The 72089-nt window shown below is 35.5% G+C and overlaps 2 protein-coding genes and 1 pseudogene across 3 annotated transcripts; all 3 read left to right on the top strand.

The window, feature by feature from the left end:
• The first annotated feature begins 21813 nt into the window (after positions 1 to 21813).
• On the top strand, positions 21814 to 44252 carry LOC148652975 (uncharacterized protein C14orf132-like). The gene is made up of 2 exons (XM_088647371.1): positions 21814 to 22296; positions 41677 to 44252. Exons 1-2 carry the CDS (start codon positions 22270 to 22272, stop codon positions 41902 to 41904), a joined length of 255 nt encoding a protein of 84 aa, XP_088503497.1. The 5' UTR covers positions 21814 to 22269; the 3' UTR covers positions 41905 to 44252.
• A 16679-nt stretch (positions 44253 to 60931) lies between these two features.
• LOC148652973 (B2 bradykinin receptor pseudogene) lies at positions 60932 to 68132 on the top strand (annotated as a pseudogene). Its single transcript, XR_015941562.1, has 2 exons — positions 60932 to 61050; positions 65758 to 68132. The product of XR_015941562.1 is annotated as a B2 bradykinin receptor pseudogene (transcript).
• Positions 60954 to 64774, top strand: LOC148652974 (B2 bradykinin receptor-like). Its single transcript, XM_088647370.1, has 2 exons — positions 60954 to 61050; positions 63311 to 64774. The coding sequence occupies exon 2, from the start codon at positions 63318 to 63320 to the stop codon at positions 64383 to 64385; it is 1068 nt and encodes a 355-aa protein (XP_088503496.1). The 5' UTR covers positions 60954 to 61050; positions 63311 to 63317; the 3' UTR covers positions 64386 to 64774.
• Positions 68133 to 72089: the final 3957 nt, after the last annotated feature.

Genomic DNA, 72089 nt, shown 5'->3' with positions numbered 1-72089 from the left:
TTTTAACATACAGTTTCTGTTTACCCTAAAGGAGCCTTATAATCTTCACTTGATCATACCAGCTTGTTTTCATTTGCATTTTATATGAAGATATCTGGATTCTGTAAGACTATAACCTACTGTGCCAAAAAAACAGTGGAAATGTCAGGATGCTGCCTGAGGCCTAGAGGGAAAAGATGTAAAAGCTTGAGACAAATCTGGCATCAGACTCCAATCTCTTGTGTAGAAATGACAGGATATCTTAACTTGAACGTCTGCCTGACTCATGTTGCTTCCTCCTGTCACAATAATTATAAGATTCTGCCAATTAAAAATAATGTCAGCTTAGCTGTGCCCTAGAAAGCATTAGCACTGATACCATGCATTCAGAATTCCGATAACGAGCTTCTGTTCCACAACATTTAGTCCCTCCAGCCTGTTTCCAATCCCATGTCCTTTAGTCTTAATTACAACTCATTGCTGTTAAAGGTTTAATTATCTTTAATATGCTTTTTTAAAATAAAAAAAAAATCAATCAAGCCAAGAGCACAAGTTGTCTCAAAAATAACCTGTAGTCTGTCCTCTAATTTGTCAATAGGACACTTATCAACGGTTTCCAAGGTTTATCTTCTTTTAGTTCACCTTAGGGTACTCATGAAATTAACTTAAATTAAGAATATAAATTCATAATCAACAGATTAAAGTATATTTCAAACTTCACAAAAAAGCACATCATTTCAATATTGGTAAATTGATATTCTGCTACAAATATATGCCTTCCTAAGAATATAAATGCACAGTACATATAGACAACATGAGTGAATATGAGACTTTATGCAAAGATTTGATATCTGACTATTTTAAAAGAGTGGAATTTGTTCAAATAAACCCTAAACATTGTAACAACACTTAAATTGAATCAAAGAGAGAATGTGTTCTCAATTTAATTCTGTGTTCAACACTTTGAGAAAGTGTCCTGATTTAAATTAACTCTCCTTCAGGTGTGTTACATGAAAAGTAAATTGAGCTCAACAGAAGAGGAAAAAACTGGTTGTAGGAAAGTCTATTTTATTGTCATACTCACCTGTTGCTGATCTTCATAAGTGCTGTTAAGTCAGAAATTAGGGTAGGGAAGTTGAAAACAGTCCTTGTCAAATATTTTATTTCTTGTTAATTTACCAAAACAAAATCAATCTGTAGTTTTGGAAATTGTCAATATTCAGTGAAAATAAAATGTCACTGTGAAATTCAAAACTGGGTATTTTTTCATAGAAAAAAAAAACAATTTAGAAAGGATATTTAAAATTCTCTTCAATTACATTACTTTTTGGTTTTAAAACCATAAAAAGTGTGAAACCTGAGAACATTTATTTTAATTAGATGCCTGTGTGTTTAGGAGTACTTACATTTAACATGAATTAAATTAACATAAATTGGCTTAACTGAAGCACTTCACAGGAAACCTTTTTTTATTTTTCAACAAAGCTGCTTCTTGACTGACTAGAATTTTTTAATTAACTCTTTTCTTTTTTTTTATTATATTGATTTATATTCAATTTTTCCAATATATTATTCTTATCCCACAAACCATTTCCATTGCTTGTACAGACAAATAAATATATATTTGTCACGCATGGGCTGGCGGCAGCTCGCAGTCCACAGTTTTCCCAGGACATGGCATCATTCTCATGAGTGATCGCTTTTGAACATGTTCAGGTCATTTGTCAGTAAGCCCCACAGCCTATTAATTATCCTATTTGTCCACTTAATTGTCCAGTTTGATTTTCCCTACTTAATACCATTTATGCCACTTGATTAGTGCTCTGACATTTGAGCTTCCTCAGGAAGTGCTGCACTCCACTCCGCTCCGCTCTGTTCTGAGAGACATGTTGAGTGAAGACCTAGAGAACTGGAGACCCAGAACCTGGCATGTGGATTCTGCCTGAAGTCCTGAAAACTAGCATTGGTCTGGTGGCATCATCCCACTACCACCTGCCTGCAGACTTCACAATTCAATCCCTCTCTCCACCATAACCCAACTACAAGTCCATTCCTCTTCAGGTGTCCCCAGCAGGTCCAAAATACCTTCAGCCTCGGCTTTCTGTGACAGCAGCTGAGGATCACCGAGTCCCTGCAGTTCGATTCCTGCTTGGCTGTAACTGCAGCTGTCTGCTTCACCTACTTAAGTTGTAACAATATTTTAGTTAGTTGGTCCATGTATATTCTGTGTATATAAAAAAGAAGTTAACATGTTTACAAGGTCATATTTTATACTTAAAAGGGAACAAATTTTTATATTTTTATATTTTACGGTTAAAACAATCAGCATTGATTAGTACCACAAACCAATTTAGATTACAAAATAAATTACATTTCCTTGAGCAGGAATATGAGCAATGCCAAATTCTGCAATTTAGACTGAAGCAACAAAACGTACAGTGATACGTTACATTTTAAGCAAGTAGGCTTGTGAATACATCTCTTTTAATCTCATAGAAATATTGCTCTCGACTTTGAGATGGTTTTGCTGACAAATAGTACTTCATTGTTAATAATAATAATCGCTTACACTTATATAGAGCTTTTCTGGACAATCCACTCAAAGTGCTTTACAGGTAATGGGGACTCCCCTCCACCACCACCAATGTGCAGCCCCACCTGGATGATACAACGGCAGTTATAGTGCACCAGACCGCTCACCACCCATCAGCTCTCAGTGGGGAGGAGAACAGAGTAATGAAGCCAATTCATAGATGGGTATTATTAGGAGGGCATGATTGGTAAGGGCCAATGAGAAATTTGGTCAGGACACCAGGGTTACACCCCTACTCTTTTTGAGAAACGTCCTGTGATTTTTAATGACCGCAGAGAGTCAGGACCTCGGTTTTATGTCTCATCTAAAGGAAGGCTCCTTTTTACAGTATAGTGTCCCTGTCACTATACGGGGGCATTAAGACCCACATAGACCGCAGGGTGAGTGCCCCCCGCTGGCCCCACTAACACCTCTTCCAGCATCAACCTTAGTCTGTCAGGACCGCCAACCTGCCCAGACCAGCCCACAAGAGAGCTAACCAGTGCCAGCAGCGGGGCGATAATTACAAGCAGCAGTATTTAAGCCATTCTAACCTGCTTCTTGCTGCTCGGTATTGAGTCTTCTGATTGAGAGCTCTACCTCGCATTTACTGTGAACCTCATTTATTGGATACGGAACTCCCTTTCGCCTCTCGATCTCAGACCTCGCCTTCTGTTTTGGATTGTTTGCTTCTCTCAGTACTTCCTGGATTTTGATCTACCTTTCGCCTTTCGACTACGATCTCGCCTGACATTCCTGTTTGTTCGCCTGTCTCAACATCTACTTGCTCCTGCGTCTGCACAGGATCTGCATAGCTTCTCATTGGGGATTCCTTACATAGTCTTTCCCAGGAGGTCTTGCATCCAGGTACTGACCAGACTCACACCTGCTTAGCTTCAGTGTGTTGCCAGTTGTGAGTTGCAGGGTGATACGGCTGCTGGCATAGTTAGTGGTTAGGTTAGTGGTGTAAACGCTTTTTAAATCTTACCTCAGTAGATTTCAGATTTTTCTGAATAATTATTCATATATTAGAAAGTGTGAAATCTGAAAGCATTTTGAAAACAAAGCCACAGTAAGGTAAATGCTAAAATGCCTTTCAGGGTTATATGAATTTCACAAAGCCCACTTAAATTTGTATTTTATTTCTGATTTTTCTGCTTATAAGGTCACAGAAAAGATCAAGGACATGGCAATTGAGATTGGGTGTTCTCTCTGCTTCATGGCACACAATCTTGTTGTAGTGTTTTATCACCCTGACATCAGCTTCAGGGATGTTTATGAGAGCCTGTTTTTAATATTTAGATGCTGATGTCTGTTGTATTGGAATAAACTGAATATAATAAAATAAACTGTCTTGAAGTCATAGTTTTAACCAACACTATATATTTCAATATATATAACACAACAAAAGGAAAATTTTTCATTTTTACATTATACTGTATATTTTTAGAACTTCATGTTTCAAATAAAATCTCATGGAAGTCATGCTATTAAGTTATTCAAGCTTGAAACATTTTCCAATTAGTATCAGTGTTTTCTGGAAGTTAAGGGGCTAAGGGGCATCTGGTCTCTCAAATCTTTATGCCCAGAAGGTACATTTGTGATGCTGAAAATTATTCCACTTTGGTATTTATTTATTTCAATGAGACAATAAGATGAATACTGTACTTTTGTCATGGGTTGTCGAACTGTGTTCAAAATCTAACTCTCTCCCCATCGGTTCAAATTTTCGAGACCTGACGTGCTCAAGATCATGTGCTCCTGTGATATTGAACAACGGCCTTTCTGTTATTCAGGTTAAAGCTCAGCTTTGCACACATCAGCTGTGTAATTGTCATAACCGGCTTTCCTTATTAAGATGTATAATCTAATCAATTGACAGCACAAAGCACGTTATTTGAATCTTCTTCCTACTGAACATATAGTATAGTAAAATGAAAAGCACCTGCTTGACTCCCCAGAGTCTGGTAGTAGTATTCTGATATTAGTGTGCTGTTATGTAAGATAAAAGTATTCCCATCCCTTTTATAGAATGGAGAATAAGGAATGCAAAGGTCTGGGAGAATCATCGTCCAAAGTACATCTATCCTTATAAAAAAAGCTATTTAATTTAACGTATTAGATTTAAGAAAAGTATGATTAAAAATATCAGCTCACTTGATTTAAATACATAACCCAGAAAGCACCAAATTGGTGTATAGTGCATTAAAAATGATTTAGTCATATTCGGACATTAATATGTAAAAGGTTATTTGTTTGTATGTTCTCATACTGTACATTGCAACACGTTTTTTTTTTCACTTGATAACAAATAGAAGTTATGACATTCCAACATAATCTGTCAGATTACATTAATCATAGATTTATTTTACAAAACCAAATATTATAGTCACAAGAAGGATCTGGAATATCATTCCCACAGAAAAAGAAATGATTCACTCTTAAAACATTTATGAAGAACACAATTTGAAATTCATACAGAATATAGTGGATCTCTATGTATAGTTTCATTAATATTTCTGAATGACTGGAAGGAAAATCACAATTGGAGAAAGGTTTACCTTAATTATTCAAATATATCCATCTCCTTCCCCAAAGGAAAATCTTGCATCGTCTTAAAAAGAAATTTGAGATACAGCTCTTTACATTCAGTGTCTATCCCACAGCACAATGAGAGAGACATTTAAGTCTGTACTAGACAGTGTTGCTACAGTTTTGCTTCAAACATTTACCAACAAGGATACAATGTTGATGATTGCTTCATTTCACACATCATGTTTTGCTGCTCAACAAAATAATCTGTTTTTATTTTTATTCTGATTACAGTTATCTCTAACCCATCATTTTTTCCATTTAGTAAACATAAAGACAGTATTTTTGTGACTTGACTTCTTGTGATAACATAACAGTTTAATTGCTTAATAAGACTCAGAACAATTACTGATTTATTGTCCAAAGTGATAAACATTGTTTTTGTTTAGTCAAGTGTAATTATGATATGCAATTAATTTACTATTTTTATGCAAGCCTTCACAATTTTTAAGGAATTACACAACACGTTTAAAACAGAAACACTTCTTCTGACTATAGATTAAAATTATCATTAAATTCAAACTGCCTTTAGAAAAGAAGATTCATATTAACATTAGATGAAATACAACATCATAATAAACACCCTCACATTACACGTTTGCTGCAGAAACAGTGTCATTGTCTTACAAAGGTTTACCACTGCTGCATGAAAACAAACTCAGAATTCTAGTTCCACTCTGGCAGGAAAGTTCTCTGGGAAAGTGCTTGTTCTTGTTCTTGCTAATGCACAATCAGGAGCTATGACATTTGTCATAATGTTGCCAATTTAGGGCTACCTGATGGATGTTCTCAGGTGTATATATTATGATTAAATTCTTTAGTTACTATAAACTATAGTTACTGAAGGGTTCAACAATCTCTCAGCTGATCCATCTCAGTTTGTCGATCCTTGTTATACTTGGTTGACTGGGACAACTGTTGAATCTGGTATTAGTGAATTCATGTACTGTACATTGAACTCTTTCCATCGGTAGAATTGACTAGCATGTTCTTTCGCTTGCAAGAAGCTATGACATTGCTGCAGTGTGATCAAAACCAGAAAATGGGTGAGACTTATTTTTGATCATGTGCAAAGTCACAAAAGTGCACTTTGTATCAGGAATACAGTATGCTGTCACTTCCTCTCAGGAGCTAACAAACAAAAGAAGGAACGGAATGAGACTATAATCAAATAGGTTAATTGAGCTGTATAATCTGCATTTCAAAAGTATTATGTTAAGATTTGTCACTTATTTCACTGGTGAAAGTGCTGTATTTTGGATAAACACTGTACTTAAGTACAGTACTTAAGAAATTAAATCCTTTTTAACCAGTATCTTTCTGATGAAATAAAAAGAACTCTGTAGGAAAGAAATCAAAAAACTTTGCTAATCTCTCTGAGACCATTCATATTTACAGCATTGACTAGATTAATTAATTTAATCAAATTTGCTCATAAAGCAAATTATATACTGGAATTTTCTAGAGACATCCATACAGAGCAATTAGCAAAGGTTGTTTAAAAGTCACTTTTAAAGACTTCCATTGAGATGTATAGATGGTTTTTAATTTCCTGATTATGATATTTTAACTAAGGGATGCAAATCCAGAAGGACACATCAGGCAACATGTATTCATTCACCAAGGGAAGAGTGTGCTAAATTGGAAAAAATGACCTTGACAGAATTAATTTTTGCCATGCCTTCAGAAAAAAAGCCTAGAATGTTTACACAATTACAGGAAAGCTCTTTTAATATGAATGACAACTTGACAATGATTAATTTTGTTAATATTTACTTGGAGCTGTGTGGTACATTATAGTGTGATTAAAGAGTTTCTCCTCTTCCACTGGTCTTGTTTGCATTTAATTCCCTGAATGTGAATTTGACAGTTGCTATAAATCAGGCATCTTCTCAAGAATATTAAGAACAATAATCAGATTTAGATTTTGATATAGTTAGCTAAATTGTCAAGATCATAGATGATCCTCCATTCTTGGAGGCTTAACAAACACTTGAAGCTGAAAAATTATTTAACAAGAGAACACCATGGTTGATTTGTTATGGCTGTCACTATTACAGTATGGTAAAAAAAAATCTAAATAAAATTTTACTTTAGTGTATTTATTCCAGAAATTACTTGTTGTTGACAATATCTCTAAATTTAATTATAAACAACTAATGAAATATTTAACACTCTCAATACAATGTTACTAATTCAGAAAAAAAAACTAGTGGTTCCCATGGACTTTTTATACAGCCCACTGTGGTATTATGTACAGTATATGTAACACATACTGTTCTCAGAACACATCCTATATATGGGCATATATTAAATAACATGGTTATGACATTTAGGAACTTGAAATATAATGACTTTTAAATGTTTAATCATTTTTAAAACCTAAAGTTTGGGGTTTTATGCCAAATCCCACCTTCATTACAGTATAATTAGTTAGAGACTTACTGAATATAAACGATACACCAAAACAGTAATTAATGTGCCATTTTGTTATTATTTTTTATCAACAGATCACTAATAGTAACAGTCAAAATACAATGAAAGTTGTGTACATTTTCTTTATTGCCTGATAATTTTTCGTTCTGTATTAATTCCCTCTAAATTGAATTGAATTAATGTTTAAGCAATTGGAAAGGACAGATCTCAGTATGGGGGGCAGTGCGGTGGCTCTGTGTCTAAGGATCGGTGCCTGTGGCTGGAAGGTTGCCAGTTTGTATCCCTCAGCCGGCAGAGGAATCCTACTCCGTTGAGCCCCTGAGCAAGGCTCAGCAACTGCTCCAGGGGTGCCTTATAAATGGCTGACCTTGCGCTCTGACCCCAAGCTTCTCTCCCTGTCTCTGTGTCTCATGGAGAGCAAGTTGGGGTATGTGAAAAGACAAATTCCTAATACAAGAAATTGTATATGGCCAATAAGGTGATCTTAATGAACGATGCCAGTGGTAGTGCCAGACCTTGCACAGCTTTCACAGTTTTTCTTTAAAGCTTGTAGTCATTACACTTTGAACTAGTAATTAATATTTGTTCTATACACCACCTACTCCAAACATTCAAAGCAATGGCCTCAATGTGCAATGACTCTTGATTTCAAAATAAATACATACATCTAAATACATACACATCTAGGGAAGGTACATCAGTCTGGCTGCAAATTTCAAGCAAAGATTCAACAATGATAACAAGGGTATGAAACAGCAAAGATCTTTCAAAACAACTAAGGAATAGTTATATAAAGAAAAAGACCAAAAGAAGAGTTTAAAAACATTTCTAAGATATTTAATATCATTTTGGGTATGGCCAGGTCATTTATTAACAAGTGTAACATATCCAGATTCTGAAAGACCATGCTGTCCATGATCTATAAAATTTCCATGAAATTTTCCATTCTTATTTAGAATCTTAGAGAATGTGATTGGAAACCAACTACTTGATTTCTTTATGTCAAATACTATTTATGAAGGTGTTCAGCCTTGTTTTCACTATGCTCATTCAGTAGCACTGAAATGCTTCTGTTTTAGACACACATAATGTTACAGTTCTTTCAGCTACCTTATCTGGTCTCCAACTGTATCCTTTCCTGGTTCAATTTGATTCCACTAAGCATGTTCATATTTATCACAAGATGTGTGCAGGGTCCTATGCTTCCACTAGGCTACATCATGGGGAAACATAATATAAACTTTCAACTGTGTCAACAGCATGACATTGTATTTGTCATGAAACCCCATTAAACCAGAGCTATAAAAAGTCCATAATCCCACTTTAGAGATTTAAAAAAACATGACAAGCAATTAGCTTATGTTAAATTCAGGTAAAATTGAGGATTCACAATGAGGAAAAACTAATCTTTAACTGTCTAAATTAAACACAAAAGGCTGTAGTCTAAGCCCCAATAACTCAAAATATTTAGATGACCAGTTTGGTGAAGAACGTGTTTGATTCACATGTAAACAATATGTCTCGAGTAGCTTTTCTGTATCTTAGAAACATCTCAAAGAAAAGATTTCTTTCAACACAGAAACATCTCAAATAAATATATCTCTCAAATACCATAATTGTCTATTTCTGACATATTTGCATTAAATAGTTTCCTAAATTGACCAAAACCAGTATGTCTTCGAATTCTACACAAATGGACAATTTACAGTAAGAGTGACTAATTGTATAAGACCTGCTGGATTATGGCAACCCAAGACCAGTAATGCCCACCTCTGCCCAATGGATTTGATCTCAGAAAACATAAATCCTAAATAAATCCTAAATTTGAAGGATGGCTAAAAAGTGTTTTCTGTAGGAGAAGAGTCAGCCTTGATCTACATTTAAAATACAGAAGGAGCCTATAGCTTATATCCTTCAGGGCATTTTAATTACTTATCTTAGTGTAGCTTTGTTCTTAGATGACAGAGTTTCTTAATTAAAGTATTGAGCACCAAATATAATTTATTATTTGGCTGCTGCCTTTGGACACTGAGAAAACTGACAATTTAATTTGCTCTAGGCATCAGGGCTTGGCTGTTGTCTGTACATTGTACTAGTAATGATATCACTATTCTGAAATGAATATAAAAGTAGAAATGGCTTTTTTATAACCACACACATCTCCCTGCAATTAATACAGATTTTTACATTTAAAGTGAAAACATAGTTGAAACAAATCTAAATAACATTTGAAAATCTGTAAAACTGCAAGTTATCTATTAGGTACACATCGTTATTTTGTGTTGTACATTAATATGGAGCACACTGCCATCTATGGGTTTAAATGGTTGTTTTTACTTGTTGTACAGTTTAACAATACAATACCTTTTCTGAACTGTGCTTTTTAAAGAAAGCAAAGCAAAGTTTTGTTTGCAAATGCATACAGTATGTTGCTTATTTTACTGTAAATGATGGTAGGAGTCAGAGTTGAGTCATTTTAGTGAGATAGCTGTGATTTCAATTGGTTTATAAAACTATTTTAACTATGCAGATATAAAAAAGATGTTTACAAAACCAGAAACCATAACCTGACACCTTACACACAGAAGAGTGCTGTTCTCATTAAAACAAATAGCTATTAGTAGTAGATGGATCTGTGCTGTGTTCAGAAGTAATTACTCTGGGTGTAGCTTTCAGAGTACCTATCATGGCGTCTTTGAAAGGTGGGAGTACCTAGCAGAAGTCCTGAGCTGAGAGGGAGCATTGCTGACAACAATTCTATAGTGTAACCCAAGGATCACATCATCACCTAGATATCTTCTTCTGGATTATTCATCCAAGACACTTATTCAAAATGCACAAGTAATATGGAGGAGTTCACATAAAATAGAGAAATGATCAAACCATCCAGTCCCTTAAGGTTGTAATGCTGTTGGTAACAAGATTTTCAAATCTAGAGAAATTACACATTGATGACAGAGTAACTGGGAGTGGAAGGAGTAAGACTGATTTAATACTTGAAGAAAGAAATTACAATTTCCATCCAGTGAAAAGTATGCTAACATCTTCAGTAATATAGTATTTGCACATGAGAAATGAAAAACTCTAAATTGGATTCACAAATTAATCTACTGGTGACACCTAGTGAAGCAGAGAAGTACAACAGATGCTTCTAGACCCATATAATTGAAGCACAACTGAATTACTGGGTAGGGAACATCAGGGTGAAATATAAGAATATAGTCAGTGTTTAACACGGATATACAGGTCAAAAGTATACTAAAACACCCATTTGGAAACAGAGGGTATTTTCCTGGTAATTATAAATGAGACAGTAGAGGCTCACTGCAAGCTTTCTGTGATTCATCCATGCCTTTTCTCTGTAAATGACACCTTCTTGTTACAGTGTTCATTCAAGACACTGCGTAGTGCCTCAGCATGGTCTACTGGCCATAAGATTAATCACTGTAACATTTGACTTGTGGTTCCAAATTTGACAATTAATATTTAAACGTATTTACAGTGTGAGCATTGTTGGTCATGTAAACAATCCACACTTTTCTGTTTTTCAAATATATAAACTAATGTAATGAGATGTATTCCTCTGGCCTGCATTATCACAATGCTCACACCGGGACAGCACAAAGAAATGTGACCAGGATGTTTTCCCTGCACTCCCATATGAGACATGCCATTTCTGGACAAAGTGAATAGCAGATGAGTCAGTGAAAGTAGGTCAGAATGTGCCATTAACACAGAGGCTTGTAGACAGCCATTTTACATATCTACAGGACATGAAAGCTAGATTGCCATAGGTATACGGACCAGATTGTAAATCATTCATAATGTGCAAGAGCCTGCATTGTACATTGTATCCACCACTGTTTGAGAAGGAAGATATACTCACAGCAATCATAGTATACTTAAAATTGTCTGTTGTATTAAGTATTTTTAATGTTATAGCTTACAACAAGTTACAGTAATATTTCTAAAAGTTTTCCTTTGATAGAATCCATATTTGGGAGTGGCAAAATAATGCTGTTTAGTACCATTTACTCAGATCCAATTAGGAAACCATTAGTAAGGTACATATAGAGAGGAAAACCTTTCTTTTAACTCTGGCAGAACAGGCCAATTTTTGTTTCTGTAGACGTGAGTACAAGAGCATGACTGTGTATTCCACCTCCTTGTCTTTCCAGTTTGCACTGATCATTTTAAATAGTTTGCATTGACCATTTTAAATAGGTAATGTGCCTTTAAGAAGTATCAGGTTTGATGCTACATTTTGATCTAATTCATTAAGAGCTGTATAGAGTATAAGGTGATATGTAGAAAGCTTAGAAAAATCTAGCATTGATGGGCCATGGGGTGAATGCAGAGTAATGTGGATTTATTTATTGCATCCTTGAACCAATGAATATGAATGATATAGGAAAAGTATGATGGCGTGCTATCTCTGAGCTTAATCAATCACCTGTTTAATTGATCTGCTGTGTTTGTACCCAATAATATGCATACCATTTAATCACTCTATGACACCTACTAACTGTAACAAATTCATACAGTTTATGATAAACAAGCCTTTGAGACTCATTTACTGAAAGAGAAATGTAGTTCAATAAGAAAATAAATATGTAATTGCTTTTCCTAATCTAGACTAGAAAACTGCTACTGTACATTTAGTGTCACAATTATTATACAATAGTCAGATTATTTACAGAGATATAATTAGAGGTTCTAGGGAAGTGAAGAGGACATTTCTCTCCGCCTACTTATCTATTTTTAATCTGACAAGATCCCAGGAGCTTTGGGCATGAAGGAATCCCACAGAAAATACCCTCTGTTTCGTCTGTAAGAAGAACTTGCCAGGCGTATTTGAGACAGAATACATAAACATCAAGCAGCTACTCTTTGCAATATTTTTTCCTACAAATTCAAATTAATTATTGTGTATGTTTTGTGTATGTGTCTATTGTAGAAGTATAATAATATCCCATGACAAACATTAGTGTAGACAATGTCTCTTATCAACTCTTATTAAAAATTCAACAGCCCCCCTGGGAAAAATAAAGAGATGAATTGAACTATCATGTGTGCATGTATAATAATGATTATTTTTATTTACTTACAGCACGAACTTAACACCAGGTTCACCTCATCTGTATATTGCGCCCACTGCTCCTCTGTTCTTAAGAAAAATGAAATTCTTTGAATTTTCTAGAATACATGACAGGCTGCAAACTCCTATTATATCTTTCATTATAATGAAAAACAATTAACAAAACCTGTGTTATCACATCTCAGTTTTAGGATATTCTTTTACATCCATTCTGAAATATTAAAGAAAAAGTAGGTTTTGGATAACATTTTTTATTCACAATCAATATGACAACAGGTTTTCCTGAACACAGCAAGAAACTTTCTGACCAAGGGGTAACATTTAAATGCTGAGCAGTAGAGGTTCTGAGAACAAGCCTCTGGAAATACTGTACCACACACTACAGTAGTTACTGTATATATCAGATTTGAAACCTTATATTCTAAAAGACTATAAGATACACATATATACAGTATGTTGCTTAGCTGGAAAAGTAAAATCATGAAAACATTTGTTAAACATCCAAAATATCTGCCTGTATTTTCCAAAGCAATTAATCTCTTTAATCAACCTATTTTAAGCAACATTTCTGGCTATAACCAAATATACAACTTCTTTGACACTGCATTAGTATCTATAGTAATGTATTCCTTATTTTTTCTAAGCAGCTTTCATTGATCTTTTAAAATCTATTAATTTTTTAAGATCTCTAACCCCTTCAGTGAAAAGGTATTATAAATGTAATAGCAGGGTACAACACCTTTCATTTCAAAATTTCAAAAGAGAAACAAGCACACAATCTGGCAATACTGAGTTGTTTGTGAACACCAAAAAAGCTATGCATTTTTCTTGGCAATAACTTTCACATACTGTATTTCACATTGTTTCAATTTTTGTTTTTACATTCAGTTTTCCAGCCTCTTTAAAAATCAGGAAAATGGTATTCTGTTATATTGATCAAGACAGAGAATGCAGTCCTTTGTATCTTATATTAGTATCCACCTAAATATCTGTACAATATTGATTTAATTGTGACGTGTGGTTATCTTATGCTAATATTACATGAGAAAAAGTTATAAAAGCCTGCTCATTAACATCAGATCTTCTTGTTATTTAATGTAGGAACATCATGAAATAAAGATTATCCTTATAAAGTTAACACAATTATTCTCTTAAAATATTTTATTAGAATATACTATAAAGTATATGAGAATATCTGAAATAGCAATATATGAAATATACTATTCAGTATATGAAAAAAGATAAGGGTGCAAAAATGTTAATGTAAAACCAGTATTTAAGATTACTATCAAGTATAATATATTCCTCTTGGGAAACTACCTTCAAATTTCCCTAAGACAACGTGACATGGTTTGTTGTGTGCATGAAAATAATTAATTAGTGTATAAAAGAATATTTCGAGAAAGTTAGTAGATCATAGGCACTCCTGTAACAAAGCATCACAAGAACAAACTCAGACAACAGCAGTCAAGACCTCTCTCAGTTTTGTTTGTCTGTAAAAAAAATGCAATCCTGAACAGCACATCTATAAAATGTTGTTGCATTATTAAGTTCAAAGGTACAGATGTTTTAAATCAAGAACAACTGCCATGATATAAAATGTAGGAATTAAATTATAAAATGTAAAATGTAGGCTTTCAGTGTCATTGTTTGAAGAAAACTACTGTTTTATGTTACATAATAAACCTTAAGAAAGAATATTGTTTTTTTTTTCATTCTTTTCAGAATGTACCAGATAGCCAGCAACAAGATAAAGGTTTAAAACGTTTCAGTTAGATGTTTTTTTAGATGGCCCCTTTTAAATGATTAAACTTTACTCTAATTAAATTAATATCCCTATACAATTCATCCCTTTGTACTCAATTTCTTCACCTTAGTATAGCTTTACATTAATTCAAGTGAAGGTCCAATGATAAGAACAGTGTGCAGCATCAGGTTATTGTAAATCATTTTACCACTTGGAGGCAAAGAATGATTAGAGAAAACACTAGTGTGATTGGACAAGTTCCAAAACATTCAGCTGTTCAAGTCATTGTGGCTGTTCAATAGAATCCTGTGATCTTGAGAGTTGTTAATGAAAAGCCTGATACTCACACAGTTCAATTCTTTGTGCTACACTACTTTGACAAATCCTTTTGTTATTAGTACATTTTCTTGACATGAAATAGTGATTGATTTTATTTCTAATAACTACAGTAAGTGCCTTACTGAATATTTCATGTAGTAGGGCAATCAATTAAAGCATCTGCAGATGGTAAAATGCAATGCATTCTTTTTTATTAGGTATAGTAAGGTTAATAACAAGGCAGATGATCTGTATTACTTTAGACCTGGATGGTGAACATAACAACTACCTTAAAAACATTCTCATTCTCTGTCTTGGTCAAAACAAACCTCCAAACACATTGTTTAGAACAATGTAAGATATTAGATATTTTGCACAACTCATCAAGAAAGCATTCTTGCACTCATCTTATGCAGTGAATCAGCACCAGCGCTGCTCAAATGTAGGCAGATTGCAGCTGTTAACTGCAGCTGAGATCATGAAATGTGATTACCATGGCGAACATGGGGTCATGGCAGTAACAGTTAGCCCTAGACATCTTTTTCCTGAAGAATAGATTCCAGCTAACGTGGGATTCCCAAGTGTTTTCAGGCCAGCCAAAATATACAGTTACTATACAGTACTGTAATTCCTCCATCATGCCCTGGTCATCCATGCTAGGCGTCTTAAGCATGTAAACTGGCTGCTCTTAAAACAGGACCAGCTGCTCCTAATGGATAGCTGTGTTTTCAGCCTACAACAGAGAGTAAGCACATTTCTACCCCTTATAACCTTTACCTTGTCTATTACCCAGAATTCATGACCAAAGCTGAACATGGAGGCATAATTGTAAACCTGCAAACCAAAAACTTTGTCTCAGATCTCAGCTCCTGCTTTCCCACCACAGACCAGCGTGTCCAGACAAATCTCATCTGCCCCTTCTGCTGCATCACTAAGGCAACAGCGAGAGATCTGATCTCACCTAAGGTTTGAAGGATGTGTCTTCTGTGTTGAAAAGCTCCTTCATACTCTTGATATCCTTAGTCAAGGTCAGTGTTTCACCACCCCTGCTGGGAACATTCCAGGCAATAAACCACGACAGACAGCTGTTATTGTCCATTACTTGAATGCTTTTAAATGCATGTGTATATGTGTATAGTCCCAGGAATTAACTTGTAAACAATGTTATATTTTGATGCTTCTTGGCAACAGCATTGATAAGTCCAAGGAAGAACAATCCCCGCTACTGTACATTATGCCAGACATTTTTAATCAAAATTGTTCAACAATAACCAAAGAAAGAGCTCTGATAACACCTTTTCTCTTGCAATGGAATTTTATTTTCTGAATTTCTGAATATGTCATAAGGTGTTATGCAACAAAAAATATATTTCAGTTTTATTTTTGTAATTGTGCTCCTAAATTTAATTTTAAATGTGCTTTCAAAACTAATTTTAAAAGGGGGATGATAATTAACAGTAATTTCCTATTTTGCCTCCATGATTGAAAACACCGCAGTGGGTTTTATTTCTGACTTCCTTATGTACCGCATCCAAAGACACATTCTCCAGCCCTCTGATCCTGCTCCCTTGTGTGTCCGCATGACAAGAGTACAAACAGTGGGAGCCTTTGTGGGAGCCAAACACCAGTCCATTTCAGGGCACACACAGACAAAAAGACACAACCTTTCACCGCCAGGGCCAGTTTTCCCAGAAGCCAATTAACCTACAAGTAAGTCTTTGATGGTGGGAGGAAACTGAAGCCCATAGACGAAACCCACACGAACACATGGAGAACAAACTGCACACAGACAGCATCCCGGGTCCAGAATCAAAGCTAAGGCCATGGAGCCGAGAGGCAGCAATGATAACCACTCTGCCACAGTGCTGCCTTCCATGTCCTTTTTCCCTCTTGAAATTATTTATTTTTTCTTGACTTCATTTACAATATCTCACAAAGAATGTCATTTTCTGTGATAAATGTGAACTATAGGGCCAACAGCAGTGAAGCAGTGAAGGTTTGTGAATATCTCTAAACACCTTCATAAAACTTTCCAGTCTGAAGCCACATTTAATTCCCTTGAACAAATATATATATATAGAAAATACATCCACATCATGACCTCTTATTTAAAATGTTGTATTTTAAGGTATTGCAGTACCTTTATAAATATGACCTTTTCTAAAAATATACAGTATAGACTTTATACTTTTTCTGTAGATTGTCAGAAAACAGGCTTTTATCTAAAGACTTATGTTATATATAAATTTTCAAGATAATCTGCTGAGCATGTAAGGGAAAATTTTCATTCCAAACAATGTCAACTCAGTGAAAACTGAAGGGTTTGTCCTCTGTCATCCCAGTAGTTTATATCTCTGTCAGAATGGATATAGTGTCTGGCAGGTAGAACAGGATTACTCATGCTTCTCAGTTACGACGTCTTGATGACCTGCCAAATTACTAGATCTCACTCTGGTTTGCACCCTAGGGATGTATTTGAGAGATAGAGAAGAATATCTCCCCAGCACAATTGAATACAACTGGAATGAACATATAAAGAAGGCTCCACAGCAAAACCGTTGTGTCTCTTTTCTTTTCCTTTCAGCGTGAAATAAACCCTGACCTGTTCCCTGAATTAATACATGCTTGTTACTTTATGGAATGGGCCAACCTAAAGGTGGAAGTTGAGTGGAGGGAAATTTATCAAAAGTAAATAACTTCCTATGGTGAAACAGCTAAATCAAATTCTGTTTCTTATATCCTACCATCTATTAAGAGATCTGTGCATCATGAAACCCTCATCAATTCCTCTTTCATTTAATGTATATTTTTTGGAAAATGTTTACATATTCATGTGCTGGACATACTGTATGATCAACAGAATTGGGAATAAAATTAAACTGAGGTGCACGACAGGGCAGTGGTTAGCACTGCTGCCTTGCAACACTGGGGCTCTTGGTTCCATTCCTAGGGTGCTGGGGAGTTTATATGTTCTCCAATGTTTGTGTGGGTTTCCATTGGGTGCTCCGGGTTCCCCTCACAGTCTCCCGGCTGAATTGACTACTACCAGCATGATGAGATAGGTAGTCAAAAATGCCTCCTCTCTTTTTAAAACATTGCATAAATTGGAATGATTATATTGTGATCCCTACAGTACAATATCTATGCTAGAAAAAGACTTCACCTCTCAGTCAGATTACGCTACAGTAAGATTAAGTTACAACCATCCCCTGCTCTCCGTTTCCTATTTTAAGACGTGTAGTGCAATGTAGTGAGATCTGTCTATACAGAGGTCATCACTCATAATTTATTTATATAATGTTATAAACAAATGGTAATAATTTTACATTTTAATTTTGTTTTTGTCAAATACATTTTATGTCTGTCTTCATTCTCCACTCAAATTTAAAAACGTACAAATAAATTATTTCAATAATAATATTTCACTGTGAATGTACAGTATGATTTGTAAAATGCTGGACTGGTGGGTAATGCTACTGTGTATGATTAATATCTGTGCCTCTGTAACCAAAACCATCAATCGTTTGTAATAAATTTACTATATACAGTATAAAACATACTGTAGTCCACAGAATAGGACACAAGCTGCAAACATTACTGAAACTAGGCAATATTGCACCAGGTACAATTACATTCTTTCTCAATGTTATAATTAGAAAGTTTTAAAGCTTCAGCACAAGCCTTCTTAACAGTGAATAGTGTTTTTATTGTCTTATAATAAACCATTATGGACAAGTAAAGAAATTCCAGGCATGAACGAAATCCTCACAAACTGACTGACCTTGGGATGTGCTATGCATGACATCATCATTAAACTAGGAAGTGCCCAGTTGTTAATGCCCAGCCATTCTTTATACCCAGACACTTTTAATAATTGACCCAGGCCTCCAATGCATGATACTGAGAAGAGACACATCCTTATGCTAGCCTTGTCTCAGATATACAGATTTATGGATCATAAATACCAAGAATCTTGCTATATTCATTATGGCTGCATAATGACAAAGCAGCATTAAAACAACATACAGGTATATTAATGTAGCAGTTATAAACTGTTTTTTTTTCACAAATTCTTTTTAAACTATATTAAATGTTGAATTCCGAATTCCCATTATGAGATACCTTATCCTGTTTAAAATTCAATAAAATCAGAATTTGGAGCAAGCCATGTATTCATCATAAACGTCTCACTGCTCTCATTTATCATAGGACAGATATAAAAAAGGAGAACAGACAAGACAATAAATAAAAAGACTTCACTTTTTTATCAGCAAAAATGATCAGAAGTGAACAGACAGACAAATATGTCCTCATACCAAAAAATGAGGTTCGTTAGTTCTGATGTTTTTAAATTCATTCTAATTTCCAATATCTGAATAGTAAAAATATGCATGCAACTCTTCTTGCACTGCTGTCTTGGACAAATTAGCACCAAATAGTCCCAGAAGATAAAAATGGTTTGACACTAGAGCCAGCCTGGCGCCATGCAGACATACAGCACATCATTTCATGGTCTGTCGGCTTTTCTCTCTTTTGCCACTAAACAGTAGAAATGTGTCCAAGCACAAAAATATTTATATTTAATTTTACTTTCCATCCATCCATTTTCTAATCAGTTTATCCAATTCGTGGTCATAGGGTTGCCAAAGCCTATCCCAAGCAAACAGAGACACAGGGCAGGATGCACCTAGATAGGATGCCAGTCCATCGCAGGGAACACACACTCAAAACAGGGACAATTTTCACAGAAGCCAATTAATCCATCATCGTGCCTTTGGACTGTGAGAGGAAACCAGAACACCCAGAGGAAATCCACACACATGTGAGGAGAACATACAAACTCTATGCAGACAGCACTCCAGGAGTTAAACACGGGTTCCCAGCTCTGTGAGGTAGCAATAATAACTACTGGGACACTAGCCCACCCTAAGTTTGCATAAAAAAAAATATTATAGAGATGCATATATACACTGTGTCACATTTAATGTCTTGTCATCTGAATATTTCATAGGCCTTATAAACAATCCGCTTTAACACAAACCAAGTGAAACTCAGCCTAATACTTTTGCCACATGCTTATCTCCATGAGGTGTATAAGCCCAGAAAACAGAGTAACCCATTTTCCTATAATTGTATAACGCACAAAGGAAAAAAAGATCATACTATTTTATTGATTTAATTTTTTATAAAAATGTCAAAGGTTTTATTCTGAATTATATATCTTGTGCTTACCTTATACTGTATTTGCAACCATTAGCAAGAGAACCTGGAATAACTAAAGCATGGCATTGAGCCATTGTTTAGGTTCATGTGTCATATGGGGCCTTAATGGAATCTAAGGTACAGTATAATCTAGATACTCTGATAGATTTCAATTATAGACATACAGTATTTGTCAAATACCTTTGGCTAGTTCTCTTAGACACTTTCTGTAATAACATTATTGAAACAAATCAACGCATACACTGTTCAATTAGATGTCTGTAGACGTCCAAATGGAAATTAGCCAGATAAGGAATCTTTTCATTTATGTACTGTATTGATGGTGGTATTATGTAAATGATAAATAACTGTTTGTGAGACTGAAAAAAAATCCAGTTTTCCAACCTATTTTCAAATTGTTCATACACACTTGAAGTTAATTAAATTTTACATTTTTTACATTTAAGTCACACCATTAGGTAGAAATCTAGTTAGGTTCATTCTATTTTTCTGTTAAAAATAGTGCTTTAAAACCAGTTGAAGATTCACATTCACTTATATGCTATCAAAATATGAAAATCTCTTTAGTTCATAATAAAGATACCTCTTGAATAGATAAATAAGACTTTATTGATCCGGAAGGGAAATTGAGGTGTTACAGCAGCCCATCCCAAGACGAGCAAAAACAGACATCAGAATAGACGAAAAATTAAAATATGTACAGTAATACAAAATAAATATAAAATAAATACATAGTTAGGTGTGTGCAAAATATGCTCCAAGTCACTGTAAAAAATATATATGTATATGTGCAAAATGTGCATAGGTATATACAGATTGAGTGTCCAAAAAGTACAATAGTGCAACATGCTGTCCATAGATGAGCAGATCAAGGGCTAGCAGTCCTAGCCTAGGGCCTGACAGCCGCCAGGAGGAAGGACCTGCGGAAATGTTCCCTTGAACACTGCAGCTGGAGCAGTCTGTTGCTAAAAGTGCTCCGCCGCCTAATAACAGATTTTGTCACAAAGATTAATTTGCTCTTTTGTTTTTCTAGAACTCCATAATTATATGTGAACTAAGTCTATGCTTGCACATTTTGCACATCTATCTCTTTATATTATGTATTGATAATACATTAATAAATACTGTAACTTGTCCTGTGGGTATACTCAAAATGTTCTATTTGTTCAGATGAATGAATGCCTAAACTCTTTTAAATTGCAATTTTTAAATTAAACTGCTTACGTGCACATAAAACAAAATAGGTTTGCTTTTGTTTTAATACAGTATGTTGGCAAAACTCATTATATAGCCAAATGAGTCAGACTCAGCATGGTAACTGCTCTGGAGACCAAGCTGGGGTATGCAAAAAGATAATTCCTAATGCAAGAAATTGTAAAGGGTTAATAAAGTGATGATATGTTAAATATATTGGATATGAAACCATTTGGATAATCAATTACACTATCTATTCCATTGAGTACTGCGCAGCATGATAAATGATATCACAGAACAGATTTCCTTATTATTAGTAGGAACTTGTGGTTTTCAAATTCCTTGCTTTGGATTTCTCGCGTCTGGAATCCAATTTAATGAACACACGACAGCGAATCTGCGTCTGGAGTATCCCGGAAACTCCAGACCAGGAGTAACCAGCTCGGTCCTCAACGTCAGGAATCGAGCACGTTTTCTACGTTTTCTTCCTTAAATTATATACAGCTCTATACTTGTAAGAAATGTTTCATTGGCCCAATTAAGCTGAACGGGAGCATTTTATCCTTTCTCTATAGCATTAAGCTCTTGATAATTTATGGATTCTGGACCCACAGGTCTAATATTGTGGAACCCTGCACTGGACACACACCGACGACTCTAACTAGTGGCTGCTGATTTTCAAGTATAGCTGTGACAAAAACGTAAAATAAATAGTACTGTTAGAGCCCTTTTTATCACTTTAATTTTCCTTCCCATAAGCCAGGCTGTCGTCTTGTGGTTTGTAACAGGTATCGCTTTTGCGCAGGCAGAGCGGTCGACTGTCATCGAGCTGTTGTTCTCGACAGGCTTCTCTCTGTGGATCTCGCCTCCCTCTCCATCCCTCTCTCTCTCATTCCCCGTCTCCCTTTCCAAGAGTGAAGAAGAGAGGAGAGGGCAGCTTGCTCACACACTATAATGCTTTACTCATCGCGCGGTGAAAGTCATGAATGCAAGTTGGATCTGAAGACCTGTTTTTGAAGGAGCAACAACTAGCCAAATGCTGGGCTTGAAAAGTATCACTGGTCGTTTCTGATTAATTTCTGGCTGTATTGGCCTGCATCGAAAACCATCATGGATCTTTCATTTATGGCTGCACAGGTAGGGCACTGCCATTTTTTCACTGTTGTGTGCTTAGTTGCTGTGATCCGTGCTGCTTGACTGTGACTAGTGTGGCGTCAATGAACTTTTGGCGTTATTAAGGGTGTGGCAGTGAATAAAAAGTTATTTCAAAACCCGGTAACAGATTTAGTTCACGAAACAAAATCTGACAGCTTGCTTCTTATTATCACGAAATTAATGTTTCTGTTACGTATTTTCCAGCATGCATGCCGTGCTATTTTTAGGAACTAGGTGGAAAATTAAAGTACGAAGGTCTACGTTGTTTATTTGCTATTTCTTTACAATATGGTACATTACAGCGCCAAAACATATAGCCTTGCGTGATAAATATTAGATCCCATCTCAGCCCTTTAAAGATTGGTGTTTTTTTGTTTTGTTCTATTGACGTCTTCATAACATCGAAGAAAATCGTCAATATATCTTAAGGGTGACTTAAAATTACTTACCGTTCCAGTTTGTACAGTATACAGTATATAAAGGGTGTTATTAGTCCCCTTTGTCATTTGTCCCTTTTTTCTCTTTGAAAAAGGGCCGTGGTAGTCTCATGTTATTGTAGGTAGTTTGTAGGCGGTGTTTTGCGTCGCTCTAGTGGGCAGTAGTGTTCTACTAATCCGACGGTCAGGACACGGACCTTCACTCGCAGAATAGCTTGAAGCTAAAGGTACTGTAACCATGACAGCGATCCCTGCGGTCGAAGTGTCTGAAGTCTTCGGATCAGCATCTGGAATTCCAGGATCCTGGACGTTGTTAAAAGAGATACCCTCTATATTGTACTAGGGTGTATTAGAATACAATTATATTTATTAGCGATTATTATAGCCTCATGCAGTAGGTTGGAAAGATAACTGAACAGTCGAAATTAAGGTTGTGCGTAGTTTGTAGATTTTGCTATTTACTTGTCATTCGATTATTATAATTAATTATTGTTAGAATATTGGATGTTTTGGTACTAATGCGCTTCAAGAACTAAAATTACCTAAAGTACACTGAAGTGTTTGTAGAACGATATACAGGTGGAGAGAGAACTGTCAATCTACAGTCTAGCTCGTTTCCTTTCTGTCGTTGATAAAAACGAATAGCGAGATTGTACAGTAAGTACTACCGTATTGATATAGCATACTTAACGCAAAACTAATCCTTTATTTTAACAGTATTCCGATTTACCCACGATTAATATATATATATACAGTGCGTTACTTGATATTGTGGTGAGTGTTTAATTTTTAAAATGTGTTATCAAACTTTTAAGATTATTGGCATTGATTATTTTAGGAAAAGTCCCTTATTTAATTAAATGTCCTTTTCAGCAGTTATAGATTTTTTTCTATTAGGGATCAATATATTTTACATATTTGTTTTCTCTAATATGTGTATTTGTAATTTTGTGAAATTGCAAAAAATAATTAAAATGTTACCCTTGAGTCTTTTGTGTAATGAGGTTTCTAATTAACAAAACAAAACGAAAATAGTTTTAAATGCATTCAGTTAATTTGATAGTAAATTTAGTTTGCTGATGAATAAATACAATTATGAAACGTACTTGCTTTCATAAAGTTTTTTAAACAGTTATTTTTAAATTTATCTTCTGCCTTTAATGCATAACTGTCCAGTTCTGCAGCTGGACAGTGTTGGGTCCAGTTGTCATTGCAGCCTAGCTTTCACCTGCTTAACTATACCAGTCACTGGTCCAGTTGTTTTAGATAAATATTATATTTCACCACTGACTGAAGACACATACTGTATGAAATGAATGCTACTGGAACCCAAGGACAGTGAAGTCTGCATGTAAAATGCACCTAATTGCACATATGATAAAAGGTGCTTTGTAGCACCAGTCAACAGATATATTGATAACTGTATTACAGTATATTAAGTATTCTAATGAATAAAGGTTGGAGCTGTTGGGAGAAAAAAAAGTATTTTTAATGCACAGCATTAATCTGCAGTATAGTTTTTCACTACGTCATTCTCAGTTTAGGATTTTTATACAGTGTCAGATAAATCCCCTTTACTTATAGACAGAGGTAGAATATATTTAGGAATCCATCTGTTTCCTTGGATGGCTGGGGCTGCAGAAGACAATTGTAATTAAATTACCCTAAATTATTACAGTGCTGCTCCAAGGGGCAATGGAGATGAGCAGCATCGCCTGAATTCTGTATTAAATGTTGCTGCTGTCCCTCTGAGTTTTTTCAGTCATAAATCTTTAAGGGTGTGTTCCGAAGCTAGTGTGGAAGCTCCCAGACAGGACATTCTTCTGTGCCTTGTGTATTCATTAGATTAAGTAATATGTAACTGACATTTGGGGTATTGTGTTTATATATCTATTTAAATAATTGTCTTTTTAGACTTAAACATACTGTTTTTTTTCTTGACACATTCCGCTTTGTTGGTTATTCGTTAAGTGGTGTGAAGTATAAGATAGTAGTGTGGTATCATGTACACTAGTAGTAGACAATGTACAACAGTAATTACGTGAGGCAAAATACATGCTTCTAATGCCATCAGACGTCAGATACTGTATAAATGTGTCTTCCAACAGAGTGTAATAAACATGACACATGAAAGGAACCCATTCAACCCATATGTATTTTTTCAGCAGCTAATCTACGTACCTTCAAGCATTAACAACATTGCTGGGCAGCTTTTTTTCTGTACTCCCACAGCTCTTTGTATGAAGAAGTGCCCCTTATCTCAGTGTGAAATATACATCCTAATGGTTTCCACTTCTTTCCTCTGGGTTTTATTTCACTGTGAATGACCAGCACCTTTGATTACTTAAATCAGGTAAATTTGTAATCTTCTCTACAAGGAAGTTCAAGTATAAAAATATTCAGTTGTTTAATCTTGTAACTGTAGAATCTTCTTTTGAGCCTGTAAGTTATCTGGTTTCTTTTCTTTCTGGACCAGCAATAAGCTTCTAGTATCTTGGAAACTAACATTTTGCACAGTATTCTAAATGAGATGTTACTGGTACTGTACATTGTACAATTTTAATATAGAATTCTACACTTTTAATTTTATATTATAATATTCTCTTTACATTTGTATTGCTTCCCCACATTGAAAGTTTAAAATGATTTCCGTGTAGACTTTAAAATCCTCATGCTCACCTATGAGGCTCTGCATGGCTTCGCACCTCAGTACCTGTCTGAACTATTATCGCCCTACTCCCCACCTCGCAACCTTCGCTTTTCTAATTCTGCTCTCCTTACTGTCCCCCAAGCCATTCTACATTGTATGGGTGACAGGGCCTTCTCCTGTTTTGCCCCCAAGCTCTGGAACTCTCTCCCTAAGGCTATCAGAGTCACCTTCTCTAAACTCCTTCAAATCCAGACTCAAAACCCTCTTCTTCAGAAAAGCCTTTACTTAACTGGTTCCATTCTTCACCCCTCTACTTTTCTTAGTACCACCATCCATGGTCTCCTCTATATATTGTAATTGTGTTTTATCTTGTGTATTCTTTTTATTTATTGTTGTTGTCATCCTGTAAAGCGCTTTGAGAAGCCACCTTTAAAGGCGCTATATAAAATAAAGTTTATTATTATATTTGTCTACATAAACACGTTAGTGTTTTGATGGTTTGAATTTAATGAAACTCAGGGAGTACCTTACTGCTGTACAGAATCAATTTGAAATATATCAGGTGGGTAGCTGCATCAGCATGCGTAGTCTGCAAAGGAACAAGTAATAGGTTTATTCCATGCTGAAAAGAGAAGAGAGAAAACACAACGTTTCGGCTGTGAAGCCTTCTTCAGTTGTGAGAAAGACAGGGCAGACAGCAAAGATTAAATAGCACAAAAGAACAAAAGCCAAAGTGCAGAAAGGTGAAGAAAGGTGTGAAGTAAAAACCTGCATGAGAATAGAGAAGATTACACAAAAAGTCAGTCACTGAGAGAAGGGAGATGGTGTGAACCTAGTTTCAGGATGAGTGTTGTTTTTATTGTTTTTCTGCTGTGGAAGTTGAGAAACCCTTCTTTGAGAACAGAGACAGAGAGATCAGTGTGATCATGGCCGTCTGAGGTGAAATGAGAAACTATGGGCTTGGAGAAATAGTTTCATAGTTTCTCATTTCACCTCAGACGGCCATGATCACACTGATCTCTCTGTTACTGCTCTCAAAGAATGGTCTAGCCCTGTCAGTGGGATAATGAGCTCCAATTCAGGGTTCAAGTCCACATCTGTTCCTTAAGGAGAGGAGACAAAGAGACATCAAAGTGATGACACTTCATCACTGGAGGTGTCGTGATGAGTCCAATTTATTTGTTTTAACAAGCCATCTCATCCAGTCTGCCAGTGTCCAATCTCCACAGCTTTTCTAAGAAACTGGCTAAAAGCATAGCATCGCATCGATGTCTAAGCATAATTATAACCTTGCTAATACGCCACCTAAGTCAGTCTCATAAATAGCCTCTTCAAGCTCTGTATTTTCCATGTTATATTTGTATAGTAGTTTGTTTTTGCTGCATGCATGTGTATCAATGTGGGAGTGGGAGGAGCTGCGGCGAACACCGATGAAAGTCGACGCCCCTTCTGAGGGGGAAGAGGCACCGGTGTGAGGTTGGCAAAAAAACCCAAAAAACACAAAAAAAGAAAAAAAAATGAAAAGGAAAAAGAAAAATGCACAGCTTTACACAGCGGCTTCCAGGCTGGACTGTCTCTATTCAGTGAAGTCCAGCCTGGGAAAAAAATAGCCTAATAGGACAGTAGTATCCAGTCTGGATTATCCTTATTTAGGGGGATTCAGACTGCAAGAAAAGGAGAAAGAGACCAAAACAAAAACAGAACTCAACCTGTCCCAGTGGAGATACACGGCAGGACAAGAGAAAAGAAAAGAAAACGAAAATAAAATGAAGAAAAAAGATTACCTTAGGCTTGGTCACAATCCCCTCCGGGACTGTCATGGGAAGGTTCTCCCCTTGCGGGGTCTGTTCGTCCCACTGGGAGGTGCTCAGTGTATCTTAAAGGGCCCCACAGCTGCAGCGCATCCTTAAGCAGCCAGGACAGCTTTGGTTGCTAAGGCAACGTGCCGCCCTTAATCCAGGGCTCCGCCTCCACATTGAACACGCCCCTGTGTAATGCTAATGTAAACAAGCCTCTATTTCTGCTACACCAAACATCTATCAGGTGCAAATCAGCTGCCAGGTATTTGGTCAGTTCTGAATTTTATCTGTGTCATTTTGAATTTAAATTGACATCTTCTAGAAAGAAGAAAGAAGACTAATCCTCTTAATTTGGTATTAAAGACACTGACTACGCCGTAGTCACATTAATCAAAGTTACCATACTTTTATCATGACAAATTGATCTGTTATGGCTGGTTATCAAAAAAACTAAAGTAGGCTATTTTTTAAAATGTATTCCTTAGAAAATGGGAAATATTTTTTTTTGCATCTCATTTATTAAAATATTTGTCAGTGGTGAATGCAGAGATAGAAATTGCATTTGCTTCAGGAACAGGTGTGTGAGAGCCTTGTCTGCTACAAACAAGACAATAAGGTAACCATTTCATTAAAAATTAAATTGCTTGCAGCCTTCTTGTTTTAAATGTTTCCATAATGGACATTGAGCAGAAGTTAAATCTGTTTTAAATCAGAAAAGCATGGATCATTCTATTAATTTCTCCATACTGGCAAACTCTCATATGTTTAACTATTTTCCAAGGTTTCCAAAGTGATTAATTGCACTGGAATTCTATTTTTGCAGTATCAAGGATACAAAAGGCCAGAGGCTTAGTTAGTCACAGTTGCTAGTATTTTATATTTTGAAATAAAAAATATGTTCTCCATGGTGGTTGAATAATGTTCTAAAATCAAATGAGCTATTAGATAACACTTACTTAAGGAAAATGTCTTAAATGACATCTTGACAGTTTTATTTAATATCTTTAGAAAAATAATTGATTTATTCATGCATTAAAAGAGACGAAGAAATATATGAAAATGCTTTTCATAGCCATTGACAGCAGTGTGACAGTGACAAGCGTTCAGAGGCCATTTTCAAGACCTATTTTGCAGATCTGCCATAAGCTGTAAGAAATAGTTAAGTTAATACCTATCAGGAATATTACAGCAGGTTTCTTCCTTGTGTCACTGAAAGCAGACAGTAAGGAAAAATTTACTTTAATAGTAATGCATGATGATTGTGTTTTTAACTACAGTTTTTTGTTGGCATTTTGGCAGCATCTAAAAATGGTAAATTTGTATTTGATTATTATACAATTTCCAAGTTCTTTCAATCATGTGAAGATAATTATGCACAGCAGGGAGTTTTAGAGCCTGTTACTGTTGTACATAATTATTGCATTTGCCTTCAGTGGAGATTTTAGCTTGCTGTGAGCCAATGTCTATTTTATAGCTCATTTAGAACTTCACCTTGTACGACACATATCAGAACTTAGCCTGAATAATGACTTGGAAAGTTTACGTAAGAATGTTAGCAGTTGAGTTAGAAAGAATAGTTATGTGATGTAGTATTATGAATTAACATTTTGCACAAGAGGCCTCAGGCTGTCTTTGTGACTAGTTTTTGTACTTTAGCATTGATACTTTAGAACTGAACATACAGTGTATTTAAGGAACGGGAATAATGTAGTGAGCATTGTTAAGGCAAGGAATCACTCTTCTAAAGCAGCTTAGTGAAAAGGATATATCTGAATCTCTGGATATCTAACATGATGAGTGAGCATTTGGTGTGAAAATTCATCTCATATAAATTGTCTCACAGAAGAAATATATACAGGGTGGAGTTGTTTCATAAAAATAATCCTTCCTCTGTAAATGCGTTACACCAAATATATACAAATTTATATAAAAGTCACAATATTTGTGTGTTTGTTTTTTATGCATTAGAAGACCTATTATCAGATTGACTTCAATGTGGCACACAGATGCAGATAGAAGGAAAGCATTTGGGCATGTACAGTATAGGTTACAATTCTCACATTTATGACCAGAACATTTTTATTACTCATACAGTCTTTACCAGATTTAGTAAATAGGTGCATGGTGAATTCTTGAATCCTTATAATCTTTATTAATATAAATAAACAAATTTTCCTTTTCATTCATATAATTTTCTTTGCTTTCAGCTTCAGTACATTTACATAATCATTTTCCCTTTCATTAATCACCTTACCAAAGATATATTCCTCAGGGAGTTGGGAGTACATCACCAAAAAAATTATATTATTCAATGCTAAACATGCCTCCCAAGGAAGAAACAGTGTCTAACAAGAAAACCAAGAATATGAGTCCAAAAATACCTGCAAGGACAACTCAGCCCCAAAAAGACAGGAAGATTTCCTTTCCTTGGCAACACCGTGTACTTCAACCGTGTACTTCAGCTGGTCCTTAAGTGAAACTGGATTTTACCTGTACTGCAAGAAGACTCATCCCCCACAGTGCACAGTATCAGAAAAGTGTTGAGATCACGTGCCTCCTGCTGTTTACAATCCTGTTTGCTGTTTGTTTTGCTTTATCTTTATTTTAGTTAATGATTTAAGCTGTTGGGTACTTGAAAAAATTCCACTCTCCACAAGCTAGCTTAAAATGGCTGCTCTCTTGGAGCAGTCAAAACAGCCAGAGGAGCTTTTTGCTAGAACTGAGATGACTGTGGCAAGCACTTTAACTCAGTGGCCAATAATTTTCAAATGACCGGTTTTAATTCTTAATATCAAATATATTAGCAAATATAATTTAGTTATTTACTGTATATTAAAGAAAAATAAATAACCATAGACCTCAATAAATTGTAAATTGTTGAAATAATGAGTACTTTTTACATTAATCCACATCAACAATGAGCACCTGAAACCATGAGTATCCTGTGAGTCTTGAGGGTGCAGATGTGCTGCTCTAGAAATCATGTCTTCCTGCTTACTGAGCTTCGGCATAGTGAGACAGAGTCAGAACATCACTTGTGTCCTTCAAGAGCCCTGATGCTTTATTGCCATGGCAACACTAGATGAACATTCCCTGTGCTTAGATAGAAACTTACCCATGTTTGACATTTTAACTACAACAAAGAAAGGGGACCTTTGGATTGGCATTTCTACTGGCAACTGATTTCTAATCTCGAGCTTTTAGTGTCAGCTTTTCAAAGTTTAACGGAAAAAAAAAGTTATCCACAAACCAATGGCAGATCAATTGGCATTCTGAGCATAAAAACACTAGAATTTAAAGAAATAATTTAAAATAAAGCTTGAAAGTCATGACTAAGAAAGTATTTGCATGTCAAGATGCATTTACTGTAGTTTGTTGATGAGCATGTGAATGAACATTAATGTCAATTCAACTAAAATAACGTAATATTTTGAACTGCAGGCTGTCCCACCTAATTTGGCTTTTTCCCATGTTGAGCATTTTACTGTGGCTAACATCCTACTTCCATTGGTGAGAATACAATTTTCAGCTGTCACCAGTACTCGGATTTCCCTTTTGTGATTATAAACAGTGTCAGTTTGCTCTGTACGCCTGTCTCCTGAAGAGGGTGGCTCATGATGAAATGACAGTCACAATTCAGATCAGCTGTTTGGTTGCTAAGCTACAACACAAAGCAGCATAGATAATGAGAACATAGTGTTCTCCTTACCTCAAGACAGAGCCCTAATATCAATGTTTATTTATAAAGAGAAATTGCACAATGTTATGTATGATGTAGAATTATGATATGTGTTTCCTGTTAATATATCATTGCATTTTCCTTAAACCATCTGACTGGAATCAGTTCATCATGTTTCTGAGTCTAATACGAAAGCTTATTAGCACCACAAAGAAAAAATCTTGTTCATATGAGATAGTATTGTGTTTACACAAGAACATTTATGGCATTTAAAAAAGATGATTATTGGATTTAAATGAGAAGAATATTGTGAGAATATGCAAATATATTATCATAAGATAATAATTTATAATGTCCTATACATGCAATATTTTTATTCTATGTATCACTAATAAGCTTCCATTGTCTAAGCTTTATGTATATTGTAACAACACTTGAGAAGACATCTAAATGTGACTATAGCAGAATCACATTTTGATAATGCAATTAAAAAAACAGTACTGGCTATTGGGATTTGAAAATCAACAGTGTTGATTATCTCTTATCGGAATATATTTAACTTATTAAACTTATTTAACATATTAAATTTGTATTACGATTTTTCATGTGAAATTTGTACTTCTATGAATTATCAACAGTTATGGACATCAATTAATCAACCAATTAGTTAATCAATATATTGATATATACAACCAGAATATTAATATATATATATATAGACTATAATGAGAACTAAATGACATTTATATTCACCACATTCTTAATGATACATAACATAGATTTATGAACCTCTATGTCACTCTTAATAAGAGCATCTGCCACTTATTTTTGCTGTGCTTTGAATTGCAGTATGTTCTTATTGTTGTAAGAGTAGAGTTTTCTGTACAAGTTGTCTTAATGAACCAAATAACAATTGAAGATAAAGCTGAAATTTTCAGTTATACAGTCTTATGAGTCAGCTGTTTTAGTCACAGGCGTCCATGACAAGCAGCTTAGTTCTCCCTCTTAACAAGCTTCTTCAAGTTATATTGATGAAATCTTGAGGTCCTGTATGAAGTATCAAGAAATGTATTTTAAAAAACCTGTGCTACAGTTGAACTGTTATGGTGTACATTAGAAATGGCTTGAAAGTGCCATTCAGCTCTGACTTTCCTTTAGTGACTTTTTACAATAAGAATTGGACACTTACCAGAGACCCAGAGCTTCCTCTCCAAGGTGCTTTGAGTGCTTCCTATTGGCTCTCAAATTCTGATCGGTGATATAGACAAATGGGTGATGCAGTTCTACAATATTAAATGATTTAAAATCAAGAAATATGATGACAGGTTCTGTCACAGAGTGAAACAGATAGTTTTCTGAAAACAGAGCTCAAATTTCAATGTTGAAATTGTGGTTCTTTAAAGATCCTTTGTGGTTTTGGTCGCTTGGAGACATTTTTGTACATCATAATTTAAAGCAATCATCTGAAAATACGGTAAAGACAATAGTAAAACTGCAGGCATGTCTATATTTTATTTCTACAAGGCTTTGCAGTGTTTTATATTTTTTGGTGTGTAATTTCTTTTATCTGTGTGTTGTGTTCTGCTGAAGATCCACATGGATTTGTTTTGAATTTGTTAACAATCAAATTTTTTTTCTGAACCTACTGGACTAGTTATTGTTTTCTATTCTTGATTTTTTGGATTCTATGTATTGTTTTGAGATTATTCTGTTTCAGCAAATGCATGCCAAAGAGTTCAAGATATATGACTTCTTATAATATCAAAAGACAGAATACTGTATATTAGACATTTTAACCCTGGTCAATTGTCCATTTTGTAGATTTAAAGGTGATTCAGTATTTTCTTAGCTACCCTTTATCTGTGAATCTCCTTAAACTCACAAAAATCCGAAAAGGCTGTTTTTTATCTTGGCCTTCTAACATTTTCATTTTCTTCTAAAATGTATCATTTGAGATGTTTAAGGACTAGCTGGTGTTGCTAATATCAGGGTTGTTGAAGAAGTCGGCTTTTCTCTAGAATCATTTGTATCTGTTGTCAGATATCTGTATCACTTCTATTAAAATCTTGATATTATTACTAATTATATTCATCTGTTGATGCATATTAATCAATCTTTAACAATAATCATTGAAAGTTATTTTAAATATCCTTTTATCTTCTTTTTATATGTTGAACTCAGTCATGCATATTAAACTATATACATTTTTTCAAAATCAGTTTATGTTCCCTCCATTTACACATTACGGATTTTTCCCAAATCTTAATTAAAGCATTACAGTTTCAGTATTAATAACCAATAAGTGAATGTATTACCTTAAATGCTAATCATTACAAAATACCCAGTGTAAATTTATCTTTCTGATTATGTAGTTTGCATAGGGTATTGGAAATAATCAAACTCGAGCTGAAGCAGTTATTATCAAATTAATAATATAATGAAGTAGTTCAAGTAAGGGCCTGTGTCAGCATCCGTGTGCTGTATAGGAACAGGTAACGGGTTTATTCCATGCCGAAAAGAAAAGAAAGGAAACACAATGTTTCAGCTCTGTAGCTTTCTTCAGGTGTGAGAAAGACAGGGTAGACGGCAAAGATTAAAAAGCAGAGAAGAACAAAGCTGGAAAAGTGGTGGAGTAGGGAGAAGGGAGAGGGGAGGGGTAGAGAGGCCACTCAGGAAATGCAAAGTGGAGAGGGGTGGAGAAAGGTGTGAAGTCAAAACCTCCATGAGAATTGAGAAGATTACACAAAAAAGAAGTCCGTCATTGAGAGAAGGGGGAAGTTGTGAACCTAGTTTCAGGATGAGTTTCATTTCTGTTGTCTTTCTGCTGAGAAAGGGAGTTGAGAAACCCTTCTTTGAGAACAGAGACAGAGAGATCAGTGTGATCATGGCCGTCTGAGGTGAAATGAAAAACTATGGGCTTGGAAAAATCTTTAATCTACACAGCCCTAACATGTTCTCTGAAGCGGTCTACTAGTCTCCTTCCGGTTTCCCCAACGTAGATAGCTGGGCATTTTCTGCAAGAGATACAGTAAATGAGGTTGCTCATGATGTCGTCTGGGTGATCCGGAATTGACCTGAGGGGCCTTGAATGAGTGTGGTGTTAGATATGTATTTGCAGGTGAAGCAGCGGGTTCTGTTGTAGGGGAAGGTGCCTGGTGGGGATGATTGCCGAGTGTAGTCGAGGGGGCTGTGAACCAGAAGTTTACATAGATTGGGTGGTCGGCAATAAGAGATAATTGGGCGGTCAGAAAAAAGGGTACCGATGGAGGGATCATCCATAAAATAGTAGTTGTTAATGATGGTCCTGGGGGTAGAATGTGTGTTGGGGTGGTAGGGAAGCACCAAGGGAATGGGGTTGTGAGATCAGGAGTTCCTGATTGAGTTAATGATCCGAGGGCTGTTTTTGGCCCGGGTGAGGGCCCTATTGATAACCTGGGTGGGGTATCCTCTGTTAATGAAAAAATAATGCATTTTGAGTGCTTGGTTCTGGAAATCCATGTTGTCACTGCAGATGTTCCTTAATAATATAATATAATATAATATAATATAATATAATATAATATAATATAATATAATATATATTATTGAATTAGATTGAATTATAAGTAGTATTGTACATATATCACATAATCTTGTTTATCTGGAGAATAAAGGAGATTTCATAACAAAGATTACCAAGAATGACCTTGGATTATTTTAGGTATGTCCTGAGGCTCTGAGGATTAATGTCATATACATTTTTGTTTATCAATTTTGGCATTAGTGTTATACACAGAGCCCAGATTAAAATCTGTGCCTTTGCAGTAATTACCTATGTGTCCGTAGAGTAGTTTATTGTATATCTCTGCCAATATGTGGTGTGTTTAAACTAGAGGGATTAACTTCCCTGAAAGTATTAATTTAAAAATAAAATATTGGCAAAAGGCACTGTAAGCAAACTAGATTTGCCAATTTCAGGACAGCGTTAAAATAACTCTGTCAAAAATTGAATGTGTTTAATTATCTGTTTGTTACATTGGAATATGAAAATCAATATAATGTGTTTCTCTGGTCATAAAATCCAAAAAGATTTTGGATACTTATTCTTGAAATAAGACAATTTGAAAATGTGTCCATAATCTTTATTAAAAAAATAATTTTCTCATCTTGATATCTATTGTACTTTATGAAATATTCACAGATGGGTTATTGATAATACCTTGAGGGGGTAGTGATTTTCAGTTGAATTGCTTCATGTGGGTTTAAATGTGTGAGGTTCACTGATGCAAGAATGAAGATAACACCGGATTTAAAGTGCTTTACTTACTCTGTAATTTATTCCCACTGGAGCTGCTGGCATGAGAGAATTAGAGTAACATCTTCATCTTCTCTCCTAGGAGAATCTGCTATGTGTATTACAGTATTGAAGAAAAAAACAAAGCCTGCATGAAAGTAAAACAAAATGTGATCCTGATTAAAAAAGATCACCAGGGCAAACACACAGTAATCAATCTACATTTACAGTAATAACAAGATATTACTGTACTGTTCTGCAGCAGTATAACATTATGTAACATAAACTGAGATTTAGCATGAAAACCAGTCTTCCTTACTGGTATAGTAAAGAAATTCGATTGGGAATTTTCCTACTGGATAAATTAGGCCAATGGTATGTTAACAGTGATTTCTAATTGTGAATTTGAGCATGTACTCTAAAACTGTTAATTCAAGAATTGGAAGAATAAAAGATAATTTTCTAATTAGAAACTGATTGTAATGTAATGACCCTGTCTAGATTCTCTTTAAGTCACTTTATAGCCTTCATGAAAGTTCATACCACCTGAAAAGCTAAATACACAGTAATATTTTTATCCAGAAAGATTAAAACTTTATTGTATTTCATTTTCTAGTCATATGTACAACACAGATTCAAACTGTTAAGTTTGTCACAAAAAGGTTCTGAATTGTGGGAGAATTATGGAACTATGATTATCATATTGTAGATTTGTTTTCATAAAGGGGGTGAAGCAAAGATGTTACTTTCCTCCGGAAAGAAATGGAGATGACTACAAAATTAGTGAATACTTATAGTGATGCTGAGAGAACTGTTTGATATTTGTATTGATTATGGTATAAGATCACTTTATTGGCCATATACAATTTGTTGTATTAGAAATTTGTCTTTTCAGATACCCCAACTTGCTCTCCATGAGACACCCAGACAGGGAGAGAAGCTGGGGGTCAGAGCGCAGGGTCAGCCATTTATACGGCGCCCATGGAGCAGGTGGGGTTAAGGGCCTTGATCAGGGGCCCAACAGAGTAGGATTCCTCTGCCAGCTGTGGGATACAAACCAGAAACCTTCCAGCCACAGGCGTAGATCCTTAGCCTCCGCACCGTATATAATGAAAATAGCGTGAAACCTTAAGTCAAACTAGAGGGGGTGATATCTGGTGATATCCAGTAAAAATCAGTTAAATATTAATAGTTGTTAAGAAAAAAATATTTTGGGGAAGAGTGTGTGCATCCTGTTAATTTTGCCACTTCTACCAATAATATGGATAATATGTAATATTAACTTTTGAAAGAAGAGATTTAGAAGACACCTTGCTGCTATGACTACAAATCTGAAATTTATTTTATACTATGCTTATAAACATCACCACAAAAACACAGTACAAAAAAAAAAGAAATACTGTAATGTGTTTCACCCAGGTTTGGTATATTATGATTATTGTATATTCCCCTACTGTAGCAACTCATGCAAAAAATAACTACACCTGAAAAATAATTTCCCTTTTCGCTGCTGTCTCTTCTTCACATTTTTATTTAACTTAATTATTATTTTTATATATTTTAAGTTTGCTCCAAAAGGGTTTTTTTCTTCTCAGATAGCAAGTTTGATCATTAGCATTAGACATTTGGATTTTATTACTTAACTTTTACATATCTGTACTTTTTTCTTACAACAACATGTATCGTGTCATATTCTGTATACTTCAGCTCTGCATTATCTGGACTTTTACTTGATATTCTAACTTAGTAAAAATCTGATTTGAGAAATATTAAGTATTAAAACAAATGTGGAGCTCTTACAGTATATCACTTTTGGATTGGTAATGTTTAAGTGCAGATAATTTTATTAATTTCTACATGTCATTTTTACATTTCCATTATAAATTTGTACTAACCTGATTGCAAATATTAAAACACTCTGTGCTGGGCCAGATGGGAAGGCTCTAAATAGGTTTTCATGACAGAATATAGTTTCATTTTAAAAAGTATGTTTAGGGAAAATTTCAATTACAAGTTGTTACCAGTAAGGGGAGATGAAGAAGAATCATTTTCTCTAAGCTATTTTTTTTTCATACAAAAGAAAATAACATTTTCATGTCTCATTTCTCATCATGATTCATGAAAAAAACATTTTAGTTAGGGTTAGGGTTAACCCTGCATGTCAGCAGCCATATCAACCTTCAACTCACAGCTGGCAACCCACTGAAGTTAAGGAGATGTGAGCCTGGTCAGTACCTGGATGGGAGGCTCCTGGGAAAAACTAAGGCTGCTGCTAGAAGAGGTGTTAGTGGGGCCAGCAGGGGGTGCTCACCCTGCAGTCTGTGTGGTTCCTAATACACCAGTATAGTGATGGGGACATTATGTGAGTAAAAACCTTCACTTTTGTGTACAACCCTGGTACACCTAATAGCTGGGTTTGCTATTGCCTTCTTTTCTAAAGTCTGGACTACATGGTTCCCTTTTCTCTAACTATGATGGAATTCCTTCAGCCTAACCCAGAAGTTATAAGTAGAACCATGATTCTGAGAGACTAATTTTAACCAGCTGATTAAATGGGCAATCACCGAACCCTCAGTCTCATCACACATGTATCTGGTCCTAATTTATCGGATTTTCTAGTCGTATATGAGAATCCTTCTCCTGCATTTTTCTTTTTTTTAAAAAGGTAATGTGCTGTTATAATCAGAATTCATTCTGTATGCAGGCACTTGGAAATGACTGTATGAAGTCCAGAAACATCTAATCCCAAATTACATGCACTGAAACAAACATTATTTATGTTGATAATTTAGAAGCAGCTCTCCTGCACAGAAAGGGAAATTAACATTTGTAAGTATCCCCTGGGACCACTTAGGACACAGTTGGCTGTGATGCTCAGATCAATAAGATAGAAGCAACAAAATTGGCCTTATGGATCAAATGGCCTTCTCATATTTGTAGTCATTCATATATGTTTTACGTTCTTTAATAGCTCTGAAGCACTGTTAAAGAACTTGTCCCTGAAAATATATGTAACAAATGTAACACTGATTTAATTGTTTTCCTTTATATATTTATACAGAGCACATTTTAAAACACATTCATTCTGTATAGCGGAAAATTTGAAAACAAAAATACTCTACTTGTTTTGCATTTACCTCGCATTTGTATCTCTTTTATTCTGTACATGGACTGCGCTTCTAACCACAGGCAGGAAAGCGTAAACAGAAAACAAACAAAAGAGAAAAATGATGCTATTTTTTTAAATGTTAAAACATTTCTTTCAAAGTTACACTATTCCCTAGAGGAGCAGAAACCCCAGCTGTATGTTCGTATCTACTTAATTCTACATACTGTGAATCTGAAAGGCTTAGAGGGCTTATATATGATTTTATAAAAGCAAGGTCAGCCAGCCATGTAGAGATCCAGACCACAGAGCCAGTGCTTCTGCTGGATTCAGTTTTCATTTACGATGAAAAAAAAATATTTTACATGTTACATTTGATCCAGAGCTGACAAATGTACCATTAATTCACAGCTAAAGTACACAAATATACAGATAAATGATTCAACAAAAAATATTAAAGAATCTTGATATCAAGTTAAATGATGCTGGTTATATTTGTAACCTTCACCACATTTTCATAATTAATCTTCCTACTTAGAAAAGGTTATTTAAAAAAAATTAACATGAATTTGAAAATATTAATGTAATATAATATGTTATATATATATATGAATTTGAAAATATTCATGTTATATGAAAATATAGAATACATACTGCAAATCTCAGTTCCATGTGGTATAATTCCACATGGCTGTGTCACAAAAGAAAAAAACATCCAACCGCTTGATCCAGTACAAGGTCGCAGGGGAGTCAGAGCCTAACCTAGCAAGCAACAGGCACGAGGCAGGATACACCTTGGAAGGGACGCTTGTCCATCACAGGGCACACACAGATACACACATACACACACTCACACACTGTCATGGGGCCAATTTTCCCAGACACCAGTTAACCTACTAGTATGTTTTTGGACTGTGGTATCTCAAGTATATCTCAAGGTGTAAACTCAAGTATCCGGTGAAAACCCACATGAGCACGAGGAGAACATACAAAATCCACGGAAATAGCACCCCTGGTCCGGAATTGAACCCAGGCAGCAACACTAACCAGTGAGCCACCTTGCCGCAAAAAGTTTGGATGCACAAAGATGGTTTCATAATCTAAAGAATTCTGCAAGTAATAAAGAAAAGATTTTAAGAATTATTTTATGTTTCCCTAAGGTCTGCTCTGTTGTAAGGCTGTGAATTGCTTGTGGGAGGTCCTGAAACTTGCTGCATGGACAGACATTCTTGCACTAGATTAAAGATGTTGATCAATAGCTGATGAACACTAGCAATAGTCTAACATGTTGAAAGCAGCACAGTTCAGAGAAACTACCAAACAAAAACAAAAGTACAACTACAAATGGTGCACAGACCCAGTGCTGATACATTTACTGTCCTCTTTTAGAAATAGTACCAGTAAAAGCAGATCTATGTCAGCCTCTTCCTGGCTGACAGCACTTTAACAGAACAGATACTTGGTCTAAAATCCTAGCTCTTAACGATCAGGTTTTACTGAATTACTTGTGACATTCTTACAGTTAGAACTAAGAACTGGATGGTGTGGTTCAATTATGTAACAGTGATAAAGTAAAAAAGGAAAATTATTTTTTCAGAATAACATTGCTACAGTATTTAAATAATAATGATTACCGATAGATGACTTTTATTTTCAGAAAAATTACTTTTTAATATGCCTTATGATTTTAGATTTTGAATAAATAAACGTTAGGAGGTTTTGTGATCAATATCTTGTTTTATCACATTTTATTTTTTACTTTTTTAAAGAAATGCTGGCTTATTTCAGCTTCCTGAGATGTTCTGAATTCACAGTTGCTTCTGCAACCTTTGATCCTTCTTGTCAACCCTACCTATCTGACATCAACATCTTGTGTCGTGTCTTTTCCATCTCTTAATGGAAATTAACCCTCCATGTCAAGAAATGCAAAACTGACCAGTTCAATTCCACATCTTCATATAATACTTCAAAATTCAATCCTACATAATCCTGTATGAATCCCTATCCAATTATGTCTCCTCCCAGTGCTCTTATTGTTAATCTGGAAGGCTTTATTGTGATCCATACCTGGTGTTACGACCCCAAGTGTCTAGGGGTATCGGGGTGTAACATTTAGGATAATTCTTTTGGAAGCAGGTGGGTTTTGGTGAGGGACTAGGAAGCGTGATAACAAGGGTAAGGAGCTAGAGTGGTGCCAAAGAAAAGAAAATAACAAACAAAATGGAGCTGGCTAGGACAGTGAGGGAAAGCTAATCTGACCACAAAAGAAAACCCGAAACACACGGTCTTCTGCGACACGGTCTTCTGCGACTTGTACCCAACAACCTAAACTAACCTTATATACAAAAGTTCACACAAAAACACAAGTGAACCAGGAATACAAATAAGGGAAAACAAGAGTAATCAACAGGAGCAGGGTACAAAAGAACACAAAAGTTGAACATGTAACACGTTAGGGCAAGGTAATGGCAAAACAAGGATAAACACACAAACAAACGAAAATACAAAGAAACTAACAGAAAAACAACAAAACAGCAAAGCCGAAGCTATACGAAAATACACACACAAAAAGCAAAACAAAACAAACCGACGAAGCCGAAGCAATAACCAGAAGCGAAGCGATAACCAAAACCAAACAGGACCGAAGTCAAACCAAAGGCCTCTCCTTGCTGAAAACTTCCATGTTATATGCTGAATAAGATGTGTTCTGATTGGCTGAGAGCTAATTGATGATGACGTCATACCTAAAGTGTGATGTAATGGTGGGCCAATGGGGAAGGGAGAACAATCAAGGGTCAGCAGTGTGGACATAACAGAAAAAACACACGCAGAACACACACTGGGACGTAACACCTGGTTTCTTTCTCACCTTCATAAAGTACTCTTAAACACTGGTTTTCCTCCAGAACAATTCCCAGGCCATTCTTTCAGGATAGGGCCTGCTATCTCTGCCACTCGCCCAAACCTCCCAGACTATTTTGTTCAACAGCCCAGCCACTGGTCCTCGGAGGCGTATCATGCCCACATTAAAACCAATCCTGTCATTCTTCAACGAGCATTCATTTACTCCAGATGAACTGAAGGTGTTAATTGCACTTTGTTTTTCTGCATTGGTTGTTGGGGTCCCACTTGGTTCTTTTGGGGGTTCTAGACTCCCCATCCTATTGTGGGAAGATTGGCCTTCAGCCAAGTTTTCCCAATGATTCTGCTTTCACACAGTCTTCGGTAGTCTTTCTCATTCCTCATGAAAAAAACTTTTGTGGTCTCAAGGCTGTTGCGGGCTGGTGATGGATAGAAACTGAACATGTTTAGGAGCTTTTATATAAACAGGATATAATTTATTTTCACATGTGATGTACTGAACAGTATATAATGTTGTTGCTCCTTGTTTTTTACCAGTGGTTTGTTTCCTTTACAGATCCCTGTCATGGGAGGAGCTTTCATGGACTCACCCAATGACGACTACAGTGCAGATCACTCGCTGTTCAACTCCTCGGCTAGTGTCCATGCTGCAGCTAGCACGGCCCACAGCCAGCAGGAGGAACCACAGTCAGTGTCCAGCGATGCTATCTGGCTGTGGATCGCCATCATCGCCACAATAGGGAACATTGTGGTTGTAGGGGTTGTGTATGCTTTTACCTTCTGAAAACAAGGCATTTTAGTTAAGCAGGATGTTTTAAACTGAATCCAAAGTATTGCAAAATTGCAAGGCAGGGTAAACTATAGGCCGCTGTTGTGGCTCACCATTCTATAGAAGGATATAGTTTTGTTGTTATGTTTGAGATTTCTTCTGTTCACATACCTATAGCACTCAAAACCAATAAATTGAAAAAAGGTTTTACATTTTTTATCATTACGTTATTGTAGGATACATTTTCCATTAAATTATTTTTATACCAAAATCAAGACACTTGAGATATGTCACTTAATTATAACTTAGATAAACAAAGCAGTTTCTCCTAAAGTGGGTGTGTGATGTGAATTTACGTCAGAATAATGAGATACCAGGTGTTAAATAAAAAAATAATCCAGAAATCTGTTTTTCGTCTCGTAGTACAGTATTTCACACTTCATAAGGAATAATGGTTAATAATTACTGCCACAGAGTGCAAATGAAAATGAATGTTGTAACATATTTATTCTATAACAAATGTACAGTACATAATTTAGAAATGTCTTAACACTATCTTAAGTAAATGCTACTAAAAATTAACTATAAAATAAACAGTAACGTAATAATATTTTGTCTGTTTTTCAAAATCACATCCACATCCCTGTCAAATATTGTTTAAAATCATCACCGTGCAGAAGTTAAGGTTGCTTTGCTTGCCAAAAAGACAGTCCTGTATATTCTTATATATTTTCAGTTTGGATTTTAAAAACTCTAAGACAGTATTGCTGCTACAGGTCCTCTGTAACATCTCCTTGTTGTGTTTTTTTTTCCACAGGATATTTGTTTTCTTTAGAATAAAGGTCCACCAGGAAAGGCAGCAGACTCAATTAGTCTTACAGACAGAATTTACAGTAAACTTTTCTAGTGACATAAAATTACTATAGTGGTTAAAGTAACCTTAGTACTCCAGGGTGCTATAGTTCATGTTGGGCTGACCTGTGCAGTTCCTGGGTTTGGCAAATCTGATAATGAGTGAATTTGTACAGCAATGTGCCCAGTCTGCATCAGATACAATAACAATTAAACCATCCTTGTAAATATGAAAGTAGGCTTTTTCCAAATTGGGGAAGGCAAACAATATTTTAGTACACATACTTCCCTTGCCATTAGTAAGGTCTATGAATATTTGTATTTTAAATAACAGGGAAAAGAAAAGTGTCCCTAGTACAGTACACTGGAATATACTTTTTTTCTGTTCATTCATTTGAAAGCGTGGGTGAGCAAAGTTGGTGTATGTTCACATACATCCCTACACCTCACCCTTGTCCTCTAAGAATTGGTGTGCCCTGAATTTATTAACAGGTGCAAAAGCCTTTAGATATTAGTATTTATGAACTCCTTACCAATGGCTATTGTTATACAGAGGTTAGCAGCACTCATGTTTTCATCTACATTGATTAAGACCCATTGTTACAGGACTAACAGATGTGTAATAAAGATAACTTTACAAAGCAGATACTGTGCATGAATATTCTAACATATTTTATCACCTTTGTTGATTTAAGTACTATTATAATGTAGGGACTGAAGCTAACTGTTGTCTCTTAAAGTGAAATATATACAGACTGATTTGCAACATTTAATTCATTGCATGTGATTTTTTATGCATTATTAAATATATCATTATTAATTGTTCTCAAGTAATCCGTCCCTTCTGATGCTAAATGCGGGTGTAATGTTGCAACTAAGATAATCACTGTTGATTTTAATGTTATTGTATGTTGATTAATATTACATATTAAGCTTAAACATAACCTTTTGCCAAAAATAGATAAGATTGTTTAAATTCAATTGGCAGGTGCCATGGGTTTGTTACATCTAGTTAAATGTTGGAGTTGAAGTTTTCACTGTGTATTTTTCTTCATATTAAAACTATAGGCTTTATTAATCTTTTCAAAGAAAACAATGTGATTTTTGTTTTAAAATGTTTATGTTTTGAAATATTACTTCTGAATAAAAAAAGTTTATATCTTTTCTTTGGTGACTATGTAAATAACCATATTTTTGAGGACAAAAATGTGTGAAGATATATAGGTTGTTTCTATTGTAAACAATATATTTACTAATAAAATAAAATTGGTGGAAATCAACTTACATTTTAGAGTATTTGTATAATATTTTAAATGAACATAATGATTTGTACAAGAAAGCTTTGAGTAAGATGTACATAACTTGAGAAAGTTTATTATATCATTGCACTTATTAAGGTTGCAAAAACCTAATATTTTTAATACAAATGAAGTATTAAAATGCATTGTCTTCACTTATATTGGTTTGTTTTTGTATCTAAAGCACTTAATAAACATTCTTTGTTAAATGTTTCACAGTGGAAATTTTGTTTTCGGAGCAGGAAAAGAAAATTAAAAGTTTACATTCAATATTCAGAACTAAGGAAATATCTGTATAACATAAACATTTATTGAAACATTTATTTTTTACACCATTTTAGTTTGTATGCTGTAGTTGAATTTCTCTAAAACGTACAACATATAATTAAAAAGTACATGATTCCATGATGGAAAATAAAGAAAGAAGAAAAAGTAACATAACTGATGTGATTCAAGTAGGTACTGTAGCTGTGTCAACTTGCGTAGGCTGCAAAGGAACAAGTTAAAGGGTTATTCCATGCTGAAAAGAGAAGAAAGGAAACTTTCGGCTGTGGAGCCTTCTTCGGGTGTACGAGATGTGATATCTTCATATGTAATATACAAACTAGAAACAAACTTCGTAGTTTATTTATTACAATAAGATAATAAATCACAAACAACTTCTAGTTTTATAATTATACATTAGCATTTCAGCAGAAGTTTGATTAAAGTATTTGCCATAAGCATATTATTTCTTGAAAACCTTAATATTTTATGGTAACTGCACTTTAGATATTTTTTATAAAAAAGAAGCTAAAGCTACAACTCATACAGCAGATTAAAGTATAGGGGCCTGAACTGGTCCAGTGACATGATATTATGTTATTGTAAATCCACTTTCTGACAACATGCATTCAGACAGCATTTCAGGAAAAAAATCAAACTGATGCAATCACTCTTTGTAGAAAGCCTTAATAGAATTACTAAACTAAAACCATACACTTTGGATATCATCTTGTTTTGCAGGTAAGCACAAAGCAATGTGTGTTTACAAAAGATACAGGGGTGGGGCCGATTGTAGCTCTGTAATAATAATTATAATAATAAATACGATGGCAGCCATAGTGCGCCAGAATGCTCACCACACATCAGCTCTCAGTAGGGTGGAGAACAGAGTGATGAAGTCAATTCACAGATGGGGATTATTAGGAGGCCACGATTGGTAAGGGCCAATGGGAAATTTGGCTAGAACGCCAGGGTTACACCCCTACTCTTTTCAAGAAACGCCCTGGGATTTTTATTGACCATAGTCAGGACCTCGGTTTTATGTCTCATCTAAAGGAAGGCTCCTTTTTACAGTATAGTGTCCCTGTCACTATATGGGGGCATTAGGACCCACACAGGCCACAGGGTGAGCGCCCCCTGCTGGCCCCACTAACACCTCTTCCAGCAGCAACATCAGCTTTCCCAGGAGGTCTCCCATCCAGGTACTGACCAGGCTCACACTGCTGAGCTCCAGTGGGCTGCTATTTGTGAGTTGGAGGGGGATATAGCTGCTGGCCTGAGAGCCCGTTGTGTCTTACTATACTATACATTGTGACTTGAAGAGAAAACAAGAAGGCTTGAAGAAAATGAAAGGAAGCATTACAACCATCTCACTCATCAGGTTTCTAATACAGTAGCTCATGACTTCTGTTAACTTTAAGTTACAGTATATAAAGAACTTAAAGTTCATAAGAAGTTCAAAAGGCTGCATTGTTTTAGCAAGTCTTAATTCTCCATGAGCCTTTGTCAACATTAATTTAAAACAATAAACTAAGTGCATGTCTTGATGGAACTGCTAAATGTTTCTTCTTAAGTTGTATTTACAACTCAGCAGACAGGGTGAGGAGCTCGGCAATCCAGGACAGCCTCAGAGTAGAGTCGCTGCTCCTCCAGATCAAGAGGAGCCGGTTGAGGTGGTTTGGGCGTCTTACAAGGATGCACGTCCCACTGGGTGGAGACCCTGTGGCAGACTAAGGACACACTGGAGGGATTATATCTCTCAGCTGGCTTGGGAGCACCATGTGGATCCCCCAGGAGGAGCTGGAATCTGTTGCTGGAGACAGGGAAGTCTGAGCAGATCTACTTGGCCTGCTGCAACCGTGACCCTCACCAGGAAAAGCAGAGTGAAAATGGATGGATGGACAGACACTCACTTCCAGATCTTTCTTTCTTCAAATCAATAGATGAAGCTTTAATTAAGATAGTTAACATATTTGATTTTCAATTTACAAGGAAAAGACAAGTAAATCAACTGTTAAGCAAGGTTATGGCCATAGTATAAATGAGAAATTGTATCTGTTTTTAAATTGGGAAATCTCCGTATGAGGGGATTAATTGGAATTCATTAACAAAGGGTGTGAAGGGTGATCTACTGTAGGTTGAAATGTGTTTTACGTAAAGCTCGTAACTGATAGACACATGATAGGGTTGAAAGATCAGCTTCAATGACTTTCTGACGTAGTTTAACAATGCTGCCCAGTTTGTTCTTACTCCTTAGATTCAGATTCCCAATCCAGAAAATCAAGTAATAGTTAAATTGAATGCTCAATTCTTACACCAACATCACTCAATGGAAAATATTGGCAGCTCCCTGAATGTTAATAAGCTTTCACCTGTTTCAAAACAATTTATCCTCTTCATGGGTTATGAGTCCTATATCTACCCAGGCTGGTATACAAGAAATGTTATGCTCTTGATGACAATCTGATGCACACATTTTTAGGATCTGTGGGAGACTTATTCCCCGCCAGGTTTTAATGTTTTTATCTTTGACTTTCCTCAGCCTGTGGTGTGCAATGTGACACTCTTTTACCCTTTGACCCATTAGCTGATCTGGCTGTTTCCACAGTCACTTCTATTTTTGCTTCTAAAATTAGTTCCCTTAAGTTATTTTCACATAGTATCTGGAAATATTACAATCTGGAACTATACTTTTCATTCTTCTAAACAATTAACACACTAGTTAATCCATTTCAAAGATACACATGGAATGAATGCAATAATGTAACTGTACTTCCAGATGAAGATCTCAAACCTCTCTGTCATAGATGAGCGAGATATTATCCCCAAGGAACAAATTGTTTTACAGCAGCAGACAATACAAAAAACCCCACATAAACAAACAATAAATATTAATTCCTAAGCAAGAGAATCAACTGTGAAGCAAGGTTATGGCCATAGGTATAAATGAGAACTTGTATCTGTTTTTAAATGGGGAAATCTCTGTATGAAGGATACTGTATTTACATAATGCTCATAACTGATAGACACATGATAGGGTTGAAAGATCAGCTTCAATGACTTTCTGACATACTGTAGTTTGACGACACTGCCCAGTTTGTTCTTACTCCTTAGATTCAAATTCCCAAACCAGAAAATCAGGGTAAAAGTTCAAGCAGATTCAATTAAAGACTTATAAAACATGATCAACAATGAATTATTAACCTTAAAATGCTTAAGCTTTCTTAAGAAAAATAGTAGCAATTGCCCTTTTTTGAAAACAAAATCCATGTTTACCTTAAAAATTTACTGTAACTTGCAATCCAGGGCAGTCCTTGTATTTACCAACCAACTCCACTGATTGTGGCCTGATAGAGGTTTGAGTTGGGGGTGAGAGGGCTCTTCCTGAAATCACTTGCCATGTCTTTGGTCTGAGTGAGATTCAGCTTTTTATATTTTTGTTCACACCAAGTGGAGGCTCATCTACAACTGGCCCATGGACCCCATCAGCTGCATGCAGCAAACTGGCAATGACAGAGTAGTCTGCAGATTTCATCATGTGTCTGAAGTGGTGGCCTACTCTTACAGTCGTTTCTGTACAGGACAAAGGGACAAGACGTGCTCATTCTGTGAACACAGTATGTTTTGGGTGCTTGGGACTGAAATACAGCTCTAATTTGGATGATGCAGTTAGAAAAGGTATGGATTGAATTTTTGTTTGCACTTCTTTACTTCAGTTTATCAATAGTTGCCACTAGGGGGTGATAATTTTTTTTTCCCAATCTTGACAGGGTTACAGTAACTGCAGTTAAAAAATATTTTATGGTTGGTTGAAGATGGGGATACCCATAAATTGACCTTTACTTCGTTCATTTATAGAAGTTGTTGAAGTGTAAAGAAGCACAGGTAGATTATATGTTGCTTGTTCTGAAAAAGAAAGATAGAATGTTCAAAAAGACAGTATTATCTGTTTCATGGGATAACTCATGGTGTTATCATATAATGTAATGAAGATTTTTATTTATATATACATTTGTTTTGACCTGCATCCTTTCAGATAATCTCACTGTGGATTATTCTTTATTTCAAAGTCTTCATTATACACACTGTATCATCAAAAAGACAAAAAATGTTTTAAATTTCTTTAATTCTCTAAATAGTTTATTAGAAAGCACTGTTTTTCATCTGAAATGTCAAACATTTTCTGACTAGATAGAAAACGACCTCTATCAATAGATAAAATAATTGTTTATTCATTTTTTATCAGAAGAGGGCAGTAAATACAATGAAACATTTTGAGAAACAAAAAATGCTGGTGATTACAATAACTGCATGCCAAAACAATTTAATTGTATACTCTAAAATCCCTAAAATAGAAATCCACAATCTATTTCCCTTACACTTATGTAATTTGTACTTGTAGTGTCATGCGGTTTTGTATTTGTAGTGTCATGCTGTTCCATTAATCTGTTTATTTGAGAAATCATATCAGTGACTCATTTAACATTTAAGAGTAGAGCTTCTGAAGCCACTATTATCTTTTTTAATACTGAACGCACCAACTAAAAGAGCTTCTTTAAAATTGTTTCTACAGAAGCTTCTTCAAAAGCTTCTGTAACAATAAGAGGTATAATAATATATCAAATTACTTTTAATGATGAGTGTTTTACACACTGTTTCTCTAAGTCTGATTCAGGAATACCATTGATCTATAATTATTCATTCACTAAACATTCACTGTTTCTTACAGTCATGTTACAAATGCAGAACCTAATTAAAACTTTGGGATTTGGCTCCCTGTTACTGAGGGTCCAGTCTGTTTCAAGAGATAGAAAACGGCAAGCCAGATCCTGAGCTGAAGCTTTTCCAACCAACAATGGCTAAAGCCACACACAGCTGCCTCAGGGAGAATAGCAGTGGTCCCAGCCAGCAAGTGCTAACAGAGAGTAGGTGACAGTGGTCCCAGGCAGAAAGGGCTATAGAGAGGCTCAGATTTAAAAAAATATATATAATTGGGTTTAAAACTCTAGTGTCAGGCAAGTACTGAGATGAGAGGGAGATAGAGAGCCACTGCTGTGTCATGGACATGTGTTGGTTACAGAGAGACATCCCTGGATAAACAGGTTTGGCCGGGAAAGTTAGTGATCTGGTCCTTGGTGAAAAGTTGAGTTGAAGTGAAGATCGAGACTTTGTCGATATGGCATTAATCAGACTGACTGGTAGTGAAAATCTAGTGAGCGTTAAGAGCATGTGTGTGAGCACAGCCAAGGGAAGACCGGTGCAGAAGGAAGAGGTATGTGCAGTATTCTGTAAAATAGAAAGAATATGGAAGAGCTTGCATCACAAAGGTGTTTTGAAAGAATAGGACAGACCATTTAAAATGTGAAAAAAACAGATGGTACAGGATTGTGGTGGTGTTTGTGCCAGTGTTTGTTACAGTTGGACTTTGAAGAGTCTACCCTTTAAAGCAGCTTTGAAAAAAAACATTTTGGCATCTTATGTAACATACTGTACTGTTAGTCATGCAATCTGATATTAGGGTAGGTTTTGCTCAGAAACACATCTGCGTGCCTCCCCCACTTAGCAGATATCTCGGAATAATGGTGAATCTGATCTCCCTGTTACGCCTCAAGGTGATAGACTGTGAACCACCTTCTCAAGGAAAGATAAGAGTTGCAAAGTTACCATCACCCCTCTGATACATAATCAAAACCCCTCTGATATGTAGGAATGCTAATTTAAAATTAAAACTTCTCCTCAGAGACCAGAAAGAAGGGCCATAAAACTGGTAGGGCATGCGAGAAATGGTTAAATAATGGCATTCATAATCGTTATTGCATAATCATTATACCGTAATTGTACAGTATGAATAAGCATGCATTTCTGCTCAAACTAAAATTCAAGTTTTCTAATGCTTAGTTGTTTTATTTCTAAATAACTTTCACTTTTCTAATGTTTCTTTTTTTCAACCATTTCTTTCAATAATTCTTCAATTTGTACTATTTTTAGTAGAAGTAAGTGTTTTGTGGTCCTATTTATGTTTGGCTATCTATCATCACTGATAATAGAGCATTCTATTGAATACACAATTCACTAGGCAATATTAATATGGGCTTTTTGAAAATATTAACATGTTTCTTTAAAAATGCAAATAAGTAAAAAAAAATAAATCTTTATTGTATTCCACCCAGTACCGATCAAGCATTCATTTCATAGAGTTGCAACCTTTTGAAGATCACTGCCCCTAGGATTGACTAGGTTTCAGCTACAAACAGGAGTGATCTTCATTCACCTTGTCTTATATATTTATTTAGAAATATCATGGTAGTTTTGTTTCCCAGCCTATAACCATCACACTATCTGATAGAATACCGTTGATCAAATTATTTTATAGAAAAACTGAGATTATACAGTGTGTTGTGGATGGTGATATGATGTGTGAAGAAAATGAGGTCATCTATTTTGATATTTACTTAACAAAATTCCAACAAAGAAATTTAACACTATAATTTGTTTTTTTACTCATTTATTAAAGCTCTGTTAGGCCTCTTCTTTTTGCTATTTTATTCTTGGACATGATCTGGACTTCTTTTAAATTAATTTTGGATTGTTAGATTAAAAATCCAAAAAAACAAGGATGTTAGTTCCTTCTTCATTTCACATTACTGTATATACTGTATATCTCCACCTGAGAAAATAAAGGTTTCTTTTTCAGTTCTTAGTTTTAATGATCTCACGGCTTGGTGGGACTAGCAGTGGGCTGAGAGCTATATGGGAGAATCCACTTGTTGGGTAAAAGGCGGTTTAAACCCAAAGGAACTGCAGGCAAGAGTCCTGACAGGTTTCCAGGCAGCAGATAAGATGCTGTAGCAACAGTGCAGAGATTGCAGGCGGTCAGTCATACAGGCAGGGATTCGGCTGTACAGCCAGTCAGCCACACAGTGGCTCGGGAGTTGCAACCATGTCATAGTGTTGGAGACAAGCGAAAGCACCAAGGGCAAACCCATTTTGGGTGGTCAGGCAGGGGAGATGTGGAAAAGAAAACAAAGCCAGGGCAGATCCAGGAATTGTGGTCTAGGAACAAAGCAAAGTGAGGAATCCAAAGAAGAGTACAGGTGACAAAGCTAAGGAAAACTCCAGAGACTCAGAGATCAAGCTCTGTAATGGAGCCCAGAGCAGAGTGTGAGCAGACGAGGTGGTAACTGCAGCCACGTGCTCTGGCTCTCCTGTCAGTTGTGTCCATGGCAACCTGTGCTGAGTGGCAGGTGGGTGGATCAGAGGCCGGCTGCCATCCCAGAGCAGCAGCCAGGGTGAGCACGAAAAGTTTTGCAAATGTTCCTTCTTTGTATTAACAGCATATTATCACATATCTGTTCCAACATCATTTAAAGGAAGGACATAATGATGGTGACAGTATGTGAAATTAGAGGTTCTGTTTACCGGGAGCTATGTGATACTCAGGTTTGTCATTTCACAGATGTATTTTTATTCACAAAATGTCATACCAGGAAGTAAGATAGGTTTTATATATTATTTAAAATGACAATGGAGCCACTCTCATTACTTTATCCAATTCAGATTCAGTCCTGCACATTTGTGTATTTAATACAAAAAGTAACTGTAATACTTGTGTTATTCTTGACTTAATTTCTCGTAAGTCTGAAATTTTGTGGTAAGCATGCCTATACAGATTTCTGCCTCTGAATTAATGATGCTTATAATTCTTAAGATTTGGTATTAAAGTGGCTTTCATTGTTTTACAACACAAGATCTAGGTCCAATTCATTTGTTTTTGTGTTTTTGTTTTTGTGCACTCAGCTCAGCAATTGTTACTGGCCTGCAGCTGGAAACTATATATTGTCAGATTACAAAAACTAAAGATTTACTCATCCATCGTACCATTGCACGGCAAATGGCAGAGGTGATAAAATGCCCTGAAACTCACTGGCACTCCAAACATGCGGACACATGGTGGAGTGGAAAGTGAAGTGAGAAAGGCCAAGAGCTCAGAGATCAAAACCCAGCTGTTTGAGATCTGAGTCTCGTCAACATTCCTCACTTTGAGCTCTGAGAAAGAACTTTTTATTCCAGCAAATTAACAAACCATCCTTATATGGTAAAGCCTGCTGTGATTAAAGAGAGTGAGCAAGGAATTTTTTGCTTGGAGCAAGACTTTTCTACTGAGCTATATCTCTGTTCAAAGGGGTATGTGTCAAAACAGTTTTATTTTTCCATAAAAAAACAGTAAAATCAAAATAAATGTAATACCATAAGTCTCCAAGGTCTGTGTTATTGATGTTTTGTTTAGTTGTTGTGGTAAGGCGGGGGCTGAAGGGCAGCACTCATGTAAAATGTATCACACTGTTTGTATGGTCTGAGCTTCTCCTGTTTATATTAAAATTATGTGGGTGCAGCGTCTATCCCTTTCTCTTTTAATACAGTGTTGCTTAATTCCTGGCAAAAGAAAATGTTAGTTTTCAGCCCTGGAAATGTGCCTGGGTAAACACCACACTTGCCTGCTCTGACTCTTTCCTGGGGGAGGAAGACAAATGTTCCAGCTTAGTGTGGTGGTGAGTCTCAACATCACCACTGAAATCCAGAAGCCAGTATGACGACAATGGACTAAGCAGGAGACAGGAAGAGAAGCTAACACTAAAAATGTTTAAAACAGAACAGATGGAAAAAGACATGCAATTTCCAGACATGAATGCTGATCTGCTACACCCGTTTTTATAGTTCATTTAACCACAGGCTAGCCAGCTGCTCAGACAAGGGCAGATCATAAAACTGGGAGTTTTCAATACAACATTTCATAGCACATAAAAAACCCCGTAACATTCATTAACATGCTTCATTTGGAATAATGTAAATGACAGTATTTTTAATAAACATTCATTCATTATTTTTATCTCATAGGGATAAGTTACTTACTGTATTTTTAATGACATAAAAAATGTACAGTATATGATCATCTGTTTAAAGTACATCTATAACATAATTGTTTTGTGTTTAGACTGGGTAGTGGAAAGTTTTAAATGTCCTGGTCAACCCAATTACCACAATTACCTGACACTTTCTAGAGTATAAACACTCCACAAAGAATAACTGTCATCCCTTTAATGAAAAATAAAGTTAATACAGTAGCACAAAGCACAATAAAATATTCTTAACAGATGTCTTTTGCAATCAATTAATCTTTCCATATGCATATATTGTAAATTTGATGCAAATGAAAAATGTTTACAGTGCATTAATAAACATTTATTTGTGCGAGTACTCTAGATTTAAATATTTTGTTGGAAAAAGGTGAATGTTTCTAAATGTCTTGAACCATTCTAATTATAATATTAAAAATGTAGAAGTAAAACATAGGAATTAGCAAAATATAGTGTGAGGAAACGTTTTTTTTTTAAATCAATATACTAATTTTCAAAGGAACTCATTTTTTCCTGCATGCATACTTTTTGAAAAATAAAAGGAAATTTTATACATAATATTTCAGACAAGGACTTACTGTTAAAATCTAATATACTTTACACCTCCTGATTTACAGAAACATCTATGCTTTTAACTATACATATACAGTAGTTACATAGTAACTATACTATTTTTTGCTTTTTTGTAACCACATATTGTCTAGAGCACACACAATGATACCCTTGAGTGACTTTGTTTCATAAGCATTAAATCAACTCATTAGTGTTACAGTTGAATGGGCACAGATAATGAGGTGCTTTAACCTGTTGAGTGTCAAGTTTTGTAAACGTCAAGAAACACACAGGAAACAGTGACTACTCAGCTGTACATTGATCAAGATCTTGAACCTCATGTGCTCTGTTTTTCCTGACTTGAGGAAATTCTAGCAGGACAATGCTTGTCTTCATGCTGCTGTTGTAACAGTATCTGTTTTGGAAGGTGAGAATGCGACATGCCATTGACATTCCTAAGCCCCATTGAGCATTTGTGTGATAAATTGAGATGGTGTGACACCTAGGGCTCAGAGACCAGTGAACTGGTACTTGCTTGACCAGCCTGTATGAATAGAAAGGAACAGAATTCTACAGGATAGAATGTGACGCTGATGCAAACCATGCATCACAGATGTACTACAGTACTTGTTGTTTCCAACAATGGTCACAGGTGCTACTTATTTTTACTGTAGACCCCTGTGTTGATCAGCCCTGTTGATGACAAATGTTAATTAGCTTAATGAATGTAATGATAACATGTCTGTTCAATACAAAGTCAGTGCACTCACTTACTTTGTTAATATGTTGAAGTTAAGTGATAGGCTTCTTTTTATACTATCTATTTATATATATACATTGAACCATACCTAAGTATTTCTTAACAATATCAAGAACTCTATGTGCCAGGTGAGAATCTACTGTATATTGCAAAATGTAGAGTTAACCTAAGTAGAGTCTTTGCACACTGTTTTGTTTTAGATATGGAATGACACCATTAAAAGAATGTTTAATAAATCTTTCAAGTGTTTGTAATGTAATGCAATTATTTAGACATTTATTCGATAGCCTGTATAAACACAATAAATGTAGTTTGCATACACAGAAATACAACAGAAGTGTTTTGATGAGCATACCAACAGTGCCAGGCTTTAGTTTACTTGGAACTAAAATATATTAAGGCCATTACATCATTGTTTATAATTATTTACAGGGCTGTTAGTGCATTAGTGAAATGACTGTTTCAGTAAACCTGTGTATACTGTGTAACAATACATAACATTCTGTTATATCTTTAAGCAATTTTATACTGTAATTCACAATATCAGAATTGTACAGTATTTGTACAATGCACGGGATCTATAGCCAGAAATCATATATACTGTGTAAACTTATAAATACCCTGTAGTGTTTTCCCTAGATGTCTTTCTTTGTTTCCATACTTCTGTGTGACTTTTAATGCCTCTAGCATTTTAAATCCTTGATACTACAAAATAGCAACATTTCAGTTAAAAGCTTTGTACCTTAGCAGCTATTATTTGCAACAGAGTGTTGAATATTATAGATGAAAGTTTATGGAATTTCATGGGATGTTTGAGACAATCACTTAGCTTCAGATTTTCCGCACACAGATAAAATGGCATCCAGTACTGTCCTAATATTTAAAAAAATGTCACACCACAAAAGAGGTGCAAACTCTACATATAGAAAGGAAAGCAAAACAAGGTTTAATGAGCTGAACTCTTTTCTATTAAAAAAACAGGATAAGTTCTTTTCTGTAACAAAAAAAGAAAGCTTTAATATGGTAATCCACACAGAGAAGTACAATAATTCAGCATTAAGAGTCTAGTGTGTGATCTCTCTCTCAAATTAGTTTTTTTTCTTGTGCTATTAAGCATTATTTATTTATTTTACTTAGCTTGGGTTACCTGGATAAAGCAGTGCTCTGAAAGCCCAGTACCATTAGGTTTCATGATCATGGTTTTGAGTATGCAGGACTGTATACTGAGTGGCATTAAAATGCCAAAAATAAGTAATGGAACCAGTAGCATTTTTTACATATTTAAAGCTACTCAGTATATGATAAACGAAGCAATGCTTTTAAGTTGCTCAGTATTTGAACCCTGATATCTGGGCTGACAGCTGTCATTGTGCTCAGCCATTTCCTGAAGAAGAGGCAGAATTACTGATGGAACAATTGTGTATGGTAATTCGCAGGTACACAGTGGGCAAAGGAAGGTTAGGGTTCATCCAGAAACACATTTTAAAATGGAACTGGACATTTGTTAATTAGAACATTATTTAATCTGTGAATGTTCTCTTTAATTCAACTTGTATCAGCCACAAGTTAAAAAAATAACATCCACTCTTTTTTGAATGACATTCAGTACAAAAGCTATAGTTTACCAACATGATGGTGACCACAGGATTTTCCACAGACTTTCCATCCTTTTGTGCACCTTTAATGTGACCCTCAAAAACATTGACTCCGTCGAAGAGGTTTGTGAATAACAACTGCCAGTCTGTTAACAAATTTCTCTGGGATAATTATAGTTAACAGAAGTTAGAGTGACAGAGATTTTAACCGATCTGTTACATGATGAACATTGTCAGCACCATGTGTAAAAACAATTAAACATTTGTAATTACATTATGTGGCCACATAGTGAACATGAACATGCAATTTGCAAAAAATCCAATATCAGAGATCAGATTATTGTTTTAAGGTTTTACAATGTTTTACATTTTTAAATAAACACATGTATATATTAGGCAGTCTTTCAACACTACACATCACTTAAGAACAATAATACATGGATAAGTAAATTTAACATTTTTGTATTTTTTGCATTAAAAGAGCAACATTTTTTCAAATGCATAGCAGGGGCGCACAATTTAAGAGCAAGATTTAATTTTCTTACATTCTTGGAGTATTTTAAAGTTTTGATGACAATAACATGCATATATACACTATGTATATTTTATTTAATATAGCTGTCTTCATCCACAGTAGTACTGTAATTGAAATTAAGTCTTGTTTAAGATCAAGTGGGAATGCAAGTGGGTTTTTCTCAGTCAGCATCTGAAGGTAGGTGTTTCACTAACATAAAGTATAAGTGCATGATTAAGGTCTAGAGAATAGGAGTCATTCTAAATTATACAGATTATCGTCAGAAAATCTTACTGTCAGGTGCAATTTACCACATCCACATTTTTACATTTATAATCATGAACATCCAACTGTTTTGCAGGGTTCTGCAATCTGGTGAGCTATGCCTGTTACCACCAACTGTGTTCTGCATCCAAAATATTAGAATATAGCCAAGAGATTGATTGACATTTTAAGCTTTATGTTCCACATGTAATTACTGTGTCACAATTGTAATCCCTCCTCTTAAGGGATCTTTCACATTTTAGTTGCTTATGTACACCTGCCTCCTATCCTGCCCCTCCTTATTTAAGTCAGACACTCTTACTATTCCGGGCTCAGCATTTGGAAGATGGACGCCCGGAAGCCCACCTACTAGTGGGTCCTGGAGTGACCTGATGGCATAGGCTTCACCACGGCGTCCTGACCATCTGAGTCCGGGGCTCGGAGTCTTGGCCCCGTTAACCCGTTTTTTATTCACAATCCCTGCACCGGATCCCGTTCCAGTTTTTAAATCTTGTCTTGTTTTTGTCTTGGATGGATCACCCGGCTCTGGACTCTTGGACATCGCCCTAGATTTTCCCTTGGACTCCTCTGGACTAGTTCGCCATGGCCACACCCCCCCGAGCAACAGTGCACAGTTGTCACACCCCCCTGTTTGTCAACCTGCCCAGTTCCTCGTCGTCTCCTCCCTGCGTCCATTTCCACTTACTCCCGGGTTATACCTTCTGCATAGGGTCCTGACCTAAGCATCGCTACAACTGTTAATGGCTTCATGTGTTTCATGTTTTCACTCTGTATACAGTACATTCATGTGTATACAGAGGACAGGCAAACAATTAAGTGAAAACTCATAACAGAATAATGTGAGAGAGCAGCTCCTACCTCACTGTGCTTCTTTACTTATCCAAACACATCCCTGTGTTATCAGTTGCCTTGGAAACTGCTGTTGATACTGTACCTATCCAGCAAAAATATGTGAGATGAATTCAGAAAGTATTTTTTTAAACAGTTGTTGTGAAATCCTATAATCCTGTATTTTTTTTTAAACAAAACTTTTTTTTGTGGTACTACAAGGATTGACTATCATAAGTCTAGTTTTTTATTGTAACAGAAAATTTACCTTGTGATAATGATTTGATTCCTTTTCTAATATAGAGGAAAACTATTAATATAATCAAACTATACAGGCCACCTTATTAATTTGTATGCAACAGTACTTAAAATAACTTTAAATGTGAAAGCCTCATCTGATTGTACCTTGTTTTGTGCTGATTTACTAAGAAAAACAAATGCATTGTTTCTTCTTTACAAATAACTCTTGAATCCACATTCATACTACAGAATAAGCAGTATTTATTGGAGTGGTGGCTCTGTGGCTAAGGATCTGTGCTTGTGACTGGAAGGTTGCCGGTTCAAATCCCGCGGCCGGCAGAGGAATCCTACTCCGTTGGGCCCCTGAGCAAGGCCCTTAACCCCAACTGCTCCAGGGGTGCCGTACAATGGCAGACCCTGTGCTCTGACCCCAAGCTTCTCTCCCTGTCTCTGTGTCTGTGTCTCCCTGGAGAAAAGCTGGGGTATGTGAAAAGATGCATTCCTAATGCAAGAAATTGTATAGGGCTAATAAAAACATTATACATTATTATTTGTAATATGCATCTGCTAATTGTTAAAAAGACATTAATTGGGTGTTGGATCTGAATTAAGTAAAATGAATTTCAGTCAATTGCATTAAAGCCAGATCCATGGAAACAGAACTATGCTAATGACACAGACCAAAGAGCTCATCAGCCTAGATCAGCATGAACTGACGCAGCATCAGTTAGATATTTCAAGTTATTCTAAATGATAAAGTACACAGAAAACGTTTGCTGCATACAGTCTCTTTTTTCACAATAATACTGTTAATGTTATTACACCCCACAGTACAAAAACACTCAGTGCAGTCAAACAGATGTGCACTTTAGTTTAAAGAAAACTACATGAAAAGCTTTTTAAATGGTTAGATGATGGTCATATACTGTATTAACTGGTAAAAGCAATGACATAATTCATGAAACTTATTTTCTTTACCTTCAATGTACATTTCATAAAAGTTATTGTTCACAGTGTTCACAAAACAGATATTTCTATGAAACTACAGTATATTTTCTAAGAATGTCTTTCAGTGTTAATGTTTATCAGTCCTTACTTTTCCTATAAAAAAGTCACTATAAATGTTTCAACCTGCGAAATCTTGTAGAAGCTGTGTTCCTGGTAAGGTCTACCACAGTCCATGAAAGCTTGTGTCTTGTTATAATTTTGTTCTGATTAAATAATTCAGCTCAGTCCAGCTGTTTTTGATTTTTTTTTGTAGTTTCACTGTCAATTCCACGCATACGTTAACTATATGGAACATCAGAATTAAAATATTGATCTATTGATAAATGTATGTTTTTAGAACACCATTGTATGCAGATTATGGATATTGATTGATTGACTGAATATTGATTGACAGTATTTTGATTATACTGAATACATTATTTTGATTATTTGGTCATTCATTTATTTAGGGTAGTGGAAGGTTTTTCATACAGATAGAAAACACAAACAAAAATACAAAATAGAAAACATTGAGGCAGAAGAGCCTACTTACTTGCAGTAGGTATTTATGTTGAAACTTCAATTACATCTTCTAGGAAAGGCGGGAAAGCAATTACATAGGGAAACAAAGTGTTAGTACAATTAAAAGCTTAGAATTCAAATCCAGGGAAGTTATATTAAAATGCTATAAACACTAGTAAGACCTATTTTAAAATGTTAAGTATAATTTCACTCACCACGTTATAGAAAATATATTACTGCTCTGGAGACAGTTCATAGCAACCAGAAGACATAGTGTATTCTCTCTTGGGCTTAAGAGAATGACCTTCATTGACAGGCTGAAATGATATAAACATTTTTGGTCTTGAACAGTGAGGATTATGAGGTTACCTGACACAAGTGTTCCAAATACTCAAAAGTACTGAGAAAGTTAACCCACTTTGTGGCTTGTCACTTTAGAATTAACAGTGGATACCAGTGAAAATGCAAACCAGAAGACACAAATGGAAACTACATGGGAGTGCATTTAAAACCTAGTACTGGAGTCACTCCACGCAAAGGGTGGTTGGAACATGGAACAAGCCATGCTGTTGAAGCAGAACGTTTGTACCTACTTCCTGATGCTGTTTATGTAGCAGTGAATTTTGTATGGCATGAAAACATATACCACTTATATCCTATGATTCCTTCTACAGTACCTTAATTTTCAATTTTTATGACATTTTCTATGGAAATTGTTGATGTTCTTTATCTTTACACTGTTGCTTGTTTGTGTCATAATATCCAAATATACCGAAAACAGGCTGGTCAGATGAGCACTGTTTCAGGCATGTTATTTTGTCACATGATTCCAAAAGATAGAAAAAGAAATGGAAATGGGATGTTGAAATTTTATTGTATATAGTTTCATATGAATTATTGGTTTATAGAACATAATTATGTTTTTTGCATATATGTTTAAATAGAATTCCTGACTTTAAGACTAAAAACATGTCAGAAGTCAACTGAAACAATTTATGTTCTTAATTTCCAAAAGTAGTCATTACTGGGGAAATAATTTCCATTCCTAATATAAATATTTCCTAAATATTAAAAAAAAGTATTTTATTTTGTATTAAAATTGACATTCTTATGCTTGGGATATCCGAATTGTACTGTATGGCTTTGGCTTACTATCAAATCTGAAATATTTGAGCAGAAGCAGATTACACTAGAACTGCTGACACCAATAATATATTAAGAATGTTAAAAAATGTTCACATGAAGTATGATAAACATTAAAAACCAAAATAAATCACCCAGATAGTAAGTGTCTGCTACTATGTGTTTATTTACGTAATATATTAATTTTCTCTTTTCTTTTAAATGAAAAGCCAAGTTTATACTAGATGCTACAAAAAAGCAGACGCTGGATGACATCACATAATTAACAGGTCCCACCTCTCTTAAGCCTGGATGTTAACATTAAGATGATTCCAGAAGAAAGAGCAACACTGAGGGTGAGAGAGCAGCTGTGCTGAGCTTTGGGTATAACATCTGCTTCCAGAACTTATCGATCATTTACAGCAAGGTATGCAAACTACAGAGTACAAAGATGTACAGAATAATATATATTTACGTACTGTATATATTTCTGCATCACTGAAAGTGATTTCACCTTACTTTGCTTGTATACTGTACTTGTAATTGTGACTTCAGAATAGACTTCAATGTCGAAGAATGAAAGTTTGGATTTTAAATGTCTTATTTAGTTTTCTCTACTCCTATGACAATATTTGAAATGAAAATGCTTACATTTATCAGTCATTTTGAAAAATATTTTTTATATTTTGTAAATATAAATCAGATACTAAACCATCTAAATGAATTAAAAAGAGGTGAGCAGAAAAAAGGGTTTAACAAAAATGTTTCATTCTGACGTACAAAGGTTAAATTGACAGAATACAACGATACAAAAATACTAAGATTTGCTGTCAAAATGCCAAATCATAATTGTTTTTAAAGCCTCAGCTGTAGCTCTCCAGTTCAAACTTCTGTGGACTAAAGATAGATGTAAATTAACAGTCACTCTGGCACAGAGATGAGATCGCTATTGTATTGCTTTGTTTAGGGATAGCATATAAAGCATATAAAGAATCAAGTGATTTTATTTTTTCAGCAATAATCAGCATCATGTTGGTGTTCTTAAATATGAACCTATAAGTTGGAGTCAGGATGGAGACTCTGATATCACAAACTAAAAATAAAACTAAGTTAGCAGAATATGTACAAGTGTAGATAAATAATTATTTATTATAATATTTTGTTTTGTGTAACATTGTGAATTTGGCAAATTATTAATATGAATGTCTCTCACTTTTATCATTTTTTTCATTACCATGTAATTTTAAAGAAAGCTGCCTAGTAGAGGAGGGTGATCAAAACTAATTAAAAGGTTTAGTCTAAAATAATTAAAGTGTCAAAATTCACATTGAAGCTATAATTTTCTTTGCATATATTGTAGTAGAAGCATGCAAATTGACCGTCAAATCATGATGCAAAGCAAAAAGTACTAAAATGACTGATATACAAATATCTGTCACCAGAACTCCTATAGATATAAACGCGGCTGCTGTACCTGAAGCCACAGTATTTAACACATTAACAAATGGAAGGTCTGTTGGTACATCTTTCATACAGATGCCTTGATGCATGAAAGTCACAAAACCAATTGAAACCTAACTAAAACACACCTCTGTGGTTGGGAAACGGGTATTAATTAGACAAATAATTCGAGTTAGAATAACATTTCCAAAACAGGACCCATTATGGGTATATGTGAACATTTCACAAGTCTGTTTTATCATTCCCTTTCTGCACTTTATATTAAGCATTAAGGAGATAATACACTACATCTACAATATACATCTCAGTATAGGCCTACAAATATTAAAATATTAAGACAATATAAAATGTTCTCAATAAATACCTTTGAAATACCCAAAAACTAAAATTGAAAGTCTGGCTTTATAGAGAAGTACAGATTAATGCTATTACTACTAATATGTACAGTATTGGATTTTTTGTTCTATTTTTTCTATAACTAGAAATAAAATTGCTATTTTGCTTCCAATGAACAAGGGAACAAGATATTTTCTGGTTTGTTGATCTTTTTAAATTAATATAATAATAAAAACACATTTAATTTATTAAATTTTTTTTACAGTACTAGCTCAAGTACTATTATTATTATTTTTTTTTTAATGGGATTGTTCAGAACCCTGAAAATATATTCCTCAGAAATGCATGTTTTAATATTGTCTTGTTGTATGGAGTAAGGAGCCTTTAAGGTTAAAATGTAGGCTGTTCTAAATAACAATGATGAATCTTTTATTTTGAAACTCCACAACACACATCAATCACATAGTGCATCAGAGTAGGAACATCTTGTCCAAAAGATTGTATTGTTCTAAAGGGAGCTCTCACTGCTTAAATAAAATTTTAGTTTTTATTTTTTTTAGGTTTTCATTAAGTAGCTCTAAATTTTCTACCAGATCTAAACTGCAACTATAATGAAGAAATTGTTTTTTTTTACTTTATCCTAAAAAAACTACATTTTATTGCATAAAAATCACACTGTGTTGCAGCATGTTAGTCTATATGATGGACACCAATTCTTGCTTTTTTCATTTGACTTTTAACAGAACATTTCCTTATACTGAAGTTAATTTAGTTTTTGAGTATCGTTAAAACACTGCAAATTAGTTTGTTATTGTGAACTTCCCTTTCTATAATGTATTTCTCTCTTTCTGTAAAAAGGTGATTTCATTAGGTAACATATTTCTTAACAGCTTCCTAATGGGTTCCAACACAACAGAATGTACTGCATTGAGCCTTATTCCAGACAACGCTACAGACATCCTGAGCAACCAAACTGATTCAAGCCAGTGCCCTTCTTCTGAAGCCTGGAACTGGCTCTATGCCATGCAGCCTATTTACATGGGAGTCATTTGTGTACTGGGATTCGTAGGAAATGCATTTGTCTTGAGTGTTTTCTGCTTCCACAAAAAACATTGCACCGTAGCAGAGATTTACCTTGGAAACCTTGCAGCTGCAGACTTGTTGATGGTGTCCTGTCTGCCCTTCTGGGCCATTACTGTAGCCAATATGTTTGAATGGCACTTTGGGCATTCCCTGTGCCAGTTCATTAATGTTGGTATTAGCATGAATATGTACTGTAGTATCTATTTCCTGGTGCTTGTTAGCATTGATCGCTACCTGGCATTAGTAAAGACTATGTCTCACGGAAGAATGCGGAGTGTCTCCTGTGCCAAAATAAGCTGCTTTACAATTTGGATGTTTGGTTTTATAATGAGCATCCCAGTCATGTTGTTTAGGACGCCAAAATACTTCCCTGAGTATAATGTTACTGCATGCTACCTTGAATATCCTAGTTTGAAATGGGAAACCTCTTATAATCTTTTGCTCAGTCTGATTGGATTTTTCATACCATTATTGATTATTTCATATTGTACATACAAGATCATTGAAGCCCTGAGGAATAAAAAGATGCACAAGTTCAATACAGTTAAAACCGAGGGAAAGGCATCATTTCTGGTCCTTTCTGTGCTCCTTGTCTTCTTCTTATGTTGGATTCCTTTTCATTCAACAACATTTCTACACATTCTTTTTAACAACGGACTTTTCGGTGGATGTGTTTGGGAAGTCTTCCTTGATATAAGCAACCAGGTATCTAGTTATCTTGCTTATAGCAACAGCTGTTTGAATCCTGTACTGTATGTCATTGTGGGAAAGAACTTCAGAAAGAAGGCTAAAGAGGTGATTGAACAAATGTTTTTCAAAAGGGGTTCAACCAGTGAATCTTCTCGATCTCAGTATTTGTCAACATTGAAAACCTTTGTCTGACTTACAGTACATAATACTGTATATCAATTACTTGATGCTCTGTCCTGTGCAACCTTATTAACATTCTATGGAGTGATCAATTAATAATCTTTTTTAAAACACTTCTGTTGAACAATTTTCTGGAAATAATATTACATCAATCTACTTCAATATTTTCTACTGTTAATACAATACATACTTTTTATGTACAATATTTATAAATTGTGTAAGGAAGTATAAGATTTTATAAACAAATGACACAAGTTATAATAGATTTGTCTTTGTGCTTAATTTTTTTAATGGATGTGATGTATTATCCTTAAAAGAACAAATAAAACTCTTTTGTACTTTTGTTCTTTGTATTACAATATGTTTGATAAAAGAAATCACATTAAAGATACTAGAAACAATTTTGCAAGCTTCACAATATTATTTCCAAAACAAACAGTGGTCAAAACCATATTTTGCAGGGCTCAAAGAGACTGGGATTACTTGGGATTTCATGAACAGGGCAGCAGTGAGACTATAGGCTGAGATTCAAGACATGTTGGTGGCACAGTATAACCAGATAACCTGTGTAGCTCAAAATTGTTGCAGGGATCTGCTGTGATTGGGTGGCATAGATTTAGCTGGGTGGTTTTGGCCAGTGATCACATGCCAGAAGTGTTGTTTGGTATCTGTATGTGAGTCCCCAGAACAAATACAAAAATCGCGTTGCATAAAGAATCAATATCACTATTAGATTATCGGATTTTTGATTACTGTTCTTGAAACAGTTCAGAGGGGAACAAAACAGAAATGCGTAACTATCAATAGTTTAAACAAGTAAAAATAAAAAAATGCTTCTTGCAAATTATTAAAATAATTAAACAAAAATCCCCAATTTCCTCTGAGGTACACAATCAAATTCACAAGTACCTTTTGTGTTATGTTTTCCAGTTCTTGGAATTAAGAAAGACACACTCCTTGGCAGTCAAGAAAATAGCATTTTCTACCATCATTAATTTACTTTGACTAATTAACAGAGTTATCATCTTTAAGGTGCATTTCATTCACTACACATCATGTTGGTGTACGCAAATAGCTGTTTGGTATAGTAACCAGATTGTCTTGGAAACTGTATGCATAGATCATAAATGCAAATAATCTACACAAATCCTTTGTTTGGCAAGTAAATGTATTAAATAAAATGCAAACTGAATTTTAAATTTCAGGTTTTAAAAAGATGCACAAAATATGTTTCAAATCCTTCAAAATATTTTGTAAAACCATACATGAGTTTATGTTACCGTATATGAGGGAAACAAGTTTGTTTCAAATCAGGTATCTTTTCCTTGCAAAATTCATGAATGTGCTTTGATAATCATTTAATTACACAATTTTCTTTTGACAGTTTCCAAATGGCTTTTAACATAACTCACCCAACATCAAGCCCTGAGAGATACTCGAACAGCAGCCAAGTGGATTTCAATGAATGCCCTTCATCTGAAGCTTGGGAATGGCTCTATATGATGCAACCAGCATTCATGGCATTTATCTGTGTTGCGGGTACAATAGGCAATGTGTTTGTCCTGTGTGTATTCTGCTTCCACAGGAAGAAATGCTCAGTAGCAGAGATCTACCTCAGCAACCTTGCAGTCGCAGACTTGGTAATGGTGTCCTGTTTGCCTTTTTGGGCTGTGACTATAGCCAATGAGTTCAACTGGAACTTTGGTGATTTGCTCTGCCGACTGGTAAATGTAGCAATCTCAATGAACTTATTCAGTAGTATACTGTTCCTGGTTTTGGTCAGCATCGACCGCTATCTGGCCTTTGTAAGACCTATGACTGCTGGCAGAATGAGAAGAGCAACCTGGGCAAAAAAAATCAGCCTTGGCATCTGGATCACTAGTTTTCTGTTTAGTTTGCCAGTCCTGATATTCCGCTCTGTGAAGTATTTCCCTGAGTTTAATGCACTTGCATGCTACCTGGCTTACCCACATGAGGGATGGAGAGTCAGACACAACCTAATCATTAATATAGTAGGTTTCCTCATCCCTCTTGTGGTCATTTCCTTTTGCAGTTATCAAATAATCCAGACTTTAAAGAAGAACGAAATGAAACAATTCTCTGCTGCAAGAACTGAAAGGAAAGCCAGCATTTTAATTCTTGCAGTTGTCCTGGTCTTTTTGGTCTGCTGGGTTCCATTCCACATTGTGATGCTCCTAGACACGCTCTTTCACTACCAAGCCATTTCAGGGTGCCATTGGGAAGACATACTTGATGTTGGAGAGCAGATATCTACATATTTGGCATACAGCAATAGCTCTCTAAATCCGATCCTTTATGTTATTGTTGGAAAGCAATTCAGGAAAAAAGCTAAAGGATTGTTCAGACAAATATCAAGCTGGGATGTAAAAGGTAAAGTGTCACAAGTATCAAAATTTACTTCAACCCTAAAATACTTTGAATCCACTCAAGTATGATATGGGCACTGTAACAATAATTTAATAAGGCACAGTTGTTGAAGGTAAACACTACTTAATTTATGTATTTTTATATATTGTTAAAATGAATGCTATGGGACTATTAAGTTGCCTTATTTTGATGACACTGTTGTCTACATGTGAGAGAGAATGTATAATAGTATGTAGCATTTTACTTAAATTAAGTGTTATATTTGTACAGTACAGAAGATTTGTATTTATTGCAAAGATTATGAGAATTTTAATGAATACTGTCATGACATAATGAATTGAAATGTATTTGGTTGTATGAGGTGCAATCACAGCCTTTAAAATACTAATATCTTAATGGACTTCTCTCTTTAAAACCACTCGATGTACTAATTTGAGACAATTACTAAGTGACATGTTTAGCTGTGAATTTGCTTAGGCAAGCCAGTGACACTGGATTCCATGAGCAAAAAGAAACAAGAGTTGGTTTAAAAATACTGTATTTGGGGACATGGTGGAATTTATAAAGGTATATTTCTGTTCAAATAGTATGTATTCTAATACAGAAAATGTGAATTCTTCTGTTTTGCCAAAAATTGATTTTTTATATAAATCTATTTATAGATCTTAGCATTGATTGCTGAAAGATTTCTGTGAATTTTATTATGTTTTTCTCTTACTTTAACAGTTTTATTTTTCACATAATGCTATATGGTGAGCAAAACCATATTTTATTAGTAACAGTTCCATTTGGACACTGAATTATTTTTATGTACTGAAAACAGCCTTAAGATGTGGTTTATTCCTTTATTTTTCCATTTGTTTCTTTGACTGTGTAAAATAAGCTACATTTTGAAAGTCAAATTAAAAGGTCTTTTTGCCTACACATATATTGCAGCTACTTAAATATTTCACTTGGATGAAACGTTTAGCATTAGGAAATAATCTTCAGTTATAACTTACAGAATTGCAATATGTTGCTGTACTTTTGGCATTTTGATAATTTATACAGTCATTTTACATCTGTAGCACAGTCGGTTGGAATTTCAGTCCACCGAGGCCACAGGCTTCTGGTTTTCATTCAATCTCAGATCTTAATCTCATAACTAATGTAATAGCTTGGCTATAAAGTCTGATTAGTTTTTTTCTGCTGAATTTCTTCTGTGGTTAATTCAATGATACTGTAAAAACTACAGGATCCAGGGCACTTAAGGCCTGGGGTACCTGCTAATCTGTCCTCTGCATTCTGCCTGTAAGAACAGTTATTAGAAAGGTATTCCATGTCATCTTTCTGTTATTGTACAGTGTATAAATAAATCACAACAAAAACAGTGTTGATATGGTTTTCTTTTTCATGACATGTTGCATTTATTTCATACTGCTTGCATTGTTAAGATAAGATAAGATTACTTTATTGGCCATATACAATTTCTTGTATTAGGAATTTGTCTTTTCGCATACCCCAACTTGCTGTCCATGAGACACACAGACAGGGAGAGAAAAGCACAGGGAGCTTTAGCACAGAAGCATTGTACTGTGTACTAAACATTTCCCTTGTCCTTCCAATTGGCGTACTGTATTTGTAATACTTTCCCTACAAGCCGTGACACTAAATTTAGATAGGAAAAGTCCAAGCAAACTGTGAGAAAAGTAATATGGAAAATCATATATTGTATTAATTTCAGTGTTTCTGTGTCATTCTTCGGTGGTGAAATTATAGCAAGTCATTATACTGTACAAAGGGCGGTTTCTTATTATTTTAGGGTATTAATAAGGATATCTAGAGACCCTTGCTTATTCTCTGTTACATCTACAGTAATATTACACAGCAAAGCATGCACCAGGCTTTCTCTTTGTTTCTGTAATAATGTTCTTCCGGTAAATAAGCAGAAATATTTTTATTTTATTTATTCCCATATGATGTGTACTGTTTTTATCCCTGAGGTTTTTAATTTAACACTCCTTAGATATCTTACACATATTACCCAGTTATGACAGTCTCATTCCCTTTTTTAGAAAAAACATCTGCCATACACCCACTGAATCAGACATTCTGTCTCCTACTGGTAACATCCACGTACTCTTTAAAGATATAATGGAATTTCCTGTTAATCACTGATGATTTAACAACTGTTCATCCCTAAGGAATGAAATTTAGGAATGAAAATGTTTACAAAAAAAGATGTAAACAATAGAGTGCGATTTTTGGAAATTATTTTCAAATTATTTACAGCAAGAATTATTTATCCCCCTATAGTGTTTTAACAGTTTAATTTAGATTAATGTGCAACAGATATCTGGTTTGGGGCAAAAGAAACACTAAGAAGGGGCTATTTGGCCTATCTAACCCATTTGGTAGATAGTAGATAATTGATCCAAGAATTCCATCAAGCCTTTTATTAAAACATGCCAAAGTATCAGCTCCAACAGTCATGGCTGGGCAGTTTGTTCCATATGCCCTCAACCCTTTGAATAAAGAAGTACCCAGTGTTTTCAAATTCGTTCTTGTCAATCTTTTATGGACTCAATCCAATATTATTTTTTTAAAAGTCCTAGTCCGCTTAGTCATGGTCCTTTATTATCAGTAAAAAGTATGGTTATGTACTGCAATGAAATTAAGTTTAAAAATGTTACTTAAAATGTCCAGCCCTACTTCAGATGCCTAGTGAAAATTGTAATGTCTTTTTCTGTTAGCAGCTGCATAAAGTAAAAAGAATCTTGGGCTAGAAGATAAATACAATACATTACAAGTAAACCTATTTATATGATCGTGTAAGTCTTCCCTCTACTGTTAGGCAGTAAGGGGATGAAATATTGTTCACATTCTTTGCCGCACTATGTTCTTCTTTCCATTCTCTGGCAGGAGTGAACAGAAAACTCAGTCCCTTTCACATAGCCCTCTGGACTGTTGCTGTATTACCAGCTATATCAAAATTATTGCACCAGCAGTTTCTTTTCTATGAAAGGTAAGCTACCGTAGTTCAGTTTTACAGCATATATACCTTTGACTATTTTTATGCTTTTGTTCCCTTCCAGAATGCATGAGGAACTTCAGATCACATAGGCCTTTTATAATTTAGTGTTTAGCAGTATGACGTTTGAATAAAAGGAATGGTAAATGAGTAGTATTAGCCATATGGTTACATTGTTAAAAGTTAATATACAAAATATGTAAAAAATGCAATTCTGCTACATATTAGGGTTAAAAATATAATTTACTTTATTTGTAAATAGTAACTGTTTGCTATTAACTGTAACTGTAACAATTATTACAAAGTAACTGTAGTCATTTCTTGGCAGATTAACAAATGGCATTTTTGGACATGACAGCAACCCTTTCCCAAGCCTCTCATGAGTTTTTAACAACACAAATGCCCCCAATTACTCCACAGAATGCCTGCTTTTTCTTGATTCAAGAATTCTGTATAGTATTTTGCCAATCCACCTTTTCACTTTGTGCATGATTGTGTTGCTTGGAAATATGTTTGTCTTGCTTGTGTGGCACAGTGGCTGAAATTTACCTATGAAACACAGTTGTTGCTGATCTTATACCCCTCACGTGCCTTCCTCTCTGGGTTATAAATATCATGAACCACTTTAACATTTGGGTAGCTAATGTGCTAATGTGCTGGACCACCACCATAACTATTATAATAAAGTCCACCAGTGTTTACTTAATAGGAAGCATCATGTGACTATTTGGTTCTTGTGGACAGTGACTGCTGGAAGGATGAAAATAACTTTTTTACAGATCCATGAGACATATCCCACAACTGGACACAGTGGCAAACATTCTTAAATTTCCAGAAAAACTGAGACTTCACCACAAAGCATTATTACGTCTTATAGGTATTTTATTATATGCCAACACTTATTGACTTATTAGATTCCAATGCTAAGGATGCATATAATTCCACAGCCCTTCCCCGCCTTGGCAGATCAGATCACAACCTTGTCTTGCTTACACCACTATACTGTACACGCCTATTGTCCAGCGCCAACCTGCAACAATGAGGACTGTGAGGAGATGGTCGCAGGGGGCTATGGAGGATCTACGTGGTGCTTTGGAGGCTACTGACTGGGATGTGCTGTGCGAACCACATGGGGACGACATAGACAACACGGTGGACTGTGTCACTGACTACATTAAGTTCTGGGTAGACAACACCATCCTCACCAAAGATGTACACTGCTTTTCTAATAAACCCTGGATCACCAGTGACCTTAAGGCTCTTCTGAATGACAAGAAGAGAGTCTTTAGGAGGGGGGATAAGGAAGAGGTCAAGCGTGTACAGACCTCAAGAGAGCAGAAGTCAAGAGAGAGCAAGGACGCCTAAAGGAGGAAGGTAGAGGACAAGTTGCAAAGGAATAGGGTGAGGGATGTATGGAGCAGCATGAGAGAGATCACTGGCTTCAAACAGGCTGGGGGTGCAATGGAGGGGAACCTGGAGTGGGACAATGAGTTTAACTAGTTTTTGACAAGATTTTATTCAGGGCCCTCTGTGGCTCAACACCCATCCCCGCACAGCCACACGCTCACAGCTGCGACTGCCCAACACCTCCTCCATCCCCCCACAATCATGGCCGCCTACAGCTTTAACCCCCAACAGCTACTCACCCCCCCATCCCCCACAGCTGCCACTCTCCAACACCTCCGCCATTAACACCTGCGGCACTGACAGTGCTATGAGCACCATCCCCCAGGCCAGCCTGACCATCACGACTGACCAGGTGAAGAGGGAGCTGAAGAGGCTGCACCAGGGTAAGGCCACAGGACCAGATGACGTCTGTCCCAGAGTTCTGAGGGCTTGTGTTGATCAGCTGAGCAGAGTGCTCCAGCGACTGTTCAACCTGAGCCTGCACTTGGGAAAGTCCCTGTGCTCTGGAAGACATCATGCCTGGTCCCAGTACCAAAGAAAGGGTGCCCCTCTGTCCTCAATGACTGGAGAGGCTGGTCTTATCCCACCTGAGACCCCTGGTTAGTTCATCACTGGACACCCTAGTTTGCCTACCAGCCCAGTGTTGGTGTGGAGGATGCAATCATCTACATCAGGGGTGGGGAACGTCCGGCCATTTGGTCTGGCCCTGCCAAGGCAACCGCAGGCGTAGAGCCTGGCGATAATTCAATAACGATAATTATCGCGATATAATTTTCCTCAATATAATTTTAACAAAAGTTCGATAAATGTTCATGCCTTACGCATGATACGCGCATGCGCACTAAATACTGCGCAAGTGCGCGTGCGTGTTGCAGACCGGGCAGCTAACAGATTTGTTTAATGTTTCTGCT

This window comes from Lepisosteus platostomus, chromosome 10 (assembly GCF_059453375.1).
Source record: "Lepisosteus platostomus isolate fLepPlt1 chromosome 10, fLepPlt1.hap1, whole genome shotgun sequence".
In the NCBI taxonomy this organism is placed as follows: domain Eukaryota; kingdom Metazoa; phylum Chordata; class Actinopteri; order Semionotiformes; family Lepisosteidae; genus Lepisosteus; species Lepisosteus platostomus.
Note: the sequence above shows the minus strand (reverse complement) of the source record. Positions and strands in the feature narration are given on the sequence as shown.

Excerpts from the sequence above, each read along its gene's own strand:
- LOC148652975 (XM_088647371.1), top strand. The coding sequence starts at position 22,270 with ATGGATCTTTCATTTATGGCTGCACAG. Across the intron at positions 22,297-41,676 it reads TTTCATTTATGGCTGCACAG|ATCCCTGTCATGGGAGGAGC; the intron begins GTAGGGCACTGC and ends TTTCCTTTACAG.
- LOC148652974 (XM_088647370.1), top strand. The coding sequence starts at position 63,318 with ATGGGTTCCAACACAACAGAATGTACTGCATTGAGCCTTATTCCAGAC.